At 40.6% G+C, this 53,851-nt stretch overlaps 3 protein-coding genes across 6 annotated transcripts; 1 reads left to right on the top strand and 2 right to left on the bottom strand.

Annotated features, from left to right (window-relative positions):
• Positions 1–219: 219 nt before the first annotated feature.
• On the bottom strand, positions 220–18,513 carry LOC137294132 (bile acid-CoA:amino acid N-acyltransferase-like). The gene is made up of 9 exons (XM_067825110.1): positions 18,348–18,513; positions 15,927–16,241; positions 8,913–9,176; positions 7,736–7,905; positions 7,141–7,254; positions 5,243–5,328; positions 3,577–3,640; positions 1,715–1,913; positions 220–1,198 (listed from the first exon to the last, which is right to left on the bottom strand). The coding sequence occupies exons 2-9, from the start codon at positions 16,219–16,221 to the stop codon at positions 1,086–1,088; spliced, it is 1,305 nt and encodes a 434-aa protein (XP_067681211.1). The 5' UTR covers positions 16,222–16,241; positions 18,348–18,513; the 3' UTR covers positions 220–1,085.
• Positions 18,514–23,955: 5,442 nt separating this feature from the next.
• LOC137294928 (bile acid-CoA:amino acid N-acyltransferase-like) lies at positions 23,956–44,006 on the bottom strand. 2 transcript variants are annotated; one of them, XM_067826100.1, is made up of 9 exons: positions 43,846–44,006; positions 41,436–41,750; positions 37,758–38,021; positions 36,579–36,748; positions 35,981–36,094; positions 32,170–32,255; positions 28,428–28,491; positions 26,826–27,024; positions 23,956–24,904 (listed from the first exon to the last, which is right to left on the bottom strand). In XM_067826100.1, the coding sequence occupies exons 2-9, from the start codon at positions 41,728–41,730 to the stop codon at positions 24,834–24,836; spliced, it is 1,263 nt and encodes a 420-aa protein (XP_067682201.1). In that variant the 5' UTR covers positions 41,731–41,750; positions 43,846–44,006; the 3' UTR covers positions 23,956–24,833. The 2 variants fall into 2 exon arrangements, with proteins under 2 accessions (XP_067682201.1, XP_067682200.1); XM_067826099.1 differs by lacking the exon at positions 23,956–24,904 and adding an exon at positions 26,133–26,297 and having other exon boundaries at positions 43,846–44,002.
• A 2,226-nt stretch (positions 44,007–46,232) lies between these two features.
• Positions 46,233–53,455, top strand: LOC137294923 (carboxypeptidase inhibitor SmCI-like). Of its 3 annotated transcripts, none has more exons than XM_067826095.1 (7): positions 46,233–46,334; positions 48,811–48,902; positions 49,611–49,772; positions 51,988–52,149; positions 52,448–52,609; positions 52,891–53,052; positions 53,263–53,454. In XM_067826095.1, the coding sequence occupies exons 2-7, from the start codon at positions 48,830–48,832 to the stop codon at positions 53,421–53,423; spliced, it is 882 nt and encodes a 293-aa protein (XP_067682196.1). In that variant the 5' UTR covers positions 46,233–46,334; positions 48,811–48,829; the 3' UTR covers positions 53,424–53,454. The 3 variants fall into 3 exon arrangements, with proteins under 3 accessions (XP_067682196.1, XP_067682197.1, XP_067682195.1); XM_067826096.1 differs by lacking the exon at positions 46,233–46,334 and adding an exon at positions 48,092–48,256; XM_067826094.1 differs by lacking the exon at positions 46,233–46,334 and adding an exon at positions 48,500–48,618 and having other exon boundaries at positions 53,263–53,455.
• Positions 53,456–53,851: the final 396 nt, after the last annotated feature.

Genomic DNA, 53,851 nt, shown 5'->3' with positions numbered 1-53,851 from the left:
TTATTCTAGGGCATCCTACAGAGTGGACGATGTTCGTTTGTTTCTGAACTTTCGGGAAAAGGCTGACTATATATAAATAGGCTAGTTGCCGTGTGGCGAGACGGACATTTCTGGAGTTTATATCATCTGCATCCGTCAACGCATCCGTAACAAGCTCAACTACAGAAATGTAAGAGGCAATCTGAGCTGATGTCGCCTGGCAGAAACAAAAAACGGAAATAATATATGTATTGCCTTTATATCAGTCTTGGTATCATTTCATAAACTTTCTTTGATGTACGATCTTCATGCATGGTTATTATTTTAATCCAGTAGTTGAGACAAAGAACAGATGCATTTACCAAAATAGTGAAACGGCCACATTCACCATACACAATAGCGTTAGGTGTCCGAGATCCAACTTTTAGGTATAATTTACAAGCCGAAAGATGTATTTTCTAAAACAGTCATATTTCTTATATCCCCTTAATTCTGAAGCACATAATAGGATAGACTCACCGTCACTGTATATGACTATCAAACATATTCTAAAAGGGACATTTGGTGATGACGAACCGATTGCCATTTAATGGTTGCCATTTAATTCCATTTGTGCTTCTTCGCCACATAAGGAGAGATCGGATAGTGATTTGCCTAGGCTAACATTACACAAGAATAGAAACATAAGATTCAAATTCAGTGGTGTTAATTTTGATCAAAAAGTAATATTGTCACAAGATATAACACATTTTTATAACACGTGTAATAAGATCACCAAACTATTTAAGTGTATTTCAAACACTAAATGGGGTGCTGCTTCAATGGGGCCTTATCGTACCTTAGAGAGATGTGATGAAGATAGTGTCTTCCGAGATGACTTGCTAGTGTTAAGCGTTGATGCACAATGTGTACTATCAAACACCAACCAAGGTAACAACACATTTGCACGTAAGAAGGGCCATCGATGTCCATAGCTATTACAATGTCCTCCTTAGTGCATGTATGCAAGTAGGTTTACAATGAGATGTTGAAGTTCGTTGTCAAACAGACTGCCTTTTCTGGTCAAATACTGGTCTACTTGACTGGTAACTGGTTGTTACATTTCATCATACACTCCGTTTTGGAAGATAAGTGTTGAAATGTTCCAGAATTCTTTTCCACGAATCCTCCTGGGCAACAGCATGGCTCTTCCTTTCACCGCCCCAAATTATGCGGGTTCCTTTTGAAAGAAAATGAACCTTAACACCAGAAATTCGGTTGTATCTGAGACAATATTCAGGGGTCCCATTCGAATTGCGACGTATTCATGTACATATTTTGAAATGAGCGAGAAAAAATTTCAAATGCTATTAATCTAATCAATAAAAGCTGTTAAAGGTTATTGTTGAATCTTATCTCACAAGTAACATTGCAGAAACTGGAAGATACTGTAACATTTTGAACTCACAAAGCTATCTTCATTTTGTAAAAATAGAATAGGACTTCAGCAACCCATGCTTGCCACAAAAGGCGGCTATGCTTGTCGTAAGAGGAGACTAAAGGGATCGGGTGGTCAGGCTCGCTGACTTGATTGACACATATCATCGGTTCCCAATTGCGCTGATCGATGCTGATTGTCCAGACTCAATTACTTACAAACCGCCGCCATATAGCTTAGTGCTGAGTGCGGGGCAAGGCAAGACTCACTCTTCCTTATTGGTATCACTTCTGAATGGCATTCCATGACCTAACTTACCTCCTGTAATGTAGGAGTCTCTACACAAAGGCCCATAGGGTGGCTCCAGAAGATGACCTGCTCCAGGATAGAAGACGCTTTGAATGTTGTATTTCTTATCTTCTGGTACCATCTTCATTATGCGCCTATACGCTGATACAAATAGAACCATGTCATCTTCACTAAGCAGATGAAGTAGCTTTGTTCCCTGTCGCCACATCTGCAGGTAAAACAACGATTGCATGTATGATTTTGTAGTCAGTAATTTGAACTGCATGATGATAATATTTAGGCCTAAGGAAAAGCCTGTTTGATAACATTTGAGGATACGTCAGTTTTAGGTCACTTCGCGTTATTTGATGCTAACATTTTCACGTTGTCTTACGGTTCTATTTAACATTAATAGTGGAAAAGCTTTCCCAGTAGTGAACATGTAGAGTACATAACAAACAAAGCAGAAATTCACGTTAATGCTCATTGCTCAATTTGCATGTTGCATTTATCGTATGTTTTCTTAAGCTGTAGCCGAATAGTGAAGAAATGACTTTGAAAAGTGAAAACTATCGTGACGTCAAGTTATAAGAAATGTTGCTATAACTTTGTGAGGAGGATAACCTTTCCTTAATATGCATCACTGATCTTACGTTGTGACATAACGTTATGAAATGACGTTATACTAATGTTGTAACAACGTTGTGTCATGACGTTGCCAGACCCGTGAAGGTCCCGGGGTAGAATAGGCCTTCAGCAACCCATGCTTGCTATAAAAGGCCACTATGCCTGTCGTAAGAGGCGACTAACGGGATCGGGTTGTCAGGCTCGCTGACTTGGTCGACTCATATCATCGGTTCCCAATTGCTCAGATCGATGCTCATATTGTTGGTCACTGGATTGCGTGGTCCAGACTCCACTGTTTACAGACCGCCGCCATATAGCTGGAGTATTGCTGCGTGCGGCGTAAAACTAAACTCACTCATGACGTAAGTGTGAGTGAGTGAGTGAGTTTAGTTTTACGTCGCACTTAGCATGGGTTGCTGAAGGCCTATTCTACCCCGGGACCTTCACGGGTCCATGACGTAACCAAAGTACAACCTTCCTACAACGGTGAGAGAGTGAGTGGTGAGTTTAAGGATCACTAGTTGTGGTTCTCTTCTTTACTGATTTCTCCATTGTTAAATATAACATAACATAGTGATGGTATGTATCAGATGTTCGCGAAAGGGTTAGCGGATCCTCATCCACAAGAACTGAACAACTCCCAATGCAAGTCTTGGTTCAGGATAACATCGCGAATAATCCTAACATCATGGATGATCGCTGTCATACATAACAACATCCTCTAAATCTCTAACATAGCGTTACGCCATTGAACTAGTTAAGTCTTTCGATGAAATTCGAAAGGTACGTATACGCACGCCTGCTGCCTGGAATGGTGGAATCCATTAGCTGGAGAAAGGACGATGGGAACACCTTAATTATTTTGCCATAGAGCTACGTACAAAGGCCGCCAACTGTTGGAACCCCTCTGCATTGATCTAATGCCACATAAAGACATACATCCGGCCACCTTCATCATACTACTTTTTGGCAAGAGTTGTGTTTCGCTCTTTGAAGAAAGAACATGCTATCTTGTACCTGAGACGTTTTGAATGATACACGTCATCTCCGCTGCTACAATATTGCCCAATATAAAGAAAAATATAATTGAAACACAGCGATATATTGCAGTTAACTACACTGCACTGTAGTTGCTTTTGACATATGATAAAAGATATTGCCCAAGTCACGCCACATATATACTAATAAACAGGCTGTGTTCTTGGTGGTTAAAGATTCTACTGTACAGTGAACTCGCAACCAGAGCGAGTATGGATTTAACCTACTGGCAGTGCGTGGTACTCTTTTTGGAGTACACTCTCTTCGTCTGGTACTTCTACCAGTGATGGCCTGAAACAGATCCGATATCATAACATAATTAAACATGGTCTCAGAACCCACTGTCATTTTAATAAGCGAGTGAGTTTGATTGTAATCACCATATTGCAGTAAATCATATACACTAAACCGCAAAGAAACCCTGTCACTCCCTTTTTGAAATTGGTCGCGCATCATTGAGGCTTCTCTGAGTGTCAACCCACAAGTGTTCAATCGGGTTTAAGTCTGGACTGAGTTTGTATGCCGTGTTGACGGAGAAAGTATTTATTTGCTCTGGCAGTATGGGCACGCGCGCTGTCCTGCTGGAATACGTGGTTTCCTGTGGCACCACGAAGGGTCTCAGTGCTTGATGAATCATTTCCTCTCCCAGGACCACTATTGTCACTGAGAGCAATAGCGCCCCACACATTGTGCTCGGACCTCCCTACGTGTCTCTTTCCAGGACACAATCATCTGCAAAACGCTCCCCGCGTCGTCGCTACACGCTCCCTCTGCCATCAGTCCGTCTAGACGCCATACCGGCTTTCGTCGGGGAAGACTACACTTCGCCTCTCCCGCTGACGCCAATTCAAATGATGCGAGACGAGCAGGGCGATGTCAAACAGTGAGGATCAGACCCTGGTAAGGCCTGCAACATCTGACGTTTCTCTGCCTCTGGGGATTGCCAGCGGTTGTCCTTAGCGTCTCCCACTGTGAGTTTGTGCTTCCAGTGGCTTCGACACTTTGCTGCAGGCGGTATATTGTTCGAACATGAACAGAAAATGGATTTGCCACACGTCTCGCAGTCTGGCCAGCGTTCAGTCTTCCTGTTCCCTTGATAATCGCAGCATGTCGCTACTGTCGAACAGTGAATGATACCGTGTATGTTCGGTGGCTCTTCTTATAGGAATGACACCTCGGAATGCACGTGCATTGTCATTTTCATGAAATACGCACAAAAACCTCCTTCCATTATCACTTTAGTAAATACGTTACGACATGTTATTTGTATCAAATACAGAATCTGAAACCAAATTTTCTTGAGCATTGGTCCAAGTCTATCTAACACATAGAAAGTGAAAAAAGTAATTACAATTAAGATGAAACATATCTGGCAAAACATTTGGGTAGGGTGACGTTTCTTTGGCGGTTCAGTATATAGTACTATACTATAGTTTTAAGCAATAAAATGTTGACATATATTTCTAGGGAATGTAATTCCTTAAAATAGCACTTAAACATACTTTCCCTCTTTATGTATATGCATGTAAACATACTTAAACATATATTAAGGGAAAAAGTAAGGAAATCACGAGTGTTCCTGTATTTTTCTCCAGGTTTCTCCACAAGCTATGCTATGCAAAAGCTTTTGACTACCTAAGAAAAGAAATAAAGGAACACTATTGCCTTCATGCGATCCCTTGTTTTTATTCCCTCAGTATATATAAAAAATGTGTGTGTGCGTGCGTGAAGAGTCGTTAAGACGTGAAACATGTTATACCCTTCTAGGAGTTTTTACCGGCAAACATACATCTGGACTTTTTGCTTCTGATATACTTACTTTACATATTTAGTGGAACAGTTTTAGTTCCATAAGGGAATACAGTTACTGGTATATTTATAGCAAACACATACATCCATCCACGCACTGCTTCTCCGTTGACGTCCTGGTCTCGGAGTGGTGACACCAGTGGCCCATTGATGGATACAGCTGCTCTCACCTTGAAACAAACCGGTTCGCAATATACAAGTGTACAGTATGTACAATGTCATACAACTGAAACCACTTTATACTGTTCGGAAAGGGACGTTCAGGTGTGGGGGGCTAATGAATCTACAACTTTGTCAGCACTTGTGCACGTGTTTCTCGCACACCTGGCTGTCTCTTTCTTTGCACCTCTCCCTCGCAACAAATAGTGAACTGTGCCAATGTTTTAATGACATTATAATAAACAACCTTTTATATTTTTCTAGATTAAATTCTGCCAACATCTCACGGTGTGAACTGTGTCAGTATTTGAATGGTCTGGTGTTTTCATTATTAGCAGCGTTTCATTGAGTATTATGTGTTTATTGGTTTTCGAGTTATTTTGCAATTCACTGGTCCACTGTCGAGTCAGACAGTCTGTAACTCACAAAAACCGCTCAAAAGATTTCGGTATTTCGGTATGGCTGGAGATATCTCAGGTTCCACAATGGATAGTCGCCTTCATTACACACAACAGCGGTCTGTCAACTCACAGGCTATGGCATACAGTCTTATGGTAAATTCCACATAATTCATGCATAATGAATAATCGTATCTGCTCACTAACTCCCTAAATACGAGTAATTTATTTTACATATCATTAAAGCAAAACTTGTTCCAACCACAATATGGCTGAAATATTGCGACCTGATTGCTACAATTATCTCTTTCACTACTAAAACGGCATGGTCTCAAAAATGGGAGCTTCATATTCAAAGCAGTCGCTCGGGACACAAATTTGATGAGGGATGTCGAGGGTTTTTGGTGTAATCATTATTTGATTTCTTGAGGTGATTTCAGCAAAGTTCTGTGAAGAATGATGGAAACGCGTCTGCGTTCTGGGTCGGGAATCCGAAAAAACGTTCGTTGCGCAACGACATTCGTAACACCAGAAATGGGCTTCACACATTGTTCCCATGTGGGGAATCGACCCCAGGTCTTTGGCGTGACGAGCGAATACTTTAACCACTAGGCTACCCGGTCGCTCCTTAACATGTCAGTAGTCACACAACTGTCACAAATACGCTACTGCTTTCAGCGTAGTGAGCGGACGCTTTAACCACTACGCTACCCCATCGCGGATGAAGATATACTCTCGCAGTCCTTGGACACACTGCAAGCGACAGTAGTAGACCGTGAGTTGTCATAATAAAATCGCCATAGACTTACGTGTTAATTAACTCTCGCAAAAAGAATTTTCTTAAATTTAGTTTGGGTCAAATTGCTTTCACTATCTACCAGCTGTGAAATCATCTCAGCTACATGCACAAACTTTCCATTCAATTTTCCTATGATTATTAAGAAAACTGCAACTATTGTAAACAGCATATATTAGACAGATCAGGTTTAATTATGTTGGTCAATGGGATAGTATAAAATTGATGTTGCTTAATCAGGTGGCATTCGACAACTAATGGACTGAAAGATGAGAGAAAATTATGTGCACGTAGCAGAAGATTTCCAAGATGTTTGCAAAGTATCAAAATAATATGACTTCTACTCAAGTTATCAAAATTATTGTTGCAGCAGGCATTTAACATGTAAGTCTGTGCAAATTTCACAAATGATCAATCACGTATGGCCAAATATTGTAGCTGCGTTTAAGCAGAGTCGCGGGCCTTACTGCATGACGAGTATTTGATAGCCAAGACCAGACACGTGTCCAACAGTACCAGAAGTATAAAAAGCCAGGGATTGAAAAAATGTTCAAATGGCCTCATCGACTCGCCGTTTGTTGATAGACCTGTTTGCGATCTACTTATTCTTAAATATTACAATTTTTTACCTTGTCACAGAAAGACGCCAGCATATTCGTAAGTCCACCTCCAAAAGATGAGCCAATTACCCCAATTCCTCCAGGCTGTGAATGAGGGTTCTTATTCAGCATTTCGGCGGCTTCCTGAAGAACAAGTTGTGGAGGTGATTTAGTAGCTTGCACCAACGTCTATGGAATTGATACATGCGTACAAGCCAGGTAGACTGTGAAGCACGCTAATTAATATAATGATACACAGCAATTAGCAATATTATTGCAAAATGAACAAGGAACAGGCAAAGGCTTGCAGATAAGTCAAGAACAGCAGTGTCCGAGACTGAGAATTGTTTTACGACGCTTTTTGCAACATTGCAGCAGTATGGGAAGGGGGACACCAGAAATGGCTCCTATCATTGTCCCCCATTTGGGAAATCGAACACAGACGACTGTAAGCTTTAACCAGTAACTTCAGATACATCGCGTACGCAAGACAGTTAGGTAAAGGTTTCTTTCAAGAGCAGTGCAATCACCCAGACAAACACTATGAACGTACATGTACGCATTAACTCTGTACACAGGATTCTTTAAGGAAGTTAGTTTGCGTCAGAAATGCTGGTATACTCACTAAGAAATAGTCGAAGTCTAGTTCGTCGAACGCATGGGGTAGATCATCATATGAACGATACGCCAAAGCGAACGTGAAGAATCCTCTGGAGGCGAGAAGGGCCGCCCGGAACTCGAACAAGCCTCCGGTACCACCAAACATATCCAGTATGGCCGGGAACGGCCCTTCACCTTCAACGTAAGTTTTATACATGTAAGGTAACAGCCTGTGGGTGGCCACTTACTGCGTGCGCGTACGTGTGTGGGAGAAGAGGAAAGACTGTATAAGTGTGTGCTTGGAGTTTGTGTTTATGTGTTTTAGTATTTGTGAATGCCTGCGCGCATATTAAGGTTTGATGTCTGTTTTCTAAAACGCCAGGAGGTGGAACACAAACGTCTGCCCTGTCATTCATTTTGATTTTTGCGAAGAGTATTCTTTGGACTCTTACCTACAATAGCAGGGCACCTTTTCGTGACATGGGGTGAAAATGCAGTGGTACCTTCCGAACCAAGGCTGTTATTGCTATGATCGCATAGCAATTGAAATACCAAAACGTGAAAATACGTTTTACCATTTAATGTAGTCCAAAGATCAGGAAATACTGCTGTCATATACACGTATTTATTTCCCACTAGCGAGTGAGTAACCACAGTTGTACCTACAAGAGATGTAAGTGAATATGGTTTTACGCCGCTTTTAGCAATATTCATGCAATATCGCGGCAGAGGGCATCAGAAATGGGCTTCACACGTTGTACTCAAGATGGGAATCGAACCCGGGCTTTCGTGGTGACAAGCGAACGTTTTAGCCACCTCGGCTACCCCATCGCTCCTTATTCCTCATCATCACATAATCATGATATGTGACGCTCGTGGAAAACATGAATTTCTTCCACCCAACCGGAACCTCCCCTTACAAACACATGCACCGGCAAGTCAATTCAACACAGGTCATCAGAATCCAACTGTACATCATGTTAAGACCTGTGAAGATCCGGATTATAATTGATCTTCAGAAACCCATGCTTATCGTGGGAGGCGACAACATGATCGGGTGATCAGGCACGCTGATTTGAGTAAATCGATGCTCATACTGTTGGCCACTGGATTGTCTGATCCTGACTCGATTGTTTACAGGCCGACGCCAGGTAGCTGTAATGTTAAAGTTACTCATTCATGTTACAAGAGGGTGAGCATACCTAAAGGAATAAATAAGCTTCCACGTAAGCGGCCCATGCGTACCGGCATCCTCTGCACCCCATCACGCATGTACCCTCTTCTCACGTGCGTTGTATCGAGCACAGATGACGTGTTGCACGATGATTGGGTGGATTGCAAGTCCATGTGATCAGGGTGGACCGATATGGTGACGTCATACGGTTTGGTGACATCTTTGATAAGCAGTCGTTTCGAACTCGTCTTCTGAGCACTCATTGACCATAGCAGGCCCTGAGGCTCAACTCCTGAAACATCAACATTCACATTACATTAGTGGAGTGGAACACGTGGTTTCACAACATGGCGAACACGTGAAATCTCTCCACAAAGAAATCGCCGAGTTACGAGAAGCGAAGTCAGCTCTGGAGAAACAAGTTATTCAAAAAGATATACACGACAAATCTCTTGTTTTACGGTATTCCAAAACAACCACAAGAAAACACCAACAGGACGCTGAGAAATCTCATGGTAAATTCACTGAGGTTCACGTAAGACCAAGTGGACAATATATATATTAAAATCATCCACAGACTACCTAAATCTGAGTACCAAAGATAACACAAACCATCCGTCCCACCCTCCATTATTGCTACCTTTATTCACATGGCCGACCGTGAAGCGGTCTCTAGTGCGCGTTGAAGGGAACACCGGCTAGTATACAAACTGACCTACCCGCACCCATCAAAAAACGCAGGGCGATTCTCGGACGGCAGGTGACCACACTCCGCGAACAATAGAAACTGTGGACGCGAGTCAGAGTTGTTGGTACCAAGATTGTGCTGGAGACAAGGGATCCGAAAAATCCGACATCGGTGTTGCAAATTACAACTGAAGGAACATGATAATATTGACAATGTTTCCCACTACCATAATAAAGTGTTTACACCCCACATAATGCTTTCAAACAACTGTACAACCATTTATTCTTTATGCTTAACACATATTGTTCTTTTCAAGTGACAAATCACTATGCCAACGAAAAGACAATGAACTTGAGTTGTGTCAGCACGTGCTTTTCATGAGACCCGTACACGCGGTCTGGTAGTGGATAAATGCCTTTATGTACTTGTGTATCTGTTAGACCTATCTGTGTGTTCTGTGTTTGCTTCACTACATGGTGCCTCACTAAACCACTTTACCAAAGATATGGAAAAGCAAGTTGGTAGGTACACACCAGCCATCAACCGCGACCAAGGAGTGTACCTACCAAGTGCCTGGGACTTATTGATAAATTAATCTCATCTACCTGTGTACATTCTATCTATGTAATTCATGTATAGCCAATCTACCCGAGTACATCCTTACCTACTTGTGTTTGTACATCATCAACCCTCATGTAAACATGCTCACCCCCTATCGTGTGTTATGTACATCATCCTATCATGCGTAATGTATCACCATTGGCTTCCATCCTTATCCCCAATCATGTACATCGTCCTTACCCCGTAACATATCCAATCAACTGTAATGCATTACCATTGGCTTCCATCATTGTTATCTTAACTATCGGCTTCCTATCAGTGCTTGTTTATACTAGCTTTCGTTAACTCACTCCACTTGTTACTTTGTTATTGTTTTACCTGTACATATAAATACACCTCTGTATCCCTTTCTCAATCACCTGATGAAGGAGTAAGCATTAACTCCGAAACGTTGTGTTCCCTCATAAAGAAGTTGATATCCATAAAAATCTTCATTCTTATGTTATTTTAGTTCTTTCCAAAGTAACGCTAGAGGTGTAGCGATCGTGTTCTCTAAATATGTAGACTATACGCTTAATGATGTGCAAAGAGACGATAAAGGTAATGTCTTAACTGTGGAGTTGACTCTAGATAACGACAAATTATCAATTATCAATCTTTATTGCCCAAATATTGACAACCCTAACCTTTATGACGAACTTGATTCGATAATACGTAGCGACCATGTGGCGACTGGAATGTAGTGCAAGACTATTTCATAGATACGTATAACTACAAACATGAAAACAATGTAAAAGCCAGAGATAGAATTCTACAACTAAAAGATGACCTTGACCTTCGAGATTCTTGTCGAGAAAGACATCCTAATGAAGAAAGATATACTTGGAGACAACCATCCCGGCTGAAACAAGCTAGACTTGATTATTTCTTGCTCTCCCACAATATGATTCCTTCTATAATTGATACAAAAATAGAACCCAGTTTCAAATCAGACCACTCTCCAATGTCGATTTCCCTTTCTTCAAACGATTTAGATAGAGGTGCGTGGTTATGGAAATTTAATAACTCTCTCTCAGAGATGTAACTTACGTTGACTTCGTTAAGAAGACAATATCAGAAACATGCCTTAGATATATGAATACAGTGGGCAACGACAGCGAATGTGTGATTGATGACCAACTTTTTTTTAAACATCGTTATTACTTATTCGTGGAGAAACTATAAAATATTCTTCAATGCAGAGAAAAAGAAGAAAGAGTGAGTGAGTGAGTTTAGTTTTACGCCGCACTCAGCAGTTTTCCAGCTATATGACGGCGGTCTGTAAATAATCGAGTCTGGACCAGACAATCCAGTGACCAACACCATGATCATCGATTCGCGCAATTGGGAACCGATGACATGTGTCAACCAAGTCATCAAGTCTGAGCACCCGATCCCGTTAGTCGTCTCTTACGACAAGCATAAAGAAGAAAGAGAGCTGATACAGAATATTGAAGAAACGACAGAAGCTTTGGATAAAACAAATGACTCGCATACTAAAGCTACCTTATTGGAACTCATCAATGATCTTAATGAAAAACTAAAAAATCTAAATATAACAAAAGCCCAGGGACAAATGGTTAGATCAAAGGCTATTTGGACCGAAAAGGGGAAAAACCAACCCGATATTTTCTAGGCCTTGAAACTAGAAACTTAAATAAATCATTCACTTGTTTAGAAAGTAATGACGGCAAAACTCTCACAAAACAAAAGGAGATACAAGACGAAGTAAAATCTTTCTATTCCAAACTCTACAGAAAAGACAATGACATAAGCGATATAACCATAGAAGAATTATTTTTAAAAATAACGTTCCAAAATTGGAGGATGCTACTTCAGCAGCTTTGGAAGGGCAACTCAAACATGATGGCTGCATTGAAGTGTGTCAAGAATGATAGAAATCCTGGACCAGATGGTTTCAAGGTCGAATTGTTTACGTTCTTTTGAACTAATATGGATAAATATTTAATCAGTTCTTTAAATATGTCCTATATGAGAGAAGAAGTATCTGTTTCACTGAAACGTGGACTTATAGCGTGTATACCTAAAGGAAACAAGACTTAGACTAAATTGTACTTACAAAACTGGAGACCTATCTCCCTATTATCTGATTTCTATAAATTAGCTTCAATAGCAATGTCCAAAAGGATAAAATCAGTGCTTGTTAAATTAATAAACGATGATCAAAATGGTTTCATGTCAGATACATATATCGGGAAAATTACTTGACTAATTTACGACTTAATGGATTATACTGAAACGCACCAAATTCCTGGCCTTCTTTTGCTTATTGATTTTGAAAAAGCCTTTGATATAGTAGATTGGTCATTTATTGATAAAACACTATCCTTTTTCAACTTTGGCGAGTCAATTCGAAAATGGTTCAGAATTGTATATCAAGGTATTGAATCAAATGTTCTTGTCAACGGCTATGGATCGGATATGTTCGCAATTCAAAGAGGTTGTCGCCAATGGGATCCACTTTCTCCTTAGATTTTCATTTTATGTGCAGAGATATTAGCAGTCCTGATACGTAACAATAGTAATGTAAAGGGTATTTCGATTGGTAACACTGAGCATGTGCTAAATCAATTCGCTGATGACAATATGTACGTTGAATGGTTCAGAACACTGCCTCTATGCAGTATTTAATGCGCTAAATTTTTACGCCAGATTTTCCGGTTTAAAGGTTAATATCGACAAGACACGTCTCATATGGATAGGATCAAAAAAGAGATCGAAAATAAAACTATGCTCAGACTTAAATCTAAACTGGGACCAAGGTGACTTCAGCCCTCTTGGAATTATTTCTTCTCTAGATTTGGATGATATGGTAGATATAAATTATAAAGGAAAGATAAGAAGATGTGAAACTTTAATGTCCATATGGTCAACACGTAATCTTACTCCCTTTGGAAGAAATACCGTTTTGAAATCACTGATTATTCCCAAGCTAATCATTTATTTGGTGTTCTTCATGACCCAGATTCGGAAGTTATAAATAAATTCCACCAAAAACGCCACAAATGTATCTGGTACAATAAACCTGACAAAATTAAGAGAAGCCAGAATATGCGAAATATAAAAACATTAATGCAAGCACAAAAATTATCTATGGTTAGAAGATTTCTCAGACCTGATTCAAAGCTTAGTGCAGGCAATGTGTTTCATTATAATCGTCAATATTTGAATGAGGACTGCCTCCCACTGATCCACAACAAACATTATAAAGATGTTTTAAGTGCATGGTGGCATTTTATATCCCAAAATCATTCTAACCATGACACAAATGATATACTTTTAGAAAGTCTATGGTACAACAAAAACATTTATGTTGGAGGTGAACCAGTGTCTTATAGACAATGGTTTGACAAAGGGGTGCGATGCATTAACGACCTACTTGATTCTAACAACAAAATACACCCTTTCGAAAACTTTGTAAGACTTTTTATCCTGAAAACTGACTTTGTTAGATATATGGGTCTTAGATCAATAAAGCTCTATTTGAAACCACTTAATATACCTTTTGGAAACTTGACCAAGGTACCATATCCAACTCTTCCAGCAAATATTAAACACATCCTTAAAGATATAATGGGGACATAACGCTTTTACAAAATATCATTGACACACACTACTACAAAAAATGTACATTGCCAAAAATGGGAGCACAATGTTTTAACTAATGAAGGGCTATAATAAGATACCTTTCAGGTGTACCAATGACACTGAATTACAGTGGTTACAATATAGAATAATACATCACATCCTGCCAAAAAATGCACTGTTATCTAAATTTGGATATGTAGACAATTCAAAATGCAGTTTTTGTCAAAACGCAAGTGAGTCACCTGATCACATTTCCTGGTCTTGTAACAACATCACACATATCTGGCAAAAACTTGAAATTTGGCTGAAATGTAAAGCACATATCAATATTAAAATAACAAAAAGACATGTACGTCTTGGTGTTCCCGATAAAAAATAATGATCCTCTAAACAGTATTATCATTATCTTGAAAAACATCATTTTTGGAAACAGATTTAAGACGAAAGTGCCACGTTTTCCAGAATGAACAAAGGAACTACTACATGATAACTAAATGTTCTTCCCTATTGGAGTGTAATATCAACACCTTCTATAAGTTTTGGTCGTCATGTTATGGACTGTTTATTCGATGTGCACAACTTCTTTTTATGACTTTGGATGTTCATGTTACATATTGTCTCTGCCAATATTTCCCTGTGTCTATAATCTATTAACCTGGATGTAAAATTGTTATCTTTTCCTGAAAAGACTGTAAAATATATGAAAAACAGTAAAAATTATAAAAAAAACCCATTCACATTATACAGACGTGATTATTCGCGCATGTACTACTGATGTTTGGGTACACTGGGAAATAAGTCATTTCCTGCTTATACATTCTTTCAATATCTGATACACTGCCCCGTTAGCCCTTAGAAAACAATTTCAAATCTACCTTCTTTCACATTGGGTGAGTGAAGGACAAAGTACCCGTATGGGGAATCGAATCCGGGTCTTCAGCGAGACGAGCAGACACTCTAACCACTAGGCTACCCCACGGACCCACCGTCCCCCTTTTGGTGGTGAGTAAAATCTTATTCCTGATTTGTTCAGAGACCGTCATTACTTTACAAGACCATGCGACGGGGGATGCGTCTTTTTTAGCCAACTTACTGAAACACTGGTTTCCATGGCAAACTGATGGTCTGTGACGTTTGATGCGGCAGAAATGAAACCACGCTTTTATAAAACGAGTAAAACGCGACTGTCACTGTCCATTTGGAAGTTCCTGTTTACACATTCTTTCAATATCTGATACACTACCCCGTTAGCCCTTAGCACCCATGTGTGAGATTTCACATAATGATGGAGAAAGTAAAAGGTCTGAAAACAGCTAAATGACATAATTTCACATCCACCATAATAATGAATAATAGTTTTTGAAATTATTGAGTGAGTGAGTGAGTGAGTGAGTGAGTGAGTTTAGTTTTACGACGCACTCAGCAATATTCCAACTATATGGCGGCGGTCTGTAAATAATCGAGTCTGGACCAGACAATCCAGTGATCAACAACATGAACATCGATCTGAGCAATTGGGAACCGGTGACATGTGTCAACCAAGTCAGCGAGCCTGACCATCCGATCCCGTTAGTCGCCTCTTGCGACAAGCATAGTCGCCTTTTATGGCAAGCATGGGTTGCTGAAGGCCTATTCTACCCCGGTACCTTCACGGGCTTGAAATTATTGTTATTTACAACTGACAAGACTCATGAAGATCAGAGTATAAAGTGGTCTTCAACAACCCAAGATCAGAGTATAAACTGGTCTTCAACAACCCATGTCTGTCGTAAAATACGACTAACGAGATCGGGTGATCCGGCCCACTCACTTGGTTGACATATGTCATCATATCCCACTTGTGGAGATTGATAATTATGATATCCAGATTCGATTATTTGTAGACCGTAGCCATATTAGTCAACAACCAAACCAAACCAATACAACTAACAGAAGTCGTTAAACACACAGGCAAACACCGCTGTGTCGAAGTACAAGGGGCCGATATAAATACCTCGACATAGACGAGATTCGACATAATCCACTAAAAGTGACAAAATAGAGAATGCGCAAGGGCAAAACTTGTACTTCGAGACAACAGTAATGTTAACATTATGAGATCGACACAAAGGCATCACAAAGTGATGAATACACTGTAAAACACACCAGTATATGACCCTCCTACACTTGATTGGACAGCAGTATCAACACAGCCAGCATCATCAGCAGTGTAGTGTGCGCAGGACGCAAACTCCTTCCCTTCACCCCTCAAAACAGCAGACAGTGTAATCTTCTGATGCTTCAGTAGGCCTGATACTCTGACAGACAAAGGCTCATCTATCAAAGCATCGGACGGTTCTACTTGCAGTGTAGGGGAGAAGTTGTATGAGATGAGAGCTCTGCCGATAACATGGAGACGTTGGGTGGCACTTGAATAGGCACTATTTGAATTATCAGCCATCTTTCGGTTCAGTCATACACCTGAAAAGAGGGAGTGAATGAGTTCAGACATCATGGTGGGGGACACTAGAAATGGGCTTCAGACATTGTACCTATCTAAGGACTCAAACCCGGGTCTTCTGCGTGACGAGCGGACGCTTTACCCACATGCTACCCCGCAGCCCCAACCCAGAGATGCCAGTGTACGAAGGAAATACCTTGCACAGATTTCTAGCTGGTCACTTGTATACCCTAAATAGCGATCCCCGGTAAGAAGTCCTTTTAAACGTATGTATATAGGATCGCAGGCTAAGTAAAAGTGGGCTTAGTATTTTATTCGTTTCACTGCGATACTGTGTCTTGTGAAATTCTATTGAAATTCTGGAAACAAAAGAGACCGAAATAAAGGTAATGTATCCGGTCTTTTCATGTCATTTTCACTGAGTGAGTGCATATATACGCCGCACTCAGCAATATTCCAGCTATATGGCGGCGGTCTGTAAATAATCGTGTCTGAACCAGGCAATCCAGTAATCAACAGCATGAGCGTCGATCTGAACAACTGTGAACTGATGACGTGTCAACGAAGTCAGCGAGGCTAACCACCCGATCCCGTTAGTTGCGGAACAAGCAGAGTCGCCTTTTGTGGCAAGCATGGGTTGCTGAAGGCCTATTCTACCCCGGGACCTTCACGGGTCTCTTTTTAACTAGTCATGCATAATAATAAACATGGTATCATAAGCAATAAAGTTCAAATGTTAATTATTTCTTTTATCATCACAACAAAAAATCCACATATTGGGATTGAAAACAGTAGTTATGGAGGAGCACTTATCATTAACCAATTTATCATTATGTTAACATTTGTATAGCCCCGATATTCAGCTCAGCTGCTCAAAGGCGCTTCGTGTTTCCGTCGATCACTGGATGCCAGTCTCATTGGTGCCTCGTATTATGGTAACGATTCTGGTCTAACAATTACCATTCCTTACATATTTCACATGGCAGCTGAAACTTACGAATTTTAGAACAAATGATTTTGACAAAGAAATGTAGCAAGCATGACATGGTCCAGCAGTCTTATTTTCTTTGTCTACAACAAAGGTGCATGTCTATTTATTCATCACATCCAGTCAGAAAAATACTATATGTATTTCGTTCTAGAGTGCTATTGTGCAAACGTATAGATATCAAGTATTTAACCTTGTTCGCCAGAACATTGCTCCCTTGATTGCAAGCCATGCAAATATCTAGCGCGTATCATACACATTTAAAGACAATGTGTCATACTAGACAGGGCATGCCTAGTCTGAACGACTCAGTGGCAAATGGTCCTAAATTATCGAAATATTTACATTTAGTGAAGAATGAACCTCATGTATATGTTTATAAATATTAGTTGCATGAACTAAGGGACCGGTCATTATTACAACGTTTCAGATAGTGCGCTAGTGATAGTTGTATCAGTGAGCTTGTGCGTGTCCTTGTGTATATATATATATTGTGTGTGTGTGTGTGTGTGTGTGTGTGTGTGTGTGTGTGTGTGTGTGTGTGTGTGTACGTGTGTATGTCCATATTTCATAAATGTATCTAAATTTTTTTTTGATTATTGTTGTTATTATGACCCTTCCCTCGAGATAGACATAATTATTGGAGGCCGTCTTTCCTCTGTGACAACCTCTGACACACACCACTAATATCAAATGATCGGTCCCTTATTATACAACTATGCATGGTCACGATGCTCCCTAACCATCCTAACATCACATATTAATTATCCACTGGCGTTCATAATCCCAGTTTGAAATCACCTGAAGTGACCTCTTGGTAAGAGTTCCTTCCGTTCCCCAATCCCAAATAATATTTATACATTTATATATACAAGAATTATTAACGGAATCTAACACAACAATTACTAAAGGAATCATTAAAAAACCCTAAAACAAAACAAGCAAATTCAGTGCAGTATACAGGGTTTACGCAGTGTTACCTCTGTTAATCTGGGGAAGAATGAATATGGGGGAACGGAAGAAAACCTGCCCCACCCCAATATATATACCCACAACATTCAAAAGTACACATAGTAGCATGACAATAGCATAATACAGTTCACAGTATATGATATTAACTCAAAACGGTCCACCATACTTGCATATCTTAGGTTGACAGCCAATGAAACCAGTCGCTTGTACTGTTCACATTTCACGCCAGTGAGTTTAAGATACACTTTGTGCACTTATTATGTCTAGAGCGAATAACAAAATGTCCACCACCAGCGAACCACGGCGAGCTGCAACTATTTATAGCTATGTTCAAAGGTCGCACGAGGTGTATGAAAGCCTGTTTGGGCCATAACGCTACACCGGTGCTGTTCGATATTTTTTCAGACATTCTGTTATAACGCTATATGAGAAATAAATAAATATTTTTTATGGTTAGGAAGAACTCAAAGTTTTCTTTGTAGATGTAGATGTGTCTCAGCTCATATATGGGGCGGTGATGTATTCCAGCGGTTAAGTCGTTCGCTCGTCAGGTTGACCCGAATTCGACTCCCTATACGGCACAATGAGTGGGTGAAGCCCATTTCCGTTCTCTCCAGTCGTGATTAAGCTGGAATATTGCAACTTCGTGGTCGGTTAGGGTGGTGGGGATGGAGGTTAAAGCGGGGTACCTCTTCACACCGAAGGCCCGGGTTCGATTCCCATTCCTGGTGTCCCCGCCGCGATGTTGCTGGCGTATTGCTAAGTGTCGTAAATTCATACTCATTCATTTTTACATCATTCTGTACATCTGTGGAATTGAGTGAGTGAGTGATTTTAGCTTTACGACGCACTCAGCAATACTCCAGCTGTATGGTGGCGGTCTGTAAATAATCGAGTCTTGACCAGACAGTCCAGTGATCAACAACATGAACATCGATCTGAGCAACTGGGAACCATTGACATGTGTCAACTAAAACAGTGAGCCTGACCACCCGATCCCGTTAGTCGCCTCTTACGACAAGCACAGCCACCTTTTATGGCAAGCATGGGTTGCTGAAGGCCTATTCTACCCCGGGACCTTGACGGGTCACATCTGTGGAAAACTGAAATTAGCATGATTACTGCAATACATAATGCTACCAAGTGATGCTAACAGATGGATAAGAAATGGAATGACATGTAATCAAATGAACACGCAGGCGATTCATTAGGTTGTGGAAACAACCAAGAAAGAAAACAGGGGTTGTGAGCTCGAGGTCAATACAACTTAATCAGTAATAGGATAATAAACAATGGTTCATACAGCATGGTGATGCAATCTCCCACTGCCAATTTGGGCTTGTCTTGTCCACTCATGGCTTTCCACAGCGACTCTTTTGATCTTGTAAATGAGTCTCGGGTTATGAAATGTTAGTCGCACAGTTTTCCTTTCCTCGGGTGAAAAAAAGTTTAATACACACTGATCTACACGGATCACTTTATGCAATCGAGAATTGCAGCTCCTCAAAATTCACCTAAAAAGGTAAATACTACTCTATATATAAGGATATTCTCAACTTAGAACCTTACTTGATCAGCCTCCCATTTAAACAATATATTTGGCTGACGTTGATCAAGTATGTTTAATGGTTTACTATAAACATGGAAAAAGAATATGTACAATTTGTAAACAACATGCTATACTTGCATGTGATGAATTTCTTTTGTACAACACTTGTTAATGTAAGGAAGTACTCCCTCGTTGTTTTTGTAACAACCCTCGTTTTGATAAATTTACTTATGAAGTCTGGCTATTCTCCTTTGATGCAGAAACTGCTCAGTTAGGCGAAATTCGTATTATCCTTGTTTGGAATATACATCTAAATATATTAAGTTTATACAGGTCACAACGGTATATTGTATTGTATCATAATTTAAGCGTGTTCTCTATATCATTTTGTATGAGTTATGAGAATGATTCCTGTCATCGGCGCACAACAGCGCCGATAAAGAGGGGTCAAGAATCATTGGTGGTACTTTCCTGTAGGAAATACTCGGATATCATCCATGCTTGGTCAACAGAGGCGATATCGTGGAATACCCAGATCCACAGATAAATTAAGACTAGTTTTGCTGGGCATGGTGCTTTTTCGGACTCTTCTCGTGTTTATTCACAAAAGTAGTCTGACTATTTTTGTAATCAGACTGAACTGGCGTAATGCAAGCCTCCCAGGGCGATTTTGCTGTGTCGAAATGCTAGGACAGCTGTGAAATCAAAGTGTTTGACAGCACATAGTTATACATCAGAGTGACTCAATCGCTAGCTACTTGCGGTAGGGCGTCAATCCTTGTGACAGCAAAGTGTTCGGAAAAAAAACAAAACATAACAGTGACTCTGTTGCCGGCACTCTTCAGCACTCCGTGTCACAGCACATGAAGCCGTAGGGCCAATATAAACAAAAGATAATTACGCAAATAAAATTAGTTCTTCTCTGGTATTTAATTGCTTTTCCTGCAACTGTAAGCCTTAGTGGCAACTAAACATAACTGTACGTATGTAGATTATAATGTTGAATTAAAGAGTTCGAATGACTTAATGCTACGTTTGCTCGAAGTCGACTCTCGCACTCTCTAATGGCTGAATTTTGTTTCAAGCGAAGTCCAATGTTATGTCCCCAATAGCGCTCTGTAGGAATATCCACTTCAATATGTGATTGAAACAAGTTCGACAAACATCGCGTTCGACAGGTTCGATGTACGGAACAATCGTTTACATTCCATATATGGGTATTGTCATACGTTCGGAAGCTGTTCGCCTCCAATTTTCTTTTATCGATTTCAGGCAAGTCGTAAGGGTCTTTTAGTCTTTTAGTGCACCAGTAGGAGTTCATATACCGCGATATATATAATATAAGCTCAAATATTCTCGAGAGTGTGATATTGTGTCTTTTCAAAAGTTGCAGTTGAACAGACTAAAACAATACTGTAGATCTACATGACCCGCGGGCACTATTGAAAAGTAAGCCCGTTTCCCGAGGATGAGAGCTTACTTTTCAGTAATGCCAACGTGTCATGCTAAATGATAAACCGACTCAGATATTTCAATATTTGGTATTTACTGTTGAAATCAACTTGAATGAGGCTGACAGCCGACGCCTCGCCTTTCATGCGCAGTGCACGTCCACTACATGTTGTCCCCGTGGCCTGTGCGTGCGTTCCAAACGCTACCCATCTTGCAAGGTTCATATCGACAGGGTTCACACCGACAAAAATCTCATTCTTCTTAGCAATCCTCCGAGGCCCATAGTGGATAAAACCGACAAGCTAGTGAGCGAAGGGATGCGGGTTCGAAACCGGGTGTCTGGACTACATGTTGGAAACTGGCAATAATGTCATATTTCATGATCGCATTCAGTGATGACAATACAAAGTCGTATCAGTCTTCAAAACAAGTGATAATTTAAAGTCAAGGGCTGTTCCTCAGATAATCCCAGGGCAGGGGGCGGTCAACCAGGATGCCGTAGCCCACGAACTTGCCCATGGAGTCACAAACCAAAACTCCAACCTCATCTACGACGATCAGTCTGGCGGCATCAACGAAGCATTCTCGGATATTACAGGGGAGACAACTGAGATGTTTGCCCGTGGTTCCAATGACTGGCTGGTGGGATCTGAAATCTTTAAGAGTACCACTGGTGCCCTGCGTTACTTTGAAAACCCTAGAAGACACGGCAGGTCTCTCAACCACACCAAAGACTACAACGACGACGTCGATGTTCACTACAGCAGCGGTATCTTCAACCACGCATTCTACCAGATAGTGAAAGAAAACAACATGCCGATCAGACAGGCTTTCGAGTGTTTCCTCCGAGCTAACATCATCTACTGGGGTCGTTCCACCACTTTTGAGGAAGGTGCCTGTGACGTCACGCGTGCCTGCTATGACCTCGGCTATGATTATCTGGTGATAAAACAATCCTTCCAAGTGGTAGGAATCACTTTCAGTGGGTGTGATGAGCCGTGTAAATTGTGTAGATCAATGCTCGTAATGTTGATCACAGGATTGTCTGGTCAGACGCTCATGACGGAGTGGCGTGTGTTTGTCGTTAATTCTCATATTACTACCGGTCTTTCAATTAACCACCCATTAGGCCATATATAAAATAGGCCATCACTTTTTCAAAGAACATGCACACACATGTAACACGTGTATAGATCTATTCCTGGACAGTGGTGTAACACGTGTATAGATCTATTCTTGGACAGAGATGTAACACGTGTATAGATCTATTCCTGGACACAGATGTAACACGTGTATAGATCTATTCCTGGACACAGATGTAACACGTGTAGGGATTCATACATGCACACACATGTAACACGTGTATAGATCTATTCCTGGACACAGATGTAACACGTGTAGGGATTCATACATGCACACACATGTAACACGTGTATAGATCTATTCCTGGACACAGATGTAACACGTGTAGGGATTCATACATGCACACACATGTAACACGTGTATAGATCTATTCTTGGACAGAGATGTAACACGTGTATAGATCTATTCCTGGACAGAGATGTAACACGTGTAGGGATTCATACATGCACACACATGTAACACGTGTATGGATGTATACCTGGACACTGATGTAACACGTTTTGAGAGTTATACCTCCACATAAACGTAACATGTATATGGATGTATGTCTGGACACTGGCGTAACATGTGTATGGATGTATGCCTGGACACAGATGTAACACGTTTTGAGATTTATGCCTGCTCGTAAATGTAACCAGTCTATGGATGTATGCCTGGTCACTGATGTAACACGTCTATGGATGTATGCCTGGACACTGATGTAACACGTTTTGAGAGTTATACCTCCACATAAACGTAACATGTATATGGATGTATGTCTGGACACTGGCGTAACATGTGTATGGATGTATGCCTGGACACAGATGTAACACGTTTTGAGATTTATGCCTGCTCGTAAATGTAACCAGTCTATGGATGTATGCCTGGTCACTGATGTAACACGTCTATGGATGTATGCCTGGACACGGTTGTAGCATGCGCGTGGTTCTGTGCCAGGACAAATATGTAACACGTCTATGGTTCTATATCTAGGTGGAGATGTAAATCGGATTTTTTTAGTTATTCTGTTATATTGAGAATAGAGCATCCGAAAATTCAAAAGAGGACAGAAATATTATACTAGTTACATGCAGACTGAGTCAATTTAACAGTCACACGCAGATTTAATTGTTTGCTCAGTCACATGCAGATTTAACAGTATGAACAGTCACGTGCAGACTGAACTGGTTGAATAGTCACCTGCAGACAAGATTTGACTAAGGCGGACACTAAAATCCTGTGACTGTCATGGATAAAACCTCGACAAGAAGACGTCTGACATTACAGATAAGATCCAGAGAGGAATACCATCAGCTGTTTGTAGTGACTGTTGTTTTGTGGGTTCTCAAGTCTCGGACAAAATGTAGCCTACTAAAAACATCTTGTTAAGACAAACAAACTATAACATCCGATTATTTATTTAGCTACGTGGGGCGGTGGGGTAGCCTAGTGGTTGAAGCGTTCGCTCGTCACACCGAAGACCCGGATTCGATTCCCCACATGGATACAATCTGTGAAGCCCATTTTCTGGAGTCCCCCGCCGTGATATTGCTGGAATATTGCTGAAAGCCGCGTAAAACTAAAGTCACTCACTCATTTAGCTACGTTATGTATGTTTTCAAAACATCATTCACTCAAACACAGCGTATGATTTCGCATTCTGTCTTCTCTCAAAGTGACGATTCGATATAGTATATAGTATAGTCAAGTATATGGATGCATTGTATATACAAGAAGAAGAGGAGTATTGGCGTTACAACTACGTCCATTGTAGTAGCACCAAAGGAACCTGAATAAGTACATTGTCACAACAAACTCTAAATTATCACTTTAAGTTATCATTCATAAGAGATTCGGACGTTGCCATCAGTGATGGCACTTTCAACGTCAGCAGATACACGTAGATACAACGACGGTGACCCAGATGGAAGCTGGTATGTCAGCTCGTTTGTTGCCATGGACACCGGGGTTAATAACTCAGAGTTGTTGTAAATGGTACAGTTGATGGAATGGTCCTGTCTGGATGACGTTACGACGACGCGGGTTGACTCCGATGAAGGTGACAGCATAAATACAGGACGGTGGGAGGAGATCTGTCAGGTTCTCGCTCTCAGACACCGTTTCCATGAAGGTCGGCTCATCACACCCACTGAAAGTGATTCCTACCACTTGGAAGGATCGTTTTATCACCAGATAATCATAGCCGAGGTCATAGTAGGCACTCATGACGTCACAGGCACCTTCCTCAAAAGTGGTGGAACGACCCCAGTAGATGATGTTAGCTCGGAGGAAACACTCGAAAGCCTCTCTGATCGGCATGTTGTTTTCTTTCACTATCTGGTAGAGGGCGTGGTTGAAGATGTCGCTGCTGTAGTGAACATTGACGTCGTCGTTGTAGTCCTTGGTGTGGTTGAGAGACCTACCGTCTCGTCTAGGGTTCTCAAAGTAACGCAGGGCACCAGTGGTACTCTTAAAGATTTCAGATCATTGGAACCACGTGCTAACTGATCAGAACAAATTTGGTTTGGATCATTGGATTGTCTGGTCCAGACACGATCTACAGACCGTCGCCATATAGCTGGAATATTGCTGATCCTGGCCTAAAGTCAAGAAGAAAGAACTATGAAGTCCAAAGAATAATGGATTAGAGAAAATGATCTGAAGCGTAATGATCTTTGTGTGTGGGGGTGGATTTGTGGTGGGGGTGGGTTGGTGTTTGGTTTTGTTGCCGTGGGGACCCATGCACCCACAATCACTCTCGATCCGTCCCGTCTTAATCAAACTCTCAAAGCGCCGAGCTGGAGGAATGAGACAGAATTATAATTTACAAACCGAAAGATGTATTTTCTAAAAACAGTCATATTTCTTATATCCCCTTAATTCTGAAGCACATAATAGGATAGACTGTATTTGACTATCAGACATATTCTAAAAAGGGTATTTGGTGATAACGAACCGATTGCCATTTAATTGTACTTGTGCTTTTTTGCCACATAAGGAGAGATCGGACAGTCATTTATTTGCCTAGGCTAACATTACACAAGAATAGAACCACAAGCTATTTATAGCTACTGAGTACCTTTAAGGTATTACCTCTAAAGTATCATGCATCAGTACTTTAAGCCTGTCTCCCTGAATACAACAATATTAATATTTATCAAGGTTAACGTTTAAGCCCCATTTATCTGAATACAATGCTAAAATATGTAACTGGTTTTGAAAACCGTATAGAGTGTCTGAAGCTACAGTAACATAGGCAAAAAGTAGCATCAACACTTTTATATCATATCCTGGATACCATCTTTTCCATTTTGTAAGATGTTTTAGAGAGAGCTCTGTTATAAACAGATAAAAGAGTACTGGACTCAGTATCCAACCTTGTTTAAGACCAAAGGCCACTTAAAGTAGTCTGGTAAAAATAAAACCCATATCAATCAAACATTAACTGGAAATAGTGTCAAGATGCAAATTCAGTGGTGTTAATTTTGATAAAAAAGTAACATTTTCACGAGATATAACACATTTTTATAACGCGTGTAATAAGATCACCAAACTATTTAAGTGTATTTCAAACACTAAATGGGGTGCTGCTTCAATGGGGCCTTATCGTACCTTAGAGAGATGTGATGAAGATAGTGTCTTCCGAGATGACTTGCTAGTGTTAAGCGTTCATGCACAATGTGTACTATCAAACACCAACCAAGGTAACAACAGAAATGCGCATGAGAAGGGACATCGATGTCCATAACTATTATAATGTCCACCTAAGTGCACGTATGCAAGTAGGTTTACAATGAGATGTTGAAGTTCGTTGTCAAACAGACTGCCTTTTCTGATCAAATACTGGTTTATTTGGAAATGAAAAAAAAAGATTGTTTCATCATACACTCCGTTTTGGAAGATAAGTGTTGAAATGTTCCAGAATTCTTTTCCACGAATCCTCCTGGGCAACGGCATGGCCCTTCCTTTCACCGCCCCAAATTACGCGGGTTCCTGTTGTAAGTAAATTAACTTTTTAACACGAGAAATTCGGTTGTATCTGAGACAATATTCAGGAGTCCCATTTGATTTGTGACGCATTCATGTACACATTTTAAAATGAGTGAAAAAGAAAATTCAAATGTTACTTATCTAATATCAATATACGCTGTTACATCTTAATGTTGAATCTTATCTCACAAGTAATATTGCAGAAATTGGAAGATATTGTAATATTTTGAACTCACAAAGCTATCTTCATTTTGTTAAAATAGAATAGGTCTTCACCAACCCATGCGACTACGCTTGTCGTAAGAGGCGACTAAAGGGATCGGGTGGTCTGGTTCGCTGACTTGATTTACACACATTATCGGTTTCCAGTTGCGCTGATCGATGCTCATGCCGTCACTCACTGGATTGTCCAGTCTCCATTACTTACAAACCGCCGCCATATAGCATGAATATTGCTGAGTGTGGGGTAAGGCAAGACTCACTCTTCCTTATTGGTATCACTTCTGAATGGCATTCCATGACCTAACTTACCTCCTGTAATGTAGGATTCTCTACACAAAGGCCCATAGGGTGGCTCCAGAAGATGACCTGCTCCAGGATAGAAGACGCTTTGAATGTTGTATTTCTTATCTTCTGGTACCGTCTTCATTGTGTGCCTATACACCGATGGAAATACAAGCTTGTCATCTTCACTGAGCAGATGAAGTAGCTTTGTTCCCTGTCGCCACATCTAAAGGTGAAACAATTATTGTATGTGTGATTATGTAGTCCGCAATATGAATGTATGACGATAATATTTAAGCCTAAGGAAAAGCCTGTTTGATAACATCGAAGAGAAATTTGAGGAATGACCTGATAGCAGTTTCTCGTTGTCACAACGTTATGCTGTCGCTGTTATTATTCTGTGGACTCCCATTTACGTTGTCACAACGTTGTGGCCTGACGTTGTGATACGTCATTTTTACGTCACCACATTTTATGTGATGGTAACCTTTTCACGTCGTCTTAAGGTTCTTTTTAACGTTAATAGTTGAATAGCTTTCCCATTAGTGAACATGCACGTCAATGCCTATTCCTCAATTTGCATGTTGCTTTTGTCGTATGTTTTCTGGAGCAGTAGCTGAATAGTGAAGAAAGAATTTCAAAGTGAAAAATTATGTATCGTCACCCCAAGTTATAAGAAATGTTGCTATAACTTTGTGAGGAGTCTTTTAAGATTACCTTTCCTCAAACATCTGCATCACTGATCTTACGTTGTGACATAACGCTATACAATGACGTTATACTACTATTGTAACAACGTTGTGTCATGATGTTACTAATGTACAACCTTCTTACAAAAGTGTGTAGCTGGGAAGACGTTAAGGCAAAGGATCACTAGTAAGGGCCCTCTTCTTTACTGATGTCTCCATTTGTTAAATATAAAAAGATATAGTGATTTTTTATGCTTCAGATGTTCGCGAAAGGATCAGCGGATCCAGATCCACAAGAACTGAGCAACTCCCAATGCAAATTTTAGTTCAGGATAACATCGCAATTAATCCTAACATCATGGATGATCGCTGTCATACATAATAACATCCGCTAAATCTCTAACATAGCGTTACGCCTTTGGTTGCCAACCTTGTGATTGGAATTAAGTCTTTCAATGAAATTCGAAAGTTACGTACATACACGCCTGCAGTCTGGAATGATGGAAACCAGTAGCTGGAGAAAGAACGGTTGGGACACCTTCATCATCTTGCCATAGAGCTAGGTACAAAGGCTGCTAACAGTTTGAACTCCTGTGCATTGATCTAATGCCATACAAAGGCATACATGCGGCTACCTTGATCAGACTACTTTTTAGCAAGAGCTGTATTTCGTTCTTTGAAGAAAGTACATGCTATATTGTATCTGAGACGTTTTGAATGATGTACGCCAACTGCGTTTCTACTAAATTGCCCAAGACAAACTTACTTGGAACCTAGCGATATGTTGCACCTCACTGCACTGTTGTTGCTTTTGACATATGATAAAAGATATTGCCCGAGTCACGTAACATATATACTAATAAACAGGCTGTGTTCTTGATGGTTAAAGATTGTACTGCACAGTGAACTCTCAACCAGAGCGAGTATGGATTTAACTTACTGGAAGTGCGTGGTAATCTTTTTGGAGTACACTCTCTTCGTCTGGTACTTCTACCAGTGATGGCCTGAAACAGATCCGATATCATAACATAAGTTTAGACTAAGCTGCTAAACATGATCTCAGAACCCATTGTCCTTTTAATAAGCGAGTGAGTTTGATTCTATTCACCATATTGCAGTAAATCATATACACTAAACCGCGAAAAAACACGCCACTCCATTTTTGAAATCGGTAATTAGTTTCATGTAAATATCACAGTGATTATCGGAAAGATTTCAAAATTGGTATGTTTGATCATCAATACTTAAAGACGAATTTGAGAAAATTACATGTAAAATGACGACAGGTGGCGCGACAGAGCGATCCGAGAGTTAATAACGTGTATGGCCTCCTTGAGCATTGACAACAGCGTTGTATCGTCTGTATATGAAGTGGATGAGATGGTCGATGAAGGCCACGGGAACGTGCGCCCTGATTCCAGTTCCGCTGCAGTTATTATGGAGGCTCCTCTGAATCTCAACCCACAAGTGTTCAATCGGGTTTAAGTCTGTACTGAGGGTAGGCCATTGAAAAGTTTGTATGTCGTGTTGGAAAAAGTCTCTAGTTGCTCTGGCAGTATGGGCAGGCGCGCTGTCCTGCTGGAAGACGTGGTTTCCATGACGACCAAAATATGGCACCACGAAGGGTCTAAGCGTTTGATCAATCATTTCCTCTACCAGGACCACTATTCTAGAACATCATAGGACCCAGTTTGTGATTGTAATAGCGCCCTACACAGTTTGCTCGTTTGCTCTTTCCAGGACACACTCATCTGCAAAACGCTCCCCGCGTCGTCGCCACACTGTCACGCTGCCATCAGTCCGTCTTGACGCCATACCGGCTGTCGTCGGGGAAGACTAGAGTACGCCACTCCCGGTGACGGCAATTCCACTGATATAAGACGAGCACGACGATGCCGAACAGTGAGGAACAGACCTCGATAAGGAAAGCGACATCTGACGTTTCTCTGCCTGAAACGCCTCCGCGCTGTGTTGGCGCTGATTGGTCTCTGGGGATTGCCAGTGGTTGTCTGTGCAGTTTCCGTCGCCGTAGCGAAAATATTTTCTGGTGATGACGGACAATCTGCCGATTTGCCTCAACGTTGTCACAGTCGGTCTTCCACTGCCAGGTTGTGCTTCCAGTGGCTTCGACTCGTTGCTGCAGGCGGTATATTGCTCAAACATAAACGAAAAAAAAGGATTTGCAACATGTCGTGCAGTCTGGCCAGCGTTCAGTCTTCCTAAAACTTGGTTCGTCTGTTCCCTTGATAATCATAGCATGTCGCTACTGTCGAACAGTGAATGACTCTCGGTGTATGTTCGATGACTCTTTTTATAGGGATTAAACCCCGGGATGCACATGCATTGCCATTTTCATGAAATGCGCACAAAAACCTCGTCCCATCATTACTTTAGTAGATGAGTTTTGACATGTTCTTTGTATCAAATACAGAATCCGAAACAAAATTTTCTGGTCCAGGTCTAACTAAGATATAAAAAGTGAAAACAAAATTCAAATTAAGATGAAACATATACATATGGAAATTAATTAAGCAACACCAAATTCAAAGACACATAAAAACTTAACAAAGTTTAACGAAGTAATTTTGATGATTGATTATTCAATTTTGATGTATTGACATACAGCATGAGCTTTTCATGGGTTGATATGACGCGCGTGAAGCTTGCACAGCGCACGTGCATTGCTTTAACCTCAACTTTCGAAAAATGCACTTTTTCCCTGGGGTGTTTACAAGCGCAGGTTGTCGATTGCATTCGGTTTTTCATTCATTTCAATGTCATGGCACGTAGGAAATTATCAGAGGCCACTCGTTGGCAAATAATCGGCATGAGGAATGCTGGTATGTCTCTAAGACAAATCGGGACTCAAATCGGACGACATCATTCCATAATTTCAAAACTTTTGAAAAAATACCGGGCCACTAATGAAGTTAAAGACCTGCCTAGACCAGGAAAACCCAGGAAGACCACAGTCCGGGAGGACAGAGCTTTACTGAGACTTGTACGGCGCAGGTCCTTCGACTCGAGCTCTCGGTTGAGACAGGAGTGGCTTCCAGGGAGACCCATCTCGAACAGGACTGTTCGGAATCGTCTGAAAGCTGCAGGATACCGGGCAAGGAGGCCAATCAAGCGACCCAGACTGTCTCCAGCCCATAAGGCAGCCCGACTGGCCTGGTGTAATGACCGTTTGCACTGGAACATTGCCTCTTGGAGGAAGGTCCATTTCTCAGATGAGAGCCGGTTCTTGCTGCACATGGTGGACGGTCGTACTCGGGTCTGGAGGCAGAGGAACACAGCAATGGCTCCACGGAACATCCAGGAGACTGTGGCCTTTGGGGGAGGTTCCGTTATGGTATGGGGGTGCATTTCCATGAACTGCAAGTTGGATATCATTACCATCCGTGGCAACCTTAACGGTGTTCGTTACCAACAGGAGGTTCTTGACAGGGCTGTGGTACCTCATTTTGAGAACCATCCTCTGGCAACGAGACCCATATTTATGGACGACAATGCTAGACCTCACAGGGCGCATGCTGTAAATGATTTTTTGCGGCAAAATGCAATTGACAGAATTCCATGGCCTGCCATGAGCCCTGACCTCAACCCCATTGAACATTTGTGGGACTTTATTGGCCGTCGTGTGAGGCAGAGAGACCCACCAGTCCATAATCTCAACGAATTGACGGCTGCCCTGCATGAGGAGTGGAACAGGATCCCCCAGAATCAGATCCGGAGACTCATCCAAGGAATGAGGAGGCGTCTGGAATCGGTGGTGCGTGCGCAGGGAGGACACACTAGATATTGATGAAAGTCGGTGTGCAGACTCTCAGATGACTGTTCTTTCTTTCCATGTGACATTTGTGTTAATACACCTGACAACAACGTCTGTGGATGAATAGTAAATTGTGTCCATTTTTTCATGAATTTAAGACAGTTTTAAGAATTTGGATTTCGTTGCAATAAAGCAAAGTCTTGATACTTTTTCCCTTTAAGTTGTTTGTCAGAGATCGTCTGTTGAATAAAAAAGTGTCAAACTATATCAACCCGGCATATTTTGATTGTCAGAACACTTCAAAGTTGCTCCAATAGAAAAAATTGGGGTGTTGCTTGATTAATTTCCAGGTGTATATTTGGAAAAAGGTTGGTAGAATGACGTTTCTTCCGCGGTTCAGTATACATGTATATTACTATATTATAGTTTTAAGCTATACAAACTTGACTAATATTTTTGGGGAATGTTATTCCTGGAAATAAAACTTCAACATTTAAACTCGCTTTCCCTCTTAATGTACTAGTATATACATGTACACATACTTAAATATATGCTGAGGGAAAACACAAGGGAAAGCACGAGTAGGTTTCTCCACAAACTATGCGATACAAAAGCTTTTGAATACCCTAGAAAAAAATAAAGGAACAATGTTGCTTTCATGCGATCACTTGTATTTATTCCCTCAGTATATATAAATGATGTACGTGTGCGTGCGTGCGTGCGTGCGTGCGTGCGTGCGTGAAGAGTCGTTAAGAGGTGACAAATGTCATACCCTTTCAGGAGTTTTACGGACAAACATACATCTGGACTATTTCTTATGATATACTTACTTTACATATTTAGTGCAACAGTACTAGTCTTAGTTCCATAAGGGATAATTACAACTGGTATATTGATGGCAAACACATACATCCATCCACGAACTGCTTCTCCATTGACGTCCTGGTCTCGAAGTGGAGACACCAGCGGTCCATTGATGGATACAGCTGCTCTGACCTTGAAACAAACCGGTTCGCAATATACAAGTGTTCGGAAAGGGACATTCAGGTGTGCGAGGTTAATGAATCTATAACTTTGTCGGCACTTGTGCACGTGCTTATCGAAGACCTGGCTGTCCCTTTCTTTGTATTAGATTAACCAAGGCCTGACAAATCACCCCATTTTGCATATGGGAACGCCCGCCAGAACATTTCATTTGAAACAAGAAGGAAACAGGTTGTCGTCTAAATATTGAAAAGTTCAATTTCCTAGTGATGGTTTCGTGATGGTGTTTTGCTGAACTACTGCTTGACAAGTATTAGATGAGCCAGCGCAGGGAACGCGTTTATGACAAGCAGGCGGGGTAAGAAATCTGGATGAATACACTTGATTGCTACAGGTAGATTGGCGATTAAGCACGTGCAATACATGTTGACTGTGCCGTGAAATCAATACCGCTACTGTTTAACACGTCTCTCGTAGAGCGATTTTAAAACACCATCACGACACGAGGAAACTGAACGTACAATATTTAGACGACAGCCTGTGTTACTCTTGTTTCAAACTGCATGTTCTGGAGAGCGTTCCCATTTATATTTATTCCCTCTTATTTACATAATAATGTCACATCAAGTGAAGTGTTTTTCACTCATTATGATATATCTGATCACTTTCCATGTATAGCTACCATTCAAATAAGTGATAATACAAAGGCAAAGGTTAAAGAAGCTCATTTTATTAAATGGGACAAAGCCTCCAGTATTGAGATCTCTTCATACAGGAACTGTCTCGATAATCTGCTTAACAATGCAGAGATTTGTTCACCAATTTGTTCACCAATTCATACACGGGATGCTATTGAATCATTTAGTACAGTGATAAGCGAATGTATGATCCATGCCAGTAGTGAGTGTCTACCAGTTGGTAGCTTTAAAGCGCATTTAAAACCTTACTGGAAGCAGGATGGGCTGCACAAAGATCATTTTAACATGCGCGTTGCTAGGAGGCGATGGTTGTACGAGGATAAGCCAAGGGGAGATAATTTCGATTCGTATAAAACGTATAAGCAGGCCAAGCGAGAATTCCGACGACGCCATAGACAGTCAAAGCGGGCCTATACTAAGAATCTGTACTCAGACCTAGAAAATACCTGTGAGACCGATGTGAATACATTCTATAAGTCTGTGCGGAAGCTACGTAAGCACAAAATCGGGGTTGATAAACTAACATATGATAACTCCAGCGCAACATCTCCCACTGACATCTGTCAGCTATGGGGTAAATACTATGCAGATTTAGCCAAACCGTACCATTCCGATACATTTGACCAAGATCTCAAACATCGAATCGACTGCGAAATTGACAAGATAGCCTCTAGCAATGAAAGCAATTCATGTGTTGATAGTGCACTATGTGCAGACATATCCGTCCATGACATCACAAGATATGTACAGAAACTGGGTGGAAACAAATCGCCTGGCCCTGACAAAATTAATAATGAACATGTGATGTTTGGTGGTGAGCTTTTGGTAAAGAAATTAGCACTACTATTCAGTGCTATTCTTAGACTGCAGTACACACCCACTGCGTATAGACACGGTATGATTATACCCATCTACAAGGGTAAAAAGGATAAATCAAACCCTGCCAATTATAGAGGCATTACGCTGACATCTTGTTTAAGTAAACTTTTTGAGAAAATTCTTTTAGAAAGACTAGAAAAGTGGACCTCCCAAAATACTTGTAATTTTCCCGATGTGCTACAATTCGGATTTAGGAAAGAACATGGCGCAGTCATGGCGCTATTTACCCTTATTGAATGTGTGCAAACCTATCTTAATAGGGGGTCGTGTATCTACACCGCATTCCTAGATAATGAGAAGGCCTTTGACCGAATATGGCAATCAGGTCTCTTTGTTAAACTCTATCACCTAGGTATAAGAGGTAAAATGTGGTCTCTGTTACGTCACTGCTATACTTCCATGTATGCGTGCGTTCAGTATAAGGGTGAACAGTCAAACACTTTTGCTGTTAGACAAGGCATCGGTCAGGGTAGAGTCATTTCAGCTTGGTTATTTCTTGTGTATATAAATGACCTCATAACTGAACTCCGGCAGCTAGACACTGGAATATGCTTATATAATATCAGGTTGCCATGTGTATTACTTGCTGATGATACTACACTTATTAGTTACAGTCCTAAAAGTCTACAATTAGCTCTAAACACAGTTGCTAATTATGCATCCAAATGGCGACTAACCTATAATGCATCAAAAAGTAACATTGTGGTGTTTCATAAAAAGAAGCAACTAATCCGTACGCATGCTTATCACCTTGGAGATCATGACATACCTATGTCTGATCGTGTAAAATACGCGGGTGTCCTTCTCCAAAGTAATCTTTCTTTTAAGCTTTATATTGAGGACAGCTGTACTAAAGCAAGGCGCACTGTTAGTTCCCTCATCTCTGTTGGTCTAAACAGCAGGGATCTACATCAGTATGCAAGTGTTAAGATATGGAAAAGAATGATATTAACAACGAGTTTCTATGGCTGTGAATTATTACCCACTCTTTATGGTAAAGATCTTGAACTAACTGAAAGTATACAGCGCTACTTTGCCAGAATTGTACAAGGTTTTGATAAACGCTCTCCCACTGATGCCACTATTGCTGATCTAGGACTGTGGACAATGGTTGGCTACATCGATAAATGCAGACTACAGCTGCTTGGGCGTCTTTGTAATATATCATGTGTCCCAATCTGTAAAACAATATTTTGTGCATCTACCTCACTCTATTACTCTCATTCTAAGAACTTAGACAGTTTATGTGGCGTGTTGCTATCAACAGCTAAGAAATATAACCTAATGCACCATGTATTTCACTATATCTGCACCGGACAATTCCCGACGAAAAATAACTGGAGAAAGACTGTAGTAAATGAAATAAGTATCCACGAGGAAAAAGCATGGAAATACAAACTATCATGCAGAGCTGACCTGTCTCGATATTTTAAAATACACACAGCACTTTCACCTCATATGTTATACAGCATGACATTGTTATATCCAGAACTGAGAGAAGAACTGCAGTATGTAATAAGAATTGGATCCGGAACCAAAATATCAAAAGAATGTAAAAACTGTAACACTTTTGCTAATGATTACTATCTCCATGTTATCCTAAACTGTGGATGCTTGCTTTCAGAGAGGGATGTATTCTTCTCAACTCTAATAGATAATCTTGATGTTGAAATGTATGTCAAAATAGAGATGATGGAAGAGAATGACATGCTAGCATTCTTTCTAGGGGCCAATAACAGTGATATTGATGAAACAACACGGCATTTTACTATTATAGAGTTCTCAAAATATTTGTATAAACTAAAAGATATCCTCAATCACTTGTGGTAATAATCTAGCCAAGACCTGACGGTTGGTGACCTGTATATATTTGGAGAAATATTCCCATATCCTATGCTTGTACATATATGTATATATATATGCGTGTGTGTGTGTATGTACGCTTGTTGAATACTCTGTTACCTAGTTATATAATTGCATGACCATGTTTTCTGGATCTTCGGACCTATCTGGAGGAAATAAAGACATTCATTCATTCATTCATTCATTCATTCATTCATTCATTCATTCATTCATTCATTCATTCATTCCTTACCGACTAGCCGTTTGTTGGTAGATGTATCGCCGATCTACTTATTGTTAAAGTATACAAGTTTCTACCTTGTCACAGAAGGACGCCAGCATATTCGTAAGTCCACCTCCAAAAGATGAGCCAATTACCCCAATTCCTCCAGGCTGTGAATGAGGGTGCTTATTCAGCATTTCGGCGGCTTCCTGAAGAACAAGTTGTGGAGATGATTTAGTAGCTTGCACAAACGTCTATGGAATTGATACATGCGTACAAGCCAGGTAGACTGTGAAGCACGCTAATTAATAATAATGATAAACAACAGTTAGCAATATTATTGCAAAATGAACAAGGAACAGGCAAAGGCTCGCACAGAAGTCAAGAACACCAGTGTCAGAGACTGAGAATTGTTTTACGACGCTTTTTGCAACATTCCAGCAGTAGGGGGAGGTGGACACCAGAAATGGGCTCCTAACATTGTCCCCCATTTGGGAAATCGAACACAGACGACTGTAAGCTTTAACCAGTAACTTCAGATACATCGCGTACGCAAGACAGGTAGGTAAAGGTTTCTTTCAAGAGGCAGAGCAACCACCAAGACAAACACTATGAACGTAAATGTACGCATTAACTCTGTACACAGGATTCTTTAAAGAAGTTAGTTTGTGTCAGAAATGCTGGTATACTCACTAAGAAATAGTCGAAGTCAAGTTCGTCGAACGCATGGGGTAGACCGTCATATGAAAGATACGCCAAAGCGAACGTGAAGAAGCCTCTGGAGGCGAGAAGGGCCGCCCGGAACTCGAACAAGCCTCCGGTACCACCAAACATATCCAGTATGGCCGGGAACGGCCCTTCACCTTCAACGTCAGTTATATACATGTAAGGTAACACCTTGTGGATGGTCACTGCGTGCGGGTACGTGTGTGGGAGGCGGAAAGAGACGGAGACTGTATGAGTGTGTGCTTGGGAGTTTGTGTTTATGTGTTTTAGTGTTTGTGAACGCCTGCGCGCATATTAAGGTTTGATGTCTGTTTTCTAAAAAGCCAGGAGGTGGAACACAAATGTCTGCCCTGTCATTCATTGTGATTTTTGCGAAGAGTATTCTTTGGACTCTCACCAACAATAACAGGGCACCTTTTCTGGACATGGGGTGAAAATGCAGTGGTACCTTCCGAACCAAGGCTGTTATTGCTATGATCACACCCTTGGTACTACCAAATCGTGAAATAGGTTTTTACCATTTTGTGTAGTCCAAAGATCAGGAAATACTGCCGTGATATATTTTCCATTAGCGAGTGAGTAACCACAGTTGTACCTACAAGAGATGTAAGTGAATATGGTTTTACGCCGCTTTTAAGCAATATTCATGCAATATCACGGCAGGGGACATAAGAAATGGGCTTGATACGTTGTACTCAAGAGGGGAATCGAACCCGGGCTTCGGGGTGACAAGCAAACGCTTACGCCACCACGGCTACCCCATCGCTCCTTATTCCTCACCATCACATAATCATGATATGTGACGCTCGTGGAAAACATGAATTTCTTCAACCCAACCGGAACCTCCCCTTACAAACACATGCACCGGCAAGTCAATTCAACACAGGTCATCAGAATCCAATTGTACATCATGTTAAGAACTGTGAATATATGGATTGTAATTGATCTTCAGAAACCCATGTTTATCGTTGGAGGCGACAAACGTGATCGGGTGACCAGACACGATGATTGAGTAAATCGATGCTCATATGCATACTGTTGACCACTGGATTGTCTGATCCTGACTCGATTATTTACAGGCCGACGCCAGATAGCTGTAATGTTAAAGTAACCATACTCATTCGTGTTATAAGAGGGTGAGCATACCTAAAGGAATAAATAAGGTTCCACGTAAGCGGCCCATGCGTACCGGTATCCTCTGCACCCCATCACGCATGTACCCTCTTCTCACGTGCGTTGTATCGAGCACAGATGACGTGTTGCAAGGTGATTGGGTGGATTGTAAGTCCATGTGATCAGAGTGGACCGATATGGTGACGTCATACGGTTTTGTGACATCTTTGATAAGCAGTCGTTTCGAACTCGTCTTCTGAGCACTCATTGACCATAGCAGGCCCTGAGGTTCAACTCCTGAAACATCAACATTCACCTTACACTAGTGGAGTGGAACACGTGGTTTCACAACATGGCGACGACCTGAAATCTCTCCACAAAGAAATCGCCGAGTTATGAGAAACAAGTTTTTCAAAAAGATATACACGAGCGGAAGACAAATCTCTTGTTTTACGGTATTCCAGAACAACCACAAGAAAACACCAACAGGACGCTGAGAAATTTCATGGTAAATTCACTGATATTCAAGGAAGATGGACAACATTTATTTTAAAATCATCCACAGACTGCCTAAATCTGAGTACCAAAGATAACACAAACCATCCGTCCCACACACCATTATTGCTACCTTTATTCACATGGCCGACCGTGAAGCGGTCTCTAGTGCGCGTAAGTTCTTGAAGGGAACACCGGCTAGTATACAAACTGACCTACCCGCTCCCATCAAAAAGCGTAGGGCGATTCTCGGACGGCAAGTGACGACACTCCGCGAACAACAGAAACTGTGGACGCGAGTCAGAGTTTTTTTTACGGAGATTGTGCTGGAGACAAGGGATCCGAAAAATCCGACATCGGTGTGACAAAAATACGACTGAAGGAACATGATAATATAAACGATGTTTCCCACTACCATAATAAAGTGTTTACAGCTCACATAATGCTTTCAAACAACTGTACAACCATTTCTTCTTTATCCCCTGACTGTTTCCCGCCAATTTATTTCCCGCTTAAATTAGCAGCAGAGACTACTTTATAAGTTGTGTGAGTACGTGCTTTTCGTGAGACCCGTACACGTGGTGTGGTAGTGGATACATGCCTTTATGTACTTGTGTATCTGTTAGACCTATCTGTGTGTTCTGTGTTTGCTTCGTGGATCCGTTTTGGATTAATGTGACGCACTATTGATCTCTGGTTTGGACATGAGTATGTGAATATTGTTTTGACTTCTCTATATACGTATACCCCTCTTTGCTATTGTATATCATCCGTGGGAACCCGAAATATGAGTACCAACCAACAGATAGGTATTTTTCTCCGATCTTGTTTTTCTATCACTATACATGTTTTACAGCTTTTCTCGGATTGGTCTAAGTATGGACATGGTACCTCACTAAACCACTATAAATATTACACTCCAACAGTATTTTGTGACCATTCAAAAATGAAACTGTCACTCGCTGATAAAATATTCTTCTTCATCTTTGGATTGATTTAATGAACTTAACACATGACAAAGTTGAAAATAACATCGTTGAATTGCCGCGGACAACACGACAAACTAAAGAGAAAAGGAATGTTTAGATTTCTGAAAACAACACGTGCTTCAGTCTACTGTTTACAAGATGTTCACTTTACCAAAGATATGGAAAAGCCAGTTATGGATGATTGGTGCTGTAAAAACTGTTATTTTAGTTCTTGAGACGATGAACTGTGGAGTTGACTCTAGATAACTACAAATTAGCAATTATCAATCTTTATTGCCCAAATATTGACAACCCTAACCTTTATGACGAACTTGATTCGATAATACGTAGCGACCATGTAATTGTCTGTGGTGATTGGAATGTAGTGCAAGACTATTTTATAGATACGTATGACTACAAACATGAAAACAATGTAAAAGCCGGAGATAGAATCTTACAACTGACAGATGACCTTGACCTTCGCGATCCTTGGCGAGAAAGACAATCTAATGAAAAAAGATATACTTGGAGACAACCATTCCGGCTAAAACAAGCCCACAATATGATTCTTTCTACAATTGATACAAAAATAGAACTCAGTTTCAAATCAGACCACTCTCCAATGTCGATTTCCCTTTCTTTAAACGATTTAGATAGAGGTGCGTGGTTATGGAAATTTAATAACTCTCTCTCAGAGATGTAACTTACGTTGACTTCGTTAAGAAGACAATATCAGAAACATGCCTTAGATATATATATATATTATCCGTGGGATATATATATATAAAGAGGACAACGACAGTTAATTTGTAATTGATGAGCAACTTATTTTTTGAAACCTTGTTATTACTTATTCGTGGAGAAACTATAAAATATTCTTCAAATAAAAAACGCAGCAGAGAAAAAGAAGAAAGAGAGTTGATACAGAATATTGAAGAAACAACAGAAGCTTTAGATAATAACAAATGACTCGCCTACTAAAGCTACCTTATTGGAACTCATCAATGACCTTAATGAAAAACTAGAAAATCTAAATAAAACAAAACCCAGGGACAAATGGTTAGATCAAAGGCTATTTGGACCGAAAAAACAATCCAATATTTTCCAGACCTTGAAACTAGAAACTTCATAAATAAATCATTCACTTGTATAGAACGTAATGACGGCAAAACTCTCACAAAACAAAAGGAAATACAAGACGAAGTAAAATCTTTCTGTTCCAAACTATACAGGAAAAACAATGGCATAAGCGATGTAAACATTGAAGAATTATTTTAAAAATTAACGTTCCAAAATTGGACGATGCTACTTCAGCAGCGTTGGAAGGGCAACTCAAACATGATGGCTGCATTGAAGTGTTTAAAGAATGTTAAAGTCCTGGACCAGATGGTTTCACTGCCGAATTTTTAAAGTTCTTTTGGACTGATATAGGTAAATATTTAATCAGATCTTTAAATATGCCCTATATGAGAGGAGAATTATCTGTTTCACTGAAACGTGGACTTATAACGTGTGTACCTACAGGAAACAAGACTGGAGACCTATTATCTGTTTTCTATAAATTAGCTTCAATGGCAATGTCCAAAAGGATAAAATCAGTGCTTGGGAATTGGGAACCGATGACATGTGTCAACCAAGTCAGCGAGCCTGACCACCCGATCCTGTTAGTCGCCTCTTACGACAAGCATAGTCGCCTTTTATAGTAAGCATGGATTGCTGAAGGCCTATTGTACCCCGGTACCTTCACGGGCTTGAAATTACTGAAGTTATTTACAACTGACAGGACTCGTGAAGATCAGAGTATAAACTGGTCTTCAACAACCCAAGATCAGAGTATAAACTGGTCTTCAACAACCCATGTCTGTCGTAAAATAAGACTAACGGGATCGGGTGATCCGGCCCACTCACTTGGTTGACATATGTCATCATATCCCACTTGTGGAGATTGATAATTATGATATCCAGATTCGATTATTTGTAGACGGTAGCCATATTAGTCAACAACCAAACCAAACCAAACCAACACAACTAACAGAAGTCGTTAAACACACAGGCAAACACCGCTGTGTCGAAGTACAAGGGGCCGATATAAATACTTCGACATAGACGAGATTCGACATAAACCACGAAAAGTGACAAAAGAGAGAATGCGCAAGGGCAAAACTTGTACTTCGAGACAACAGTAATGTTAACATTATGAGATCGACACAAAGGCATCACAAAGTGATGAATACACTGTAAAACACACCAGTATATGACCCTCCTACACTTGATTGGACAGCAGTATCAACACAGCCAGCATCATCAGCAGTGTAGTGTGCGCAGGACGCAAACTCCTTCCCTTCACCCCTCAAAACAGCAGACAGTGTAATCTTCTGATGCTTCAGTAGGCCTGATACTCTGACAGACAAAGGCTCATCTATCAAAGCATCGGACGGTTCTACTTGCAGTGTAGGGGGGAAGTTGTATGAAGTGAGAGCTCTGCCGATAACATGGAGACGTTGGGTGGCACTTGAATAGGCACTGTTTGAATTATCAGCCATCTTTCGGTTCAGTCATACACCTGAAAAGAGGGAGTGAATGAGTTCAGACATCATGGTGGGGGACACTAGAAATGGGCTTCAGACATTGTACCCATCTAAGGACTCTAACCCAGGTCTTCTGCGTGACGAGAGGACGCTTTACCCACATGCTACCCCGCAGCCCAAACCCAGAGATGCCAGTGTACTAAGGAAATACCTTGCACAGATTCCTAGCTGGCCACTTGTATACCCTAAATAGCGATCCCTGGTAAGAAGTCCTTTTAAACGTATGTATATAGGATCGCAGGCTAAGTAAAAGTGGGCTTAGTATTTTATTCGTTTCACTGCGATACTGTGTCTTGTGAAATTCTATTGAAATTCTGGAAACAAAAGAGACCGAAATAAAGGTATTGTATCCGGTCTTTTCAAGTCATTTTCACTGAGTGAGTGCATATATACGCCGCACTCAGCAATATTCCAGCTATATGGCGGCGGTCTGTAAATAATCGTGTCTGAACCAGGCAATCCAGTAATCACCAGCATAAGCATCGATCTGAACAACTGTGAACTGATGACGTGTCAACGAAGTCAGCGAGGCTAACCACCCGATCCCGTTAGTTGCGGGACAAGCAGAGTCGCCTTTTATGGCAAGCATGGGTTGCTGAAGGCCTATTCTACCCCGGGACCCCTTGACGGGTCTCTTTTTAACTAGTCATGCATAATAATAAACATGGTATCATAAGCAATAAAGTTCAAATGTTAATTATTTCTTTTATCATCACAACAAAAAATTCCACATATTGGGATTGAAAACAGTAGTTCCGGAGGAGCAATTACCATTAACCAATTTATCATTATGTTAACATTTGTATAGCCCCGATACCCAGCTCAGCTGATCAAAGGCGCTTCGTGTTTCCGTCAATCACTGGATGCCAGTCTCATCGGTGCCTTGTATTATGGTAACGATTCTGGTCTAACAATTACCATTCCTTACATATTTCACATGGCAGCTGAAACTTACGAATTTTAGAACAAATGATTTCTACAAAGAAATGTAGCAAGTATGACATGGCTCAGCAGTCTTATTCTCTTTTTCTACAACAAAGTTGCATGCCTATTTATTCATCACATCCAATCAGAAAAATACTATATTTGGTTCTAGAGTACTATTGTGCTAACGTATAGATATCAAGTATTTAACCTTGTTCGCCAGAACATTGCTCCCTTGACTGCAAGCCATGCAAATATCTAGCGCGTATCATACATATTTAAAAACAATGTGTCATACTAGGCAGGGCATGCCTAGTCTGAACGACTCAGTGGCAAATGGTCCTAAATTATCGAAATATTTACATTTAGTGAAGAATGAACCTCATGTATACATATATGTATAAATATTAGTTGCATGAACTAAGGGGCCGGTCATTATTACAACGTTTCAGATAGTGCGCTAGTGATAGTTGTATAAGTGAGCTTGTGCGTGTACTCGTGTATATATATTTTGTGTGTGTGTGTGTGTGTGTGTGTGTGTGTGTGTGTGTGTGTGTGTGTGTATGTCCATATTTCATAAATGTATCTAAAATTATTTGATTATTGTTGTTATTATGACCCTTCCCTCAAGATAGACATAATTATTGGAGGCCGTCTTTCCTCTGTGACAACCTCTGACACACCTCACTAATATTAAATGATCGGTCCCTTATTATACAACTATGCATGGTCACGATGCTCCCTAACCATCCTAACATCACATATTAATTATCCACTGGTGTTCATAATCCCAGTTTGAAATCACCTGAAGTGACCTCTTGGTGAGAGTTCCTTCCGTTCCCCAATCCCAAATAATATTTATAAATTTATATATACAAGAATTATTAACGAAACCTAACACAACAATTACTAAAGGAATTATTAAAAAGCCCTTAAAAAAACAAGCAAACTCAGTGCAGTTTGTAGGGTTTAACCACGCAGTGTTACCCCTGTTAGTCTAGGGAAGAATGAATATGGGGGAACGGAAGAAAACCTGTCCCACCACCAATATATATACCCACAACATTCAAACGTACACCTAGTAGCATGACAATAGCATAATACAGTTCACAGTATATGATATTAACTCAAAACGGTCCACCATACTTGCATATCTTAGGTTGACAGCCAATGAAACCAGTCGCTCGAACTGTTCACATTTCACGCCAGTCTGTTTAAGATACAATTTGTGGGCCTATGCTTAGAGCGAATAAAAAAAAATGTCCACCACCAGCGAATCGCGGTGCGTCGTCGCTGCTACTATTTATAGCTATGTTCAAAGGTCGCACGCGGTGTATGAAAGCCTGTTTGGGCCATAACGCTACACCGGTGCTGTCCGATATCTTAGATTGTGGAAACAACGAAGAAAGAAAACAAGGGTTGTGAGCTCGAGGTCAATACAACTTAATCAGTAATAGGATAAAAAACAATGGTTCATACAGCATGGTGATGCAATCTCCCACTGCCAATTTGGGCTTGTCTCATGGCTTTCGAAAGCGACTCTTTTGATCTTGTAAACGAGTGTCGGGTTATGAAATGTTAGTCGCACAGTTTTCCTTTCCTCGGGTGAAAAAAAGTTTAATACACACTGATCTACACGGATGAGTTTATGCAATCGAGAATTGCTGCTCTTAAAAGTTCACCTAAAAAGGTAAATACTACTCTTTATATAAGGATATTCTCAACTTAGAACCTTGCTTGATCAGCCTCCCATTTAAACAAAGTATTTGGTTGACGTTGATCAAGTAGGTTTAATGGTTTACTATAAACATGGAAAAAAGAATATGTACAATTTGTAAACAACATGCTATACTTGCATGTGATGTATTTCTTTTGTACAACACTTGTTAATGAAAGGAAGTACTGCTTCGTTATTTTTGTAATAACCCTCATTTTGATAAATTTACTTATGAAGTCTGGCTATTCTCCTTTGATGCAGAAACTGCTCAGTTAGGCGAAATTCGTATTATCCTTGTTTGGAATATACATCTAAATATATTAAGTTTATGCAGGTCACAATTGGTTATATTGTATTGTATCATAATTTAAGCGGGTTCTCTATATCATTTTGTATGAGTTATGAGAATGATTCCTGTCATCGGCGCACAACAGCGCCGATAAAGAGGGGTCAAGAATCATTGGTGGTACTTTCCTGTAGGAAATACTCGGATATCATCCATGCTTGGTCGACAGAGGCGATATCGTGGAATAGCCAGATCCACAGATAAATTAAGGCTAGTTTTGCTGGGTATGATGCTTTTTCGGACTCTTCTCGTGTTTATTCACAAAAGTAGTCTGACTATTTCTGTAATCAGATTGAACTGACTCAATCGCTGGCTACCTGCGGTAGGGCGTCAATGCTTGTGACAGCAAAGTGTTTGAAAAACAAAAATTATACATAACAGTGACTCTGTTGTCGGCTCTCTATACCACTCCATGTCACAGCACATGAAGCCGTACGGTCAATGTAAACAAAAGATAATTACGCAAATAAAAGTAGCTCTTCTCTAGTATTTAACTGCTTTTCCTGCAACTGTAAGCCTTAGTGGCATTTGTGTTCCGCGTTTAAAGGTACGATGCATATGTCAACTCACACTTCCCTTTAGTAATGAATTTCTGTCAATACAACTAAACATAACTGTACGTATGTAGATTATAATGTTGAATTAAAGAGTTCGAATGACTGAATGCTACGTTTGCTCTAAGTCGACTATCGCACTCTCTAATGGCCGAATTTTGTTTCAAGCGAAGTCCAGTGTTATGTCCCTAACAGTGCTCTTTAGGAATATCCACCTCACAATTTGTGATTGAAACCAGTTCGACAAACATCGCGTGCGACAGGTTTCGATGTACGGAGCAATCGTTTACATTCCATATTAGACTAACGGCTAGTCTCTGGAATGAACATATTTTACTGAAAAAAACGTTCATAGTGAAGTAAAAATAATATAATGAAATGGAGCCCTAAGACTTTCTTCAAGTTCAGAAGCTATGGAAATCTAGACTTGCCACATTTTCTAGCCTTGCGTGGGCTTACTTTCTAATTCCATATATGGGAAGTGTCATACGTTTGGAAACTGTTCGCCTCCAAGTTTCTATTATCGATTTCAGGGGATAATAAGTCTTTTAGTGCACCAACAGGATACCACAGTGAGTTCATATACCCCGATATATATAATATAAGCCCAAATATTGTCTAAAGTGTGACATTGTGTCTTTTCAAAAGTTGCAGTTGAACAGACTAAAATAATACTGTAGATCTACATGACCCGCCGGCACTATTGAAAAGTAAGCCCGTTTCTCGAGGAAGAGGGCTTACTTTTCAATAATGCCAACGTGTCATGTTGTATCTAACTGATAAACGGACTCATATATTTCAATAATTGGTATTTACTGTTGAAACTTGAATGAGGCTTGCAGCCGTCGCCTCGCCTTTCATGCGCAGTGCACGTGCTCTACATGTTGTCCCCGTGCCCTGCGCGTGCGCTCCCAGCACTACCCGTCTTGCAAGGTTCATACCGACAGTTCACACCGACAAACAATCTCATTCTTCGCAGCAATCCTCCGAAGCCCACAGTGGATAAACCGACAAGCTAGTGAGCGAAGGGATGCGGGTTCGAAACCGGGTGTCTGGACTACATGTTGGAAACTGGCAATAATGTCATATTTCATGATCGCATTCAGTGATGACAACACAAAGTCGTATCAATCTTCAAAACAAGTGATAATTTAAAGTCAAGGGCTGTTCCTCAGATAATCCCAGGGCAGGGGGACGGTATTAAAATAATATCCCTGTGCACGGGGATGAGATACTTGTCCGGGACAGAGAGGCATTATTGTGATGACTGGCCGAGGATGCGAGATCATATCCGATTTGAGGGATATTACGAGAAAAAAGTGTCCCCTAGGAACAATATTGATGTCACTGTGCGTCGGTTTATAAGACCGACTCACTCTGTCCTTTCAAAGGGTATAGTTAAAAATTCCTTTTCTGGGAGTAATGTGAATGAAAAACGAAGAAATATTTCATAGAACGAAATGACCTATTTTGTGCAGGCGGTGTTATGTCGCAGTGGTATACATAGTTTAACAATGTTCCATGTGTACTATAAGGTATCAGGATCGGGTGGTCAGCTTCGCTGACTTGGTTGACGCATGTCATTGGTTCCCAATTGTGCAGATTGATGTTCATGCTGTTGATCTCTGGATTGTCTGGTCCAGATTCAATTATTTACAGACCGCCTCAGCTGGAATATTGCTGAGTGCGGCGTAAAACTATAGTTTGCTCACCCCAGGGTATACTACCTTAGATATTGAAAAAGGTTCTTTAATTATCGCCAGTCTACAGACTAATACTAGACTAACACTATTTGGTAGGATGGCAAGTTTATACTGCCAAAGGCTGTTTTCCACTTTGCAATACTTTTGCTGAGAGGAGAATATCACCACCATTGTCTTCATTGTTATAACCGATACTGCAGTCACTGTCGCTCTATTTTGTCACTGTAACACGTTTGTAGTGGTTTGTATCAATTTGTTAACTTAGTTCATTTTAGGATTCCATTGCCAATTATTTGCCATTGATGTGTCATTAAGTTTGCTAGTGTCACCAGTTTCTTTCAAGTTTTGATTTCCATTTAATCATCGTATTAGTTTGAACTCAGGAATCACTACGTAACAAGAATTAGGATTCAAAAGGATCAATTTACTTCGTGCAGACACACCATTCCAGGTATCAATACTCTCTGCACGTTTTGATTGTCACTGAATTGTCAGGATATCACCTGATAAATATTGACAACGTCTCAGCTGCTACACATGCGTTTACTGTTACAATCATTGCGGCAACATGTTGAGGCGCAAACAGCGTAGATAGGCTCGATATTTCTGTAACGTTTAGGTTTTGTCTGACATTATTCCTTTTTCCTTGATCAGACACGCAGTAAATAATTGATAGAGAAATTATAGACACCGATATGAATGTAATTTCCGTCAGTCTCAACAGCTGGCTTTGAGTGGTTACTGCTTGACATTGTGACGATGACATTTGAAGTAGAGGCAGTTGATTCAATGTCTAATTCAACATAACCACAGTGAATTCATTCTCGCTGTAATTTAATTTAAATAAAGGGAAATTAGTGCTAAACGTGCAAAGTCCTTTAAGCGATTCTGACCAAGTGTAGGTATGTGGTCGTCTTGCTCTCAAACACTGGGTCTTCACGAAACGGTAAGCTTGTAATGCCAAAACAAAGCAATTGTCCTTTCCCCCAAAACATTGCTTAAAAAATGATCTGAGTGGAAAATTGCATCGGACAATTTTGTCACTAATGCGCAACGGTACTAAGGCCTTAATGTTGGGGACCTCTTAAAGTTAACATGCAAGGTAAAACACAACCTTGCAGATTCTGATACCTCTCGGTATGCACATCGGGGTTTATAAGCCATAAACAATACACCTCAGTGCACACCCATCGGCTCCGACTGGACTCGGTATCGCGACAGCTTTGTTTCGAGGGAGGTAAACCCAAGTACAAAATATTGCACTTTTCATTTGCGATCATACGCTTGTAATTCTGTTTATTTGATATTTTTCTTAATCGTCAATGCATTTTATATATTTTGAATAAGTGATCACTGTGTTTTAATTGTGTTTTTCTTTTTTGGTTGCATGTGACCTTATGTGAAAAAGCATATTCGATTGTACGATCGCAAGAATATACATTCAATTTCTTCGCATGGCTAGATTTGTTCGATAAATGCGGGAAGGCATATTGAGCACATTACAAAGAGCGCTTACAAATGCTTCTCAAAAGCTCCCATTCAATTACCTGTTAACATTCGGTGTAAAGGTATCGTTATTCATGACATGTGTCGCGTTTGGTGAGTTACTTAATAAACATGTGATACGTAGGAGAATGTTTGGGCATACTTTCCAATTTCCATTTTTATCTGTACATATAAAGATGAATGATCAGCATGTTCAACGTTTGTAATCATTTTGTAGACAGTAAATACCGAATGCGTTTGGGCGTGGAAACAACAGCTCTTGTGAAACCATCTGTTCTATTTCAGCTAAGTGTGTAAGTCAGCCATGATGAAGACGGTTCTCTGCCTAGCTTCTTTGATGCTCCTTGTTGGACAAAGTCACCAACAATCTAAAAAAGGTAAGTGAAACAGAGTGCTGAACATTGTTGCTGTTTTTATCACTAGAAATGATACATTCGCTGTGGACGTAGTTTTTAGTGCTATTTAGATGTGTGGAGTGCTCTCATTATCATTAAGGTCATGACTGCAGACACAAAGTGACCAGACCCGTGAAGGTCCGGGGTAGAATAGGCCTTCAGTAACCCACGCTTACCATAAAACACTCACATATGCTTATCGTAAGAAGCGACTAACGGGATCGGGTGGTCTGTCTGACACATGACATCGGTTCCCATTTGGAGATGGATGCTCATGCTTTTGATCACTGGATTGTCTGATCTAGATAAGATTATTTACAGACCGCCACCATATAGCTGGAATATTGCTAAGTGAGGCGTAAAAATAAAGTCATTCACTCACTAACAAACGACCGTAAAGCCATCTCTCTTACGTCATATTATTATTAGTACTATTAGTCCTTCAAATTCTTCCTTACCAAGAGCAGAGAGCGCACTTCGAAAGTGCACAGTCGACAAGGGATCTTTCGTTTCACGCACACACACACAAATGAATTCCTGCATGGGGGTCTCTAGTATGTTTCAAGTAGCCGTCTTGTAGCGGTCAAATTTCCGAATCAAGTAATATCGACAAACAACAAACGAAATCGAACTAAGTGCTAAAATCTTTCCAGTTCTCTCTTTGTAATGAAAACAAATTCCTTGTTCCAGACTGCGACCTTAAGCCCGAAACAGGACCATGCAGAGGATCGTTCAATCGGTTCTACTTTCACCCTTCATGTGGGGAGTGTGACACATTTACTTACGGCGGTTGTGGTGGTAACGGAAATAACTTTAAAAGTGTCGAAGAATGCGAGAAAGCCTGCCTTCCAGGTAATATAAATTGATTACATTGTTTTCTTTGAAGTATACTTAATTGCATGATACACTGTATGGCTGTATATGTATATCTGGGCCCAGATTTTCGGAGCTCTCTTAGCGCTAAGATAGTCGTAAGATAATGTTAATGTATGGCACTTACGACAATCTTAGCTTCGAATATCTAGCCCCTGGTACGCTGCCAATGTAGGAAAGCTGTGTTAAATTACAGTGTACGTAGAGACAGGGGGTTCAGACGGGGATATCTGTTGGTAGATTAATTACAGTTTTGCTGCGCATTGTTTCACATACATGCTTAGGGACTAGTTACTGTGCGTGACATAGGCGTTGGCAGATGTAAATGTTACTGGAGATGTTGCTCCCTTCCACCCATGAGTGTTTGGTGTGTTTACTCTGTAACCCGGATCCTGCATTCGATATCCTTCTGATGTTTTTAGCAACGGGGAAAAATACATTTATCCGGAATTAAGAACGAATATTTATACATAATTCAAAAGTATAACAGGATGAGTACCTGTCCCTACATACGCTCAGTCACATGTATGTGTTTCCAGGTCACGATAAATCAGTGGCCAAAAGGCTTCTATTGCAACTCTCGTGTGTCTGCTTGTGTTGATGAAGAAGGATGGGTGACCTGTAACATCGTTATTTGATTATGATTCACAAACACATGTTCTTGATATGGTCAGAATCGCAACACGGACTAGCAGATGTTTATCATGAAAACAGGTTTTTATGCAAGTCGCTTGAAACGTCAACTCGCTTTTACAAAGGCCTTTAGGTTCGATCACAGTACTTCTCTCAGTCCTTCTTATCTCTTAACATGGTCACGTCAAAAGTGGATTAAATTCTAATCGGAGATTAAAGAATACGACAATACCTAGTATGCCAAATTGTCGTTACCATGGCAACTCTGATATTTCACCTTATGTAAGAGAGTAATAAATACGATGCTACATGACAAAGTATGATGTAAAGTTTAATAAGTTGATTCAACGCTATCACTAAGCCCTAGGTATCTATACATTTGAACATACACACGAATGAGTACCATCGTACATGTTAACATCAATTCGAATTAACTCGCCATCAATACCTTGAGCTAGTAATTCCTTCTGAAACTTTGAAGTCTGGTATAAAGGAAACCCATTGAAGAACGTTACACTGACATTCATCTTGTGTATTCAGCATCATTTCACGTTCATCAATTCATCACATGGGAAGCACGTGCACAACGTGGGAGCCTCCTACATGTGCACGGGGTGTCATTATTAATCTTGACGTTTTTCAGGCAGATCGATAAATTGCTGTAGACCATTTTTCCCCGATAATTTGTTGCATCTGTGTGTAATATCGTCGGATACGAAATGACATTTATGCTCTAATTCTGGGGTAATGTTCGGTTAAGAAGGGTTGTTTTGGGTGATTTTATAAGAGAGGCAGGGCGCGGTGGGGTGGCCTTCTGGTTAAACCGTTCACTCGTCGTGCTGAAGAGGCCATTTCTGGCGTCCCCAGCCGTGATATGTACTGGAATATTGCTGAAAACGGCTTAAAACTAAACTCACTCACTCTCTCACTTATAAGATTCATGGGATTCATGGACCCAAAGGACTGAATGGATATGTATGTGAAAGAACTGTGGTATTTAGAAGTTGTTGAGTTTTTGTTTGTAATTTTCGACCTATTTCTCTGTAATAGGCTGTTCACACTGTCCAGGTTTTCCAAGTTACTTCCCAATAAGTAGTGTTCCGGTTTAAGAACAGGTCACTGACTTCTGAGTATCGACCAGATAAAAATATAAAGACCAAAAAGGTTGATTTAACATCTTGTTTCTACATCACATTAGGCTATTGCAGTGGTTACTGGGCGCCTGCAGTTGTTCAGAATCACACCTACTACATATTCTTGAAACATTCAGTAAATGACGCATGGCATGACAGATGATCGCACTGTATTAGACTTGTCTCCTCACAGGTGTGATGACATGACGCATGAACTACGTCGCACACACACACACACACACTTAGAAGTATGTTACACCAAATGCCTATTAAATATAGGGAATTACCTATAGAAGCATTAGATATGTATGACGTATCTATATGTGTGCGTGCGTGCATGTATGAATGAAACTGTCTGGATAGAAATTGATGTGCTTGTTGAAGAAGTAAATGTATAAGACTCGACGTTCAATTTCTATTTCTTGCAGTCTGCAAACTAAAACCTGAAACCGGACGCTGCAGGGCGCGATTCTCTCGTTACTTCTACGACCCTGACAGCGAAACCTGTAAGACGTTCACATACGGAGGTTGCGGTGGCAACGCCAACAACTTCAAGACCAAAGCCGAGTGTGAGAAAAAATGTGTCCCAGGTATTGTGTACAGACTTATTTCTACACTGTCTTTAATATTCATGATTTAGCTGTGTCACACCCATAACAGCTCACATACTTTGTTTCTCCTTTTGGTAGCGTTATAACAGTGGCATGTGTCACAGGAGACCCAGATTACACTGATTAAGATTAATATGCCAGATTACACTGTCACTGCTAAAATATGCTCAGGTATTGTGTTATGGTGGTCTGGGAACCGTGTTTCCATGGTAACGACCAAGACCAGAGCGCGCAATAATCATTCATATCAACACATCTTGTTTTGTTTCTAATTCAGTGTGCGAACTTAAACCTGAAGTTGGACGCTGCAAGGCTCGGAAACGCAGGTTCTTCTACGACCCTGAAACCAAAAAGTGTAGGAGGTTCTACTACGGAGGTTGTGGTGGCAACGCCAACAACTTTAAGACCAAAGCCAAATGTGAAGAAACTTGTGTCCCAGGTAATATAATATGTGCTACATTGCCTTAAATTTAATTATGTCTGGGTATGTGATGGATCAAATTTAGAAGGGGTGCACATGGCACAGATAATGGGCACACTGCATTATCTGTCTCTCCAAGTGTTGTGAGACGTTGTGCTATGGCAGAATGCACCGACCGTGTACTGCTGATATGTCTACTAGAAGATGTTGCAGAGTCAAGACGTTAATGTTTTTGTTATAGTGACATTGAGCACATCCTTTTGAAGAATTCTTGAAACCCATGTTTCTACATCATGCAGTTTGCGAACTTGAACCTGAAGTCGGACGCTGCAGAGCACGGATGCGTAGGTTCTTCTACAGCACTGATTCCCAAAAGTGTGAGGAGTTTTTCTACGGTGGCTGTGGTGGTAACGCCAACAACTTCAAGACCATCGCAGAGTGTGAGGAAGCATGCATCCCAGGTACTATAAGCAGAACGCATGCTACAGTGCGCTATGTCTGCATGAAATCATTATGTACTATAAGAGCCTCTTCCAATGTCAGATCAGATCACAGTTAATGTTCGTTTATGATTGAAATGTTCTGTTGTGGAGGTCGGTTGACCATGGTTCCAACATAAACAGCCTTCAATTTATCAAATCCTATACTCCATCTGCTTCTTCTCCATTCAGTTTGTAACCTTAAACCGGAAGTCGGACGTTGTAGAGCAAGAATCCCTCGGTTTTTCTACGACTCTGACAGCGGAACCTGTAAAGAATTCTCCTACGGTGGCTGTGGTGGCAACGCCAACAACTTCAAGACCATCGAAGAATGTGAGGACAGATGCGCCTGACCTCATTCTTGAATAAAGTCGTGATATCCCATTGAGCTTTCCTGTATTGTTTATCAAGGACGAGGTAGGAGAGTGGGCGTATAACAAAGGGTCGATTTCCAGACTACCAATTAACCAGAAATATGTACGTAAGAATTGGATGTGAAGCCAACAAATAAATGTTACCCAGATACAAACGTATCAGTTATAGCAATTGAGACAGTGGTAATAAGTTAATAAATTTCACTGCCACAGTGGTTATGCCAGCTTCCGAAATGCATGTAATACATGTAGGAGGTGTATGCAAGTATGAAGTGGGTGAATGGGTTTAGTTTTACGCTCTCAGAAATATTCCAGCTATATGGTTGCAGTCTGTGAATATCTAGTTTGAACCAGACAATTAAGTGATCAACAATGTAAACATGAATCTATTTGGATATGATGACATG

Source organism: Haliotis asinina, chromosome 8, assembly GCF_037392515.1.
Source record: "Haliotis asinina isolate JCU_RB_2024 chromosome 8, JCU_Hal_asi_v2, whole genome shotgun sequence".
Lineage (NCBI taxonomy): Eukaryota > Metazoa > Mollusca > Gastropoda > Lepetellida > Haliotidae > Haliotis > Haliotis asinina.
This window is presented reverse-complemented; position numbering and strand designations above follow the sequence as displayed.

Coding starts and splice junctions, on each gene's coding strand:
- LOC137294923 (XM_067826094.1), top strand. CDS start 48,830: ATGATGAAGACGGTTCTCTGCCTAGCTTCTTTGATGCTCCTTGTTGGA. Junction 49,773..51,987: donor CGAGAAAGCCTGCCTTCCAG/GTAATATAAATT, acceptor TATTTCTTGCAG/TCTGCAAACTAAAACCTGAA. Junction 53,053..53,262: donor TGAGGAAGCATGCATCCCAG/GTACTATAAGCA, acceptor TTCTCCATTCAG/TTTGTAACCTTAAACCGGAA.
- LOC137294928 (XM_067826099.1), bottom strand. CDS start 41,730: ATGGCTGATAATTCAAACAGTGCCTATTCAAGTGCCACCCAACGTCTC. Junction 38,022..41,435: donor TGTAGGAGGGTCATATACTG/GTGTGTTTTACA, acceptor TTGATGTTTCAG/GAGTTGAACCTCAGGGCCTG. Junction 32,256..35,980: donor TGGCGTCCTTCTGTGACAAG/GTAGAAACTTGT, acceptor GTTTGTTTCAAG/GTCAGAGCAGCTGTATCCAT.
- LOC137294132 (XM_067825110.1), bottom strand. CDS start 16,221: ATGGCTGATAATTCAAATAGTGCCTATTCAAGTGCCACCCAACGTCTC. Junction 5,329..7,140: donor TGGCGTCTTTCTGTGACAAG/GTAAAAAATTGT, acceptor GTTTGTTTCAAG/GTGAGAGCAGCTGTATCCAT. Junction 1,914..3,576: donor AAGAGTACCACGCACTGCCA/GTAGGTTAAATC, acceptor TTTTACCTGCAG/ATGTGGCGACAGGGAACAAA.